Source organism: Apteryx rowi, unplaced genomic scaffold (genome assembly GCF_003343035.1).
Source record: "Apteryx rowi isolate R43461 unplaced genomic scaffold, aptRow1 scaffold_200, whole genome shotgun sequence".
NCBI lineage: Eukaryota > Metazoa > Chordata > Aves > Apterygiformes > Apterygidae > Apteryx > Apteryx rowi.
This window is the reverse complement of record NW_020448309.1, coordinates 1,328,708-1,398,237: the sequence shown is the minus strand read 5'-3', so window position 1 is coordinate 1,398,237 and position 69,530 is coordinate 1,328,708. Positions and strand designations below refer to the sequence as shown.

The 69,530-nt window shown below is 54.3% G+C and overlaps 2 protein-coding genes across 3 annotated transcripts in view; one reads left to right on the top strand and one right to left on the bottom strand.

Moving 5' to 3' along the window:
* The window catches only part of PTPN7 (protein tyrosine phosphatase, non-receptor type 7), a 12,508-nt gene extending 6,736 nt beyond the window's left edge, over positions 1-5,772 (bottom strand). For both annotated transcript variants that reach the window (XM_026063798.1, XM_026063799.1), the window contains exons 1-5: positions 5,671-5,772; positions 3,579-3,807; positions 2,814-2,997; positions 2,229-2,313; positions 1,430-1,506 (exon numbers count right to left, since the gene is read on the bottom strand). In XM_026063798.1, coding sequence (XP_025919583.1) covers positions 1,430-1,506; positions 2,229-2,313; positions 2,814-2,997; positions 3,579-3,709 — 477 coding nt within the window. In that variant the 5' untranslated portion in view covers positions 3,710-3,807; positions 5,671-5,772. The remainder of the gene's footprint in view (positions 1-1,429; positions 1,507-2,228; positions 2,314-2,813; positions 2,998-3,578; positions 3,808-5,670) is intronic.
* A 24,686-nt stretch (positions 5,773-30,458) lies between these two features.
* Positions 30,459-66,842, top strand: LOC112965076 (receptor-type tyrosine-protein phosphatase V-like). The gene is made up of 39 exons (XM_026063775.1): positions 30,459-30,524; positions 31,615-31,678; positions 34,542-34,808; positions 35,926-36,195; positions 36,839-37,105; positions 39,020-39,292; positions 39,995-40,255; positions 40,856-41,128; positions 41,757-42,026; positions 42,449-42,718; positions 43,188-43,460; positions 43,769-44,041; positions 44,505-44,774; positions 45,193-45,465; positions 46,302-46,574; positions 47,176-47,448; positions 48,308-48,577; positions 49,073-49,351; positions 49,594-49,728; positions 49,835-50,045; positions 51,635-51,702; positions 51,894-52,020; positions 52,377-52,424; positions 52,893-52,986; positions 53,938-54,028; positions 54,592-54,668; positions 55,528-55,662; positions 55,961-56,083; positions 56,821-56,981; positions 57,411-57,546; positions 58,153-58,232; positions 59,036-59,123; positions 59,615-59,705; positions 60,473-60,549; positions 60,964-61,098; positions 61,669-61,791; positions 62,335-62,492; positions 63,163-63,298; positions 65,864-66,842. The coding sequence occupies exons 1-39, from the start codon at positions 30,459-30,461 to the stop codon at positions 65,921-65,923; spliced, it is 6,819 nt and encodes a 2,272-aa protein (XP_025919560.1). The 3' UTR covers positions 65,924-66,842.
* The last annotated feature ends 2,688 nt before the right edge of the window (positions 66,843-69,530 follow it).

Here is a 69,530-nt window from a genome sequence, read left to right as displayed (position 1 = left end):
GCAATCCTCAGATCCTCAGATCCAGCTCTTAGGCATCATGCTCCTGTGCCCAAAGTGCTCCTTTGATCTTCAGGACTGCTGGCAACTTGCACAACTCCACAACTCTTTGGATCACATCCATGAGCACCATTTGAAAAGAAATGCTACTAAATGGCTTCCAGCTCTGATGTGAATTCTCAAAACACCTGGGTACATCTGTCATGCCAAAGGGCTCTTTTGTGGCCTAGTTTTCTGAGTCCTGCGTTCCCAAGCTCTCCTTTCTGCCCATAAGCCTGGGGCGGCTGCAGCCCCACCTCTGTTTCCCAGTGCTCCAGGCCTGTTACAAGAAGACTGATAATGAAATGAGGTGAAATGCTTAGAAAGAAGCTGACCAACGAGGCAAAGTTGCTACCTGGCTGACACAAAGCAACCTGCTTTGGGGTGATACCTGCTCCAGGAGAACACATAAGACTACAGCCTGGAAGGGGTTGTTTGCATGGGAAGACACTCATCATAAATCAGGCTGCCTGCAGCAAAAGCCTTGAGCCTGAGGATTTCTGAGTCTCTGGAAAGAGACCCCTTTTGGTGTCAAAGATGAGCCATATCCCCCCTTGGCAGGTTTGTTTTGGGGAAATTGCAACAAACCCGCTGAGCAGAGAGGAAATTCCTGGATGCATAAGGATTTAACAGTACTGGGCTGTCATGGTCCATTGACACAATGTGCCTCCTGCAGATGTGAACTGCCAATAGCAGAGCCCATGATAGCAGCCTTACCAGACAGTGGGCTTGTGCATGAAGATAAGAGATGGAGAAGTCACTGAAAAGAAGCCCATACGTACTATCTGCTCGCCAAGGAAGCGTGAACCAAGAGCAGCCCACCCCATGTGGCTCTCCTAGCAAGGGGAGTGAAGTGTCTGCGCTGCACAGATGGAGCTGCATCTCTGCAGCTCAGATAAGAGCAGTAAGTTCAGACTCAGTTTGAAACTGTGAGGTATCCTGCAAGAGTTGTATACGTCTGACTCAGGACATGTCAGGGGTCCTTGTGGCACAGGGAGAGAAGCCACCATGAAGGCATCAGTGCCTTGCAGGCTACCAGAGGGCAGGTGGGACCAACCACTCCAGTGCCAACTGTGCAAAGGGTGTTTCCAACCCTGTGAATCCTGTCCCACAGCCTGGACCTATGCTGGGCCCTTTACCCAGGTGGTCCTCAGACCCCCAGCCTTACATACTGGAAAGACTGAGTGCAAGGTGGTGTGCTCTGGCTTCCTTAGCTCTCATCCTAGGCTCACCCTGGGGCAAGTGTGGGATGCTGCATGACAGGCAGTGCCCCTGACATGCATGTCCCAATGTGGCACCTGCAGCAGCAAGGGGCTTGCAACATGATGCCTTGTAAGACATGGGCTGCAGGACATGGGGAGCCCCCAGATCTCCAAACAGCCAGAATACTCACCGTGATGTAGTTGGCATTTATGTAGCTGTCTTCTTCCTGGTTCCTTGCCCTCCTGAGACAGACCCGGCTCTCGGGATCTAAAAGACATGGCAAGAATTAACCTTGAGACTGTTTTCCAGAGCCATGCCCCTGCCCAGCCTCTCTGACTCAGCTCCAGAGTCTGGAGGCTGAGTCCTCCCTGCTCCTTGCCATACTTGGAGCTACCTGAACCCTCCCTATGACATTCTCTTAGCCCCCTTCTTGCCCCACTTCACCCTGACTCCCATGGTGGCATAAAGCCAGCCCTGCCCTAACCTGCCCACACTGCAATGAGCATGTGGGGCAACTCACCTGCCAGGCAACAACCCCCCAGAGCCTTCCCACCATGCCTGAGAAGTCCTCCTACAATGTCCTCAGCTTTCTACTCCCCCAGCGATGTGCCCTTGAGACACATGGGGCCCCACAGCAGCAGGGAGTAACCCAGGCTGGGATGTCATATGCTGCACAGCCCAGGGCTACACCTCCAGAAGTCCCCAAGGAGCAGCTCCCTGCATATCTTCCTATAACACAGCGTACAACCCCTGCACCATGTCATCTAACCCCTGCAACATAGGTAGCAGTAACAGACACAACAGGGGCACCAAGGGGCACTCAGGAGCACCTGCTCTGGTGCCAGGGCTCCTCTGACTCACACCTCTCTCTCACACCTCTCTCTCACAAGTATACGCACACACACACACCTGCACCTCCCCACATGTGTTGTGAATGTGCACATGGGTGAATGTGCACAGGTGAGACAGAGGGAGGCAGTGTCACCTACTGGGGAGGATGGTTTTGTATCTGTCCTTGGAGGCACGTCCAGGGATCTCCAGCTCCTCTGGATTGACGAAATTGGGTGGGATTTTCTGCAGGGGGGAGAACAACTATGAGGAAAGATGCCTTGCCGTTGCTTGTGTCTCCTTGTCACAGCAGAGCCAGTCCCACATACCAACCTTCAGACAATAAGACACTGACCCAGGGACCTACTAGCATCACCAGAGAGGTCATCTCCTGGGACAACCCCTGTCCTTACCCCAGATGTGGCAGGACACCTTCCAGAGATGCCAACTTGGGAGAGCACCTTGGCCACAGGAGGGCAGGCCAGGTTATCCAGGGACCTGTGTGCTCCAAGGAATGAACAGCCAGGGTTCCTGGGGCACCTGAACCCCCTTTTGTCCCCATAGCCCTCCCTGGTCACAGGCACTGTAGGGCACAGTTGACTCAGAGCCTCTGTCACCTGCAGGGTAAGATGTCCAGCCACTGCCAGTCCCCACTGGGCTGTGGTCCCCACTGCAAGAGCTCCCATAGCAGTGCCATTCCCCACCAACCCTCATGCAAGGAGGGAGAAAGGAGGCGAATGTCTCACTGAAAACTCCTCCTGGAGCTCCGTTAGGCTCTGAGCGCGTTGCTGGAGCTCCTCTTTCCTCAGCATGTGGCTGGATGTCCTCAGGAATTTCAGTGTGATGTCCCGCGGTGTGCAGACAGGCTGGATGGGCTCCACGCTCCCCAGTGAGCTCATGTCCAGCATCAGCGACACGTTGGAGCCCCTCCTGCAAAGCAAAGGGGTACCTTGACCCCCTGCTTGGCTCCCCACATGGGTGCAGGGCCCAGGTTCTGCCACTCCAGGAGAGGCAGACAGCTCATCCTTCCACAGCTTCAGTTAAAACTGCCCCACACCAAGCAAAAGCCAGACAGAGAATAACACAGGGTGAAGAAAGGGGACAGGTAGAGAACTCAAAAGACAGTGGGGTTGGTGTACAAGGACACCCTATGGAAACAACTGTTCTTTTGGTCATTTTCCTGGAAAGAGCCCAAAAGATGCTGTCCAGATTTGATCAAGGCTGGGTTAGGGGGTGGTCATGGCTGCCTCCACATTTGGAACTGGCAGCTGCACAAATCGTCAGGCAGTGGGCTGGGCCAGGGGAAGGAAGCCTGGGGAAGTCCAAACCCTGGACCAGAGCTGAGTCGGCAGGTGTAAAGCATACAGCTGTGCTGAACTCTGGAGGAGCAGGCAGTGCTGCAGGTCCCCCCTGAGGGTCGGGCTGCCTGCCTCACACCTCAGAGGACAGGCAGTGCCAGCGCCACCAGTAGGATGCACGCTGCAGGCACCATTCAACCCGGTCATGCTCACCTCTCCTGAAGACGCACATGCTTCTTAGCAGAGGGACTGGGCTTGTCCGTCTTGTCCATGTCTCCCCTGGCTGCCTGGGTTGTCAGGCTGCCGTTATGAACTCTGGAGCACGCCAAGCAGGCCTGTACCATGCTGTGCCAGCCACAAGGCCCTCGTCCTGAAGCACGGAGAGTGGAAAGGGGTGGCACTCGACAGCCATGGAATCAAGGAGCCATTTGAAAAAAAGCAGCTGGAAAATACAAGACAGATCTGAGAGACACCATAAAGATAGGTGAACCCCCTTACTGAGGGCCCACAATGAGACTTTTCCTAAGCAAGGGACAAGTTTGTGGTTCTATGTTGCCCTGGCACCAGGGCATTCCATCCCAGCATCCATGGGGCAAAGCAGGTGTCAGAGGTCAGCTCCTGGCATGTTCACTCTCTGGAACCCCCCACAGGCCATGTGAGCACATGCTGGTGACCTTGGGCATGACAAGGGGTTGAAGTCTGCTTGCACTGAGTGGAGGAAGCCCATTCCCTGTGCTGACAGAGCATGGTTCTGGTTTGGGGGAGCTAAAGTTGCTCCCAGCCTCCCCAGGAAGGACACACTGCCACATGCCTCCAGCCCTTCCCTGGGATGCCTGCTTTGGCTTGGGGACATGATGGGGAGGAGGGACAGCTGGGGGGTCCACCTGAACAGCATGGTCCACCAGACCACACAGCCCAGGGCCATCCCAGCCAGCCAGCACTCAGCAGGTGAGATATGGATAAGCTGTAAGCTACCTGGCTGCAGACTGGGCGAGGAGGGCACCAGGCTCTCAAGCCCAGGATGGCCCTGGAGACAGGCAGCTGAGTGCATCACAAGGAGCCTGGCCAGCTCCCACTGTTAGGAGACATTGGGATGCAGGCAGCAGGGTCAGACTGGTACCCTGAACAGCCACACAGCACTGGTGAGGAAGGGGATCATCCTTGTAACAGCCTCCTCCGTCCCCTAGGTCTCGGTAACCGACCAGAGGAAACAGCTTTAAATGGGTGGTTGGTTGAGCAAGAGGCTATAGGGTAGCTTGGCTGGAGAAGGGTGCCAGGGCTATACCACCATCGTCCCTGGGACATCAGCCCCCGGCAAGGGTGGCAGGGCCCTCACTCCCAGCCCTGGTTGCCATTCCCCAGAGGACCTTGTCACTTGTGGGTAATGAAATTTCACCTCTGGGCAGTTGTGGGCACAGCTCCTTATAGCACAGGCAGCACCTCAGGGACCTCAGGGCTTCTTGCCCCCAGCACCCTCCATGCTCAGGAATCACAGTAAGGCGATGGACCCCATGGGATGTGGGAAGCTCAGCACAGATTGGGGTGCCCAGATACCCACAGCATCTCCAGGAGGTCTTTCAGAGGACCACCCCCAGCCCAGCCCCATGTGGGCCCTTGCCTGGATACAGACAAACCCAGCGTAGGCTTTGTGCATGGCCACATCCAGGGAGGAGTACAGAGCCTAGCACAGATCCCTGGGCAGCTGTGGCTGGGCAGAAAGGGAATCCGTTCACGGTCCTTTCTCCTAAGCAGAAGCCATTCCCCATGACTCCCTGCTGTCTGGGGGCATTTCTGTCCCAGAAAGCAGCCCATTCTCAGGGCATCAATGCCACTGTCACCATATGCACCACCACCATGCCCCATCAGGGCACTCTGAGGAAGTTGTGCCGCCAGGGTATTCCTGGGCTCAGGTGGGACAAAAACAGCTGCTCCCCAGGAGCCAAGGCACCAAGGGGAAGACCCTAGCCGGAGACAGCAACAGCCTCCAACCCCAGAAGCCATCCCCTCACATGCCAGCCAAGAAACATCTGGGAGATGCCCCAACCAAGCTGTTGGCACTGCAGGGTGGCACTGGGAAGAGCCTCAGCTCCTGCCACCTGGCAAGGAGAAGGTTCCCCATCACCCATACCCAATCCCAAGCCAGTCATCCCAGCCCTGTCCCGGGGCACCTGCATTGCTCCATGAGTAAGCACATGCCCACACCCTGTAAGGTGTCCAGGGCCTGGTACCGGTAGCAGGGCTGCCATCTCCAAAGGGCAGCATGGGGCCCCCAGGACCTCCACCTACAGGCTCAGGGGCTGCCTACCTTATGCCCCAAGGCATGGGCTCCGCAGGCCTGCAAACGCCGCGTGCGTCAGTGTAACACCACGGTTTGAAAGTGTTCAGGAAGCTGCTTATCAAAGGAGCTGCTGCCTCTGCCGCTTCCTCTCCCTCCTTCTCCCCCACCCTGCCTGCCGCCCACACACATACCGGCCACATCGGCTGCAGCTTCGCTCCGCCGGGCCGCCCGCAGCCCTGGCTCCACTCCTCGCCAGGGAACCCCCAGCTTGCCTTGGGGCCTACGGACACAGCCCAGCCTCCCCCAAAATCTCGGGGTGTCTCTATGGGCATCTCCACCAGGCCTGGTGGGGCTCTCCCAGGATGGTCTCTGTGCCAAGGCCCCCTCCAGCCTGGTGAGGGTGGGACCTGCACCTGGCTGTGGCCAGCACCTGCAAACGGAGGCATAGAGGGATGGGTGTGAGCAGAGCCCTGGTGCTTGGGCCTCTGGCAAAAGGGTCAAAGCACGGTGTTTCACGCACCCTGCATGGCACAGTGGTACTGCCAGACACACTGTAACTCTGTCCTGCAGGGTGCCGGGACGCGTCCTCCAACTCACCATCCCTGCTGCTGTGGAGGCACCTGGCCTGCCCTGTCATCTGGGCTGAGCACATACAGTTTCCTTGCCCATCGCATGGTGAGCCACAGCTCAGTGTTTCCCACCCTCTGCGCCCAGAGAGGTCCTCATGCCACCCTGCCTTCCCTCTAGGATCCATCTCCCTGTATGTGTCACCCCCTCTCTGCCTGCCATAACCCCTTGGGCCACCCCTCCAAGCCTGGGACCATCCCGGAGCATCTCCGGGGAAGACATACAGACACCCCCTCTCCAGCAGGGCAGGAAAGTGTGTGTGTTTTTGGAGGAAGGTCCCCAGGGAGGGTTTGGCTCAGTGATAACAGATTCACCCTCCAGGCACTGCACATCCTTCCTGCACCGGCCTGCTGATGCCACTTCAGACACCCTGCTGCTCTCTTGTCACGGCCCCTGCCACTCTTCCTGTTTATTATTGCCAGGGCTCTGCGGAGAGAGACACTTCATAGCCCGTTTCCTTCCTCTTCCACCCCCACCATGCAGCACTGTAATATCTCCCACTTGCTCCCCAGACAGCAAGCTCTGGAGGCTGTACCCCGAGCACCTTTTCCCCTGAGCCAGTCAGCGCTGCTGGCTGCTCCTCACTTCCCTGGAAGCCCCCACAGCCCCTAGGATGCCATCAGCCCAGCTCATTGCTGTGACCAGAGACCATCCTCAGGATGTGCTATGCCAGCGCCCCTGGTCACAGTACTTGAGGGATGCATGTGTTTGTGTGTGTGTGTGTGTGTGTGTGTGTGCGTGTGTGTTTTCAGGAATGTGTGTGCAGGGGGGGTGCCAGAATGCCAGAATTTCATCCCGAAAAAAACCCCCATCATCTTAACCCAGGGCAAAGTACCCTGGGAAGTGAGGCAAGAGAGAATCTACCAGCCTCAAGAGCTGTGAAACCAGAATGCCTAAGCTCCAGAGGCAAAGTGTAAGGCTTGGCTAGCAGCAGAACAACATTATCTGAGAGACAAGGGTCATCAGCATCTGTGTCTCATGAGCAGATCCTAGGATCCCAGCAGCCAGTCTGCAGACCTGGACTGATGTTCCTTAGTGGAGAGGGCATGTCAGGCCTGAGGACAGACTGAGGAATAGCTCCCTGCCCCATACAGTATGAAACTGCCTGCCTGGAGGGGCTTAGCACAGATGGACAAACTCTAGCACTGCCCTTCACTCCCACCCTCCACCCTCTGACTGAGAAGACTTCCTAAAATCACCAGTAGTGCAGTAGTTAACAAGGTAGCCACATAAATGTGCCCTTAGTAGGGATCAGAGTAAGCAAAGAGCATTCTTCCCTGAAGTATCAGTGTCAGACAATGCAGAAGCTTCCTTCCCACACAAGAGTGAGGCTGGAAGTATATCTGCCCTCCTAGGGTAGCGGGCAGCCCTCCCATCTGGGTGTCTTTGAGCTCAAGGGGTCCCAGAGGCTACAGCAAGAGGGAAACCGCTGTGGGTGCCCCTCTCCTGCTTTCTTCTGGCCCAATCCTGCCTGCACAAACTTGCTGCCTCCTCACCACCGTCGCCTCAGGCACTGGGACAATTCGGGCCCCTCTGGGGAGGGGTAGCTCAGTGTGGCACTGGGGCAGACATCATGGAGCTGCCAGCACATGATAGTCACCAGACATGTGTCCATCATGTCCATGGGGGCACACTCACCCCTCCACCTGCAGCCTCACATGTAACTACGTGCCCAAATGTCAGGTGCTTGAGATGGAGAGGACAAAGACAGCAGGACTCCACGGACCTTGGAAGGACTGGGGAAGATCAACAAAACCTCGCAGCACCCAAAGGTGCAGAGAAATGCAGCTCTGATCCCTGGGGCTTGGCCATTCAGAGGCCCTTGCTGGGTAGAAGAGGCACCAAGGGCATATCCTGCACCCCTGCAAGGAGCACAGTGAGCAGGAGACTGAATGGCAGTGCCAGACCTTCAGGCCAGGCCCCCTGCCACACACACCAGGGTTCAGAGCATTTCACACCTTCCCTCTCACAGCTCCACTCCCTCAGGGGCTGAATTTCCAGCAGGAACATCAGGGCTTTGCCATAAAACCCTGAATGTTGTTCCTTTTACCCCAGAGGAAGCAGGAACCTTTCACCAAAACATGTCTTTTTTCAAAATAACAGGGTCAGGTTGCAAAAGCAGTCTGGAAAGAAAACTTCTATGGAGGCCTAAAATAGGGCATAGATTGGACAGAAGGGACCTGAAGTGAGCTGGGTGAGTGGGAGAAACATCAGCAGCACCTCCCAGCAGGCCACCCTGTGGGAACGTGGCTGCTGCATGCCAGGAGGGGAAAGCTGAACTGCCCCAAAAGGGCAGAACATTCTCTTCATAGAGGGGAAACTGAGGCACAGAGCCCCAGCAGTTCACAACACCCTTGTCCTTTAAGGTTGAGTGTGAAGGGTCTCTCCCCAAGCTGCTTTACAAAGAATGCTAGATTAGATGCTAGCTCAGGAGAGGCCCCCAGTTCCAGGGAACACAGCCCTCCTTGGTGCATGCCCTCTGTGCGGAGCTATTGCTAGGGCTAGGGCAAGTCAGGAAACAGCCAGGTTGTTCTGGAGCAGCCAAAACTCATGTAATCAAGGGATTACAAAACTGGCAAACAGTATAAGAGGCACCCAAGATGGCTGCACTGCCTGTGGCAGCTTTGGGGCTCTCCTGGGCACGGCTGGAGGCAAGGGCACATCAAGGAGCTTGGCATCACTGCAACCGCTCCCCAACTCGCAGAGTCTCCAGCCACCTTTGCTCCTTTTCCCTCCTCCTTTCCAAAAACCACTGTGCACCTCTGGGTGAGCAAATGAATGGGAGACACAGCCCACTTGTTTGAGACAGTTGTTCAGGGAGATCTCTGCAACATTCACATCTCCTCCTTGCTTTGCCTTCTGGCTGTTGAGAGCCACTGGATGCACAGGCCACCAGGTGGATAGGGAGGATGTGGTTCTGGTATTCCCAGGGCTCTCATGAGTTTTAACAAGAGAAAACACCATCCAGAGGACTCAGAACCCATTTCCATCCCACACAATACTTTCTATATCAAACAGCATAAGAAATGTCATACAAAGATCCCGCCAGCACTCACCCGTGGCACATCGGTCCACATGATTTAGAAGCACAACAACAGACAAGGCTGAGAGCTCCCTGTGTGCTGCCAATTTTTGCAGCCCCTCCTCATCCCCATATTGTTAATTTTAAGTTTTCCAGCACCTGGCTTTGGCAGCACTCAGCCCCACAAGGCTGCAGCCATGAGAGTTTTGTTTCCCTACCTCTACTGATGATGGGGAACATGATCTGCAGCCTGATATGCTCTGATTTAAGAGATTTGTCTGCCAATTTCAAAGGATTTGGGACCCCCTCAGGAGCGAGACCCTTTCCTCTTCCTGCCAGGCCCTATCCTGGTGACAAAACCCTCCTGAAAGACACAGCAAAGAATGCAGAACCATTCCCTTTGCAAAATGACCCTGCTTGCCCTGGAACATGGGTCATTCTTGTGCCTCAGTGAAACCAAGCACTGGGGTAAAAAAGGGAAATGGAGACCTCAAGGCACCATGTATCCTCTGCCTCCAAAGCAGCACAGCTCCAAGGTACTCATGCTCAGGGAGGCACTGTGGAAAACTCAGCATCAGCCACCCTGACACTTTGCTACTCATGTACCTTCACATGCCACTGTCCTGATTCTGACACCCACACAGATATCTGTCCTGGCTGGGACCAAGAAGGACACCCAGGACTTAGTCATCCTCCACCCTGCTGCCCCTTACCCCACCTCCTTGGTGGGATGCAGAGCTGCTGGGCAAGTAGGAGTCACCCTTTGGGAACTGCACCTCAGCTAAGCATGGGAGCCCTGTGATCCCTGATCCACAGTCCCTTTGGCCTCTCCTTATCCACTGTCTCCTGTTGAGTATCTCCATGGCCAGGTGGAAACACCAAGACAGCAACACTGGCTTGACAACCATGGGCATCCCTGGGGTTGCAGGTCTGTGAGGCCACCCTCTTCTTCAAGAGACTGTCACTGGACTTTTGTCACTTGTGGGAAGCCAGAAAGTAACAACGGAGACCAGGGCATGAAAGGCACAGTCCCAAACATGGGGCCTCATCCAGGACCAAGGGAATGCAGGGGGGAAAGCGAGATGTGGTACAGGGATGTGCCATGCCCCTGGTTCCCAGGGGCAGAAAAACCTTCACTGCCAAGACATCCTGGCCCCTACGTGGAGCATCTGAGTGATCCTCCCATCCTTGAGTGGTGGTGCATGAATGGACTCCAATGCCCTCTCGCCCTGCTGGCGTGGCTTGGTGGGTATCCAGTTACTGTTCCTCCTCTCTGCTGAAGTACCAGCAGGCAGAGACATGACAACAGGGGTTCCTTTGGGGGAATGCAGAGCACAGGAGGCCATGGCCCAGTGAAGAATGAGTGCAAGAAAAGAAAGGAGCCAGTGGAAAAGGAGATAAGAGCTGGTGGAGATGGACTGGACAGAGCTGAGGCTGGGCGTGAGGGAGAATGAGACTAGATGGAGCAGGAATGCATGACTTAAGACAGGGCTTTTTTCATCTCTTCATGCCATTCCTGAAGCTATGAAGACCTTCCCCTCTGCATCTCGTTGCACACTAACCCAGGTGGCTTGCATGCCTGGGAATGTCATGCGTGCCTCCAGCTGCCCACTTTCTTGAGCACATATGCAGGATTCACACCTGCACATGCACTTTGAACATCCCCACTTGCACACCAGTGCAAAGGCAAAGGATGTGCAAATACCACCCACATCTCTTCAGGACTGTGCAGGCCCACATGTGCACACATATATATTTTTGTGCACACTTCTGGTCACCTTTGTGCCCTAGTTTGGAAGACAAGGTAGCCACCTCCCCAGCCTCCTGAGGGACATGGGCCCAGTCTGCAGAGGGATGCAACAGTGAGCAAAAAGCCATCAGCCCCTCTGGTAGGCAATAGAAGGTGAGGGCCTTGCACCTCCATTTAGCTGTGCTCATCCCAGAATGTGCTACCAGGTCTGCACCAGACCCACAAGCCTGGTCCAGGGTGTTGAGCATGGGCCAGCCACTTGGTCCTACAGGAAGGGTCTTCTGGGAACTTGGAAGTGCCACCTGGGAGCACCTGGAGGAGAACCTGGCTTCTAGGGAAGAGGATGTCCAGGCTGGAGGGACTCAGGGACTGTTTGCTGCAAGGGCAGGACCAAGACTCCAGGACAGCCACTACCATCGCAAGCTGCCACAGGCAAAGAGGGACCAGGCAGTCTCTGGAGAGCTGAACCCAGAAAAGAAAGGGGAAGAATCAGCTCTGAAGAAAATAGCTCTGGGGTGGGTCCTGTAGGTCACAGCTGTGCTTCTTTCCATCTTCCCTCCCTCTTCTGAGGAGGCAGAAAGGGTCAAGGTCCTAGGGCAGGAACCTCCCTCATCCCCAGCCCCAGCAACCCTCTCTGCTCTGCCCTGGTGACAGTGGGGTGTCAGTGCCTGGATCTCTCAAGGGCAGCCTTCACCATCTCCTCTGTCAGGGCTCACACAGAGACAGGTACTGCTGCCAGCATAACTGCCCCACTGCCGTATCAGACCTCTTGACTCTCTGCAGAAGCCCCAGCCTTGTCCTGTCCCCCTGGGGACCTGCATCCTGCATCCCATCATTACAGCATCCCCAGTGCCTGATGCAGCAAGCACAGTATTTAGACACTCCGCACTGTTCCTTCAGGCTGTCTGGGACAGTCTGATGTGCTCCCTGCGTTCCTTGGTGTGGCAGCTGACGCAAACAGTGGCATGCACAAATGGTTATCATGCTTCTGTCATGCAGCAAAGGCAGAACAAGACAAGAAGGTGGGAAAGCAAGGTGTTTGCATTTTAAGAGGTGATGATGAAGTCTAGAGTGGTGCTGGGACAGCAGAGCACTAGTGATGGAAGGTCAGACCTGGGGGTGAAGGGCACAGGATATTATCATGCCGGTCATGCACACTGGTCAATCTGAGGTGACCAGAGATCCACCAGTCATGGCACCGAGTGTATCCTCTGTCTGTGGACACATATATCCAAAGTGTGAGGGTCATGTGCTGGGATTTAGAGACTGGAGAGGTCTGTGGAAGAGCCCTGAGGGTGTTCAAGGGGTTGTATGGTGTGGTTTTTATTTTCAGCAGGCTCAGAAGGAAATGGGGACCCTACAGGGCCAGTGCTCTGGGAAGCCAGATCTGGATTTATCCATGGCTAGTACTTGCCAGTTTTTCACTTGCATTTTGCAGTTCCATGCAGTCATTTTGCACCCGCAGCATCCTCTAGCCACATGCTCACAGTCACTTCCCTTCGTGGGAAAAGCAGCTGCCAGCTTCAAACTGGGAGCTGTTCTCTCCAGAAACCTACCAGCCAGTCCTCCCACCAATGCCCCCTGGGATCCTGAGCATGGATCTTTTCTCATGGCCACCCTGCTTCAACTCCATTCACCCCAGTACCTCTCTTCACTCCAAACAGCAGTGTGGCCCCAAAAGTCATCTGAACCCAGGTAGGCACAAAACTAAACCCAAGACACAGACAGTGCCCCCACAGCCACACTCCCCAGGGATTGCCTACCTCAATACGGTCTCATCTCACTGGGCCTTCACCACCTTTGTGCCAAGCACTCAGACAGGGCTGGTCTTGCTCCCTCTGACACGACTGAGAGCTCAGGATGTCCTGCAGCTTTTTGAAAATTAGGCCATCTCCTTTGCTGCCCAAACATTACTCAGGAGCTTGAAGGTGAAGCGGCCGCCTTGAGATTCAGCAGCCTCTGTTAAAACTGGCCGATCAGCTCCCAGCAGGTGTGAGAAGGACTGCTCAATTAGCCCGAACATCCCGCAGAGCCAGCCACTGGGGATGCAAACAGCTCGATTATGTCGGGGGAATCCATGTCATTTGCCCACCGGCCAGACACTGTGCTGACCTGGGGACAGCCAGGACCCAGGAGCTGAGTGAAGCATGTCTGCAGATTGCTTCTCCTGGAGAAAAAAGCCTCGATACTCCAGCATCCTCTGCATGAGTGCATTCCCAAGGACAACCACTGGCTTTCAGTGTGCTGCGGTGTGCAAACATCCATCACAAGCAGCCCATTGCAGTGTGTCAGCAGGGCTGCAGGGAGACCACTGAGCAGTGCTGCACAGAAGCCCAGACCCTCAAACATCCTGCTGGGATGAAGCTGCTCCTGGGAAGGGAGGGTGGGAGGGAGTGGACATGTGACCTTCTTCCCTGTTGCCAGCAAGTCTGTGCAGAGTTTACTCTTGCTGCTGCCCAGCTCTGGCTGGAAGCACTTTAGCAATTGCTGCTTCATTTTTTCAAGGCATCAGCCCCAGAACTTGCCAGCCTCTCTCCTCAAGGGGAAGCAAAAGGATAGTTTATCACCTGGATTTTTGCTTAACTGTTTTTTTTTTTCTTCTTTGAATGACTGCTGAGCAGAATAAACTTTCGTTTCTGGAATTAGACATTCTCCCACATCTTTTGCAAACAAGCTGAGCTTTCCTCCGTCTTTGCAACCATAAAGGCATAGGAAAAGCAGGTGTATGGTCAGCCTCACCTTTGTGGTGCTAGCAAGATCACAGAGTTGGTACGGCTGTGGACTAAAGTGGGGTATGGGGGCACAGGAGCAGTCATACTGATACGCAGCCCCTTGGGAAAGGTGTTCTCCTAGCATGAATGTGCTTTATATCATCAGAGTTTATTCCTCTCCCCACGCGGGAAGAAGCCCTCCCCATTCTTTTTAGCTTCATGCATACTGACTGGATTGCTATCAAATCTAGAGGGGAGGGTGGAGGGTATCTAGGCCAATTTATGGGTCCAGAGCTCCAAGGTGCTGAGACTTTGGCTTATTATTCAATAAATGCAAGAAGAGGAACCACAGAGGCACAGCAGAAGCCACAAGGTTACTTGGTCACCCAGAACACACTGTCTGCATCTCAAGGGGCAGCCAGCCAGTAAAGGAGACAGCTCCAGCAATGGTAGAAGTTTCTTGCTTTTCCACATGTCACTTGGGCTTGCACCTGCCACACTTAGTTTGCTATGAACCTTTCCTGGTGCCTCAGAGAGTGCCATACTTTTGGAAAGGCTGCCTGGAAATCTTTGCATGCCTCAGTTTCCCCTGGGGGTTGAGCTGTCTGCTTAACACAGGAGACTTGGCTGAGTGATGACAAACAGTGGTTTGCCCATGTCCAAGAGACGCACACGTGTCTTTGTGCAGGCTCTAGACCACAGCAACTGTTTGCAAAACACTCTTAGGTGTGTGGGAACAAAGGGGGTTCCCAGAGACAAGAACTCCCACCCCTTGAGACTTTCCATCCCCATATCAGAGGGGTCAAAGCAGCTCCCTAGAAGAGGGCACAGAAAGGCCTGAAATTCCTGAAGAGATGTCATGTCATTCAGACCCTGGACACCTGGGTCCCTTGGCACTCTGCAAACCTTAGCAGCAGGGACCTCAGCACCCAAAGGTGAAGAGTGAGCTTTGCTGCCTGCCCCCAGTGAAGCTCAGCTGGAGAATGGCTTTGCACAGCTCTGCTTTCTCCAGCCCTAGGGCTGTTTCCTTTTGCTGCTTGTGGTGGCATGGAGCATGGTGACCTCTTGCTGAGTGCAAAGGCCGTTATCAATAACAGGAAACGAAATTGTCAGGAGGGGCAGGAGGGAGAGAGAGACCCAGAGAGAAAGGAAGCGGTTAGAAAGTAGTCATTTCCATTTCTGCTGTGAGAGAGCCCGCACCCACACACTGCTGGGCTTGGGGGAAGCAGCACCAGCTTTCCACAATCTTATCTGGTCTGGGATCAGCAGTGAGTTTTTCATAAAGAGCACACAAATCATCTCCTGACCTGTTATAACAGCTAGAAAGGAGAGAATAAACTAGGGACAGTTAAAAATAGTCCACTCCCAGCTGATGCCTGGTGCAGAAATAGGTGCCCGTAGAGCAGCGAGTCAAACAGATACTGAATTTGTCACTCCACTGGGGCTAATTTTCTCAAACTTTCTAAAAACAGATCAAGCATGTGACACTGACTGTACTGTGCCCCATAAGACCTGAACACAGGACGAACCTGTGAATGCAGATACTTAGGGCCAAAGGGCCTTGTGCACTGCATCTTGCAGGCCAGGGAGAATTTACTAGCAGCTTCTGCTTGAAGTGTAGGACATGGGGATGTGTTGGGGTCATCTGAAAGATCAGCCCTATACAATGAAGCCAATGCAAGAGCTTGGCTCTCCAGGGGCTGCCCTTTCAGTTGCCAGCTAGACTGCTTGCTGCTAGACAGGAGGCACCTTTTCTTCATGTAGATACTTGCATAACTCACCCTAGTGGCCTCTTCCTCTTTTCCTGGGCAAACAGTAGAGTTGAGGACTGACAGATCTTTGAATTAAAAACATGTTTTCCAAGCCCTTCCATTCTGTTTTTCTGGATTCTTCTAAAGTGCCAGAGTATGGGTAAGCAGGTGGGACAGCCTATGGAAAAGCTCTTGCTACCAATGCAAAGGCGCATCCATTGCCATATTCCCTTGCAGAGACTGCATGATGCCCCTTGGGCACAGCAAGAGGTTCAGCCTGCTGGCTCCAAATCTCGCTGAGACACTTCTGTCTGGAGCACAGCAGGGCATGGCCTACGGAGAGGACGTAGTACCCAGATGGCCGGGATCGTGTGAGATAAATTTCATGTGCAAATGACACTAATTCCCTAAACTCAAGTCCTCCATCCTGTACTTCAGCATTGAGGGGCTGGCATCCACACTTGGCTGATGGTACACTAGAACACGCTGATTTGCTCCTAAAGGAGGTGTGCAACGGCACAGGTGTTCCCTGTGCCATTGAGCAGCATGCAAGAGCGAGAGGCCTGCGCTGGCACAAAGAAGCAGACCTGATCTCTAGGTCTGGAGGAGGAACTCACTGTACATAAGGCAAGATGCACTGATGCAGCCAGAGGGCAGCAATGCAGAGAAATAAACTGATCTGTGCAAAGCAGCTTCCCTTGAGATGCTGTCTGCCACTGCACAGCAAGCCAGCTTTGCCAAGGCAAGGCAGTGTGTGCGTGCGAGTACGTGAGCCTGTCTGCTCTTGCAAGACATTTTGGATAGTGTTTTCTGGCCTCAGCAAATCAGGAAGTCTTTGTGTTAGGCCATGCATTCCTTCTGCTGAGTGGTGCCTCCTTCCTTCCCTTGTGACTTGCTGCAACCCCACAGCCTTGGGTTTTAGCCACAGGAGTATGCAGCACATGGGGTATGTTTTACCCCCTGGGCTCCAGGCATCAGTGATTTTTCTGTCAGCTCATTGTGGGGAAACCATTGTGCTGGAAGTCACAAATGTTCTAGATCTAGAGGAAATGCTAAGAAACTGCAAGCTTTTTAAGCTGTTTTTCTTCTGCTGTTGGAGCTAAAGTGGGTTCTCAGCTGCTCTCAGGCAGGGGACACCTTTCCTGCCAGCAGGTACAGATAACAGAAGATAGAGCCATGTGGCTTTGGGCATTAGAGAATAAATTAATGCAGCTGCTGGTGACACTGTTGTCCCTGATGCAGCACAGGCATTGGACTTTTTGCCCAAGAAAGCTTTGCTCTGCCAGCCCTGTATGAGCTGCAGTGACTGACTGCAGATCTCTCCTTCACCCATGGCCATGGTACGCCTTCTCCTTGCACACAGCTCCTGCCCAGCATGGGGGACGAGCCGCAGCACTGGGCCCAGTGTGGTGTGTGCAGCAACCCTGGATAAGGGGCTTGGTCCCACATAGGGGCCTGAGGATTGTCATCAACACTGAGAGAGCTGGGTGCATGCAAGGGCAGGAGATGAGACCCACATGCCTGTTCCCTGTACTTCACACCAGCCCCAAAGGGTTTACTAGCAGGTAGGACATGTTCCCACCAGCCTGGGGCAGGTGGGCAGGATATCTGTTTCTGTACAGTGTAGCTTCAAAAGCCCCACCAAAGATCTCAGCAAGCTCAGGTCTGCTTTCTGCAGCACTGCCAATGCCTCTGCCACTGTGTGGGAAGAGCACCAGGCCAAGGCAGTGGTACCTAGCAGTTAGATCACTGCACTGATATACAGATCTGCCCCTGCTTCTGGTCCACGGGCGAGTCCTTCCCCTCCCATACCTTGACTGTGGTTTATGGGGAGCAGTGGACCCTGTTAGCAAGGGGTGCTGAACAGCACGTGCATTTTGGGAAAGGGTGAGTCCCTCTACACCGTGGAGCGTGCATATTGTGCTCAGGCCTGTGTCTGTGATACCAGGATTGAGCCAGCAGGAGGGATCAGTGCTGCTGCAAACTGTGGGAGGGGATGAGGAAGCTCGTGGGTCACTGGCCGAGCACAACTACATATCACTCAGGACTGTGGCGAAGGGTGTGAAGTTGAACACAGCACATCTCCTCCCACTCCTCTTTGGCACTGGTAGAAGATGGACCATCCTCCTGGCAGGATGTGGGCTAGGGGAAGTCTCTGTTCTCATCTGGGGGCAAGTTACCCCCCAGGCCATACCACCAGCCAGCCTGGCACCATTACACCTGAGCAGTCCGCGTTGCTCAGCAGCATCATACCTGGCAAAGGGGCATCTCCACCTCCTCTCACAGTCACCCAGGCAGTTACGCCCCTTCTGTGAGTCTTCTGAGCCTCTCCCCAGACACAAGGGCTGCCAGCAAATACAGCAAGGCCACCTCAGCTGGCCTTTTGGGCCCTTCCACTTTTGGGACCTGGAGTCCATCCAGGGGAACCCCGCAGAGTTCTCTGCATTTGTAGCCACACCGCTGCACTCAGGCAGGCAATGCAGCAAACTCCAGGCATGTGCTGGGCCAGAGGGAGAGGCTTGCTGCCTGATCCTGCCTAAAAGGAGAGGCTGTGGGTTGTGTTGCGTCCTGCAGCGCCAGCTGCATCTGGACCTAAGGGTGCTGACAGGAGCCCCCAGTTGAGGTATGGTCAGATCTGCGTCCTTCTCCATTCCTGCAAGGGCCTGTTTTACGTTCTTGTCATGGTCAGGGATGGCTGAGCGTGCGTGGATCTAGGATGAACTCTGAGGATGTCCAGACAGCTCCTGTCTCCCACAAAGAGCTAGTGGCAGTCACTCTGTGTGTCAGCATCCCCTCTGCCTGTCTCTTCTCCTTTGGTCAGACAGTCCCCAGGGGCTGATGCTTGCGGGCTTGCTGTTTCGGCCAACAGCCTTTTTTTAATATTCCTCAGCAACTGTAGGGAAAGATGATATTTGTCAACAGAGAAAATATCTGCATTTCCCTGGAGGCCTGGTGGGATAGTCCCGCTGCCCTTGCTTATTGCAGGGCAGCCCTGGGTAGCTTCCAGGGCACAGGGGAGGTCAGTCGCAGGCAGAATAAAATGTGGAGAAGATGGGTAGTGGGATCTGGGGCCAGAGGCAGAGGAACAGCAAAGGATATTGGGTGGGCAGCACCACTGGGCAGGGTGGTACACAACTTACCCATGTGCACAATTGCAAGCAGGGGGAGAAAGGATGGACCTCAAGGCTGGAATGACAGCAAAAGTGTACTGCATTCTGCTAACAACCTTAACGCGCATGTCCCTAACAACTCTGTTACCCTTCATAGCTGTGAAGGCAGTCAGTCTCCAGGGCCTGGCTGGGAGGAGCAGTTGTGATGGAGGTGGAGAGGCCTGCTCCAAGCTTCCGAGACCAAGCTTCCAAGAAACAAGGCACAGTGTCTTGCTGTGAGGTGATCTGCCCCCACCCTCTGCCTTCAGCAAATTCCCATCTAAACACTGCAACACCAAGCCTTTCCTGCAGGAACTTCTCCCAGTTCAAAGCAGAGCCCAGTACGCAGTGCTGAGCACAGGGCACTTTACATGCTCTCTGTACAGGACTTAGCCTGAATTGTTCCCCCCATCTTGTCTTCTCAACATGTCTCCAGAGTCTCAAACAACTCTTATGCAGTCCTGCTCCTTTCCCTCTGGTTGATGCTCCCCTGCCAGGTCATGGGACTTTCCGGGACACAGCCATCCCTCACCCACCCAGCTGTCCCAATTGCACCCCAGAACCGCTCCAGGCCTGGTTGAACTGGACTGCCCACAGACTCTCCTTCAGAGTCCCGGGCCATGAAATGGAGTGACAGAGAGACATGGAGGAGGTGGCGAGCGGGTGGGAGACCATAGGCTGGCCAAGCACATGACAAGTTTCTTAGGCCATGGAAAGCTGCCCATATTAAACACCAGCGAAACTGTATAAACAAGCAGTGCCCAGTCTAGGCAAGACAGCAGATTCATAGTGTGCTTTCAGCCTGGAGGATAAGAGAATAATGCTGTCTCCTACAGCAGGTCTCTGATAAAGGTCTCAATTGCTCCTAGAGCCAATCTTTTATGGCCTCTTTCTCTGTCAGATGTCCAGGAAGCATGGACTTATCTCCCTGGTGAGGAGCAGGGCTGGCTCCACTGTGGGACCAGGCTTTGCTCAGACAAGATCTCTGTTCCAGTGGCGCTGGAAGAAATGCTTACAAAACAGGAAACCGTTTGACCAGTAAAAAGCAGCAAAACATTCCCTTACTCTTCAATGTTTGTTGTTTTAGGCTCTTGCAGTCAGGCTGCTCAAGTCGAACTGCAGCCTGGCTGATACCCCCAACCTTGGGAGAAGACCCTCCCAGACCCTGGGGCCAGCCTAGCCAGGCCCCCTGGCCATTTGGGAAACACCACCAACCCCTGGAGCCAGCACAGCTGATTCTGCCAGCCCATCTGGGAAACACCAGCTGGACCCTGCAGTCAGCACAGCCCGCCTGCACCACCCGTGGGAGAAGCAGAACAGCGTGGCTTCACAGCTCGGCTACCAAACTCGCTGCTAATGACAGCCCAGGAGGAGAATTAGGAGGCTTGGTAATGCTTCCTGGAGTCACCACTACTGGGGTGTCTCACAGCTTCCCCATCTGCTCTCCCTCCCTCACCTCAGGCTGCAGAGCAGCTCTCCTTCCCCATGCGTGAATGGTAAACTGAGGCAGGGCTTGTGTGGCAGGTCCCAGCTGGCCCACAACAATGAAAATAACTTCTGCCAGTCCTTTAGTAGTGACCAACTCTCCAAGTTTGGCATCTGTGAAGATCTGCAGGCCCCACGGCCCCTCCATGCCCCCACACCCAGTCTCTCAAGCCAGGATTTCCATTTCCATCAGCATTTCCCTTGGGACCCTTTATCAGGGACCCCTGGACAACCAGGGCTGAGCTCTGGGTCACTCTGCAAGACCCTGTGAGTGGTCTCATTGTCACAAGTCAAGCAACACAGGCTCAGACCGAAGAGACTTCACAGGGCTCTGGAGCAAAATTCCTGGCAGGCAATTATGGAGGGTCTGGTTCTGCATCCCTCTGTGACTGCTTCACCCATGCTCCAGAATTGCACCACCAGCTGGGTGATGCAAAGCTTGTGTGATGAAGCCCTTTAGCAATCAACAGCTGTAAGACCACCACTCATGGCCAAGATCAGACTCAAGAAGCAGCTTCTGAAAGGGAGAGAGCCAGACCAGCAATCCTGCTTCCTGGTGCTGGCCTGAGCTGCCTCTGCACACCATGATGGGTGAATGCAACCTATGGCAGTCTCCCAGGGGCTAAAAGTGGTGGAGGGGTCAGCCAGGCTGGAGCAATGCCAGCCCCAAATGAGCATCAGCCTGGGAAAGGTAGCCCCAGGGGTGAGCTGGAGGGAGGAGAGCCAGGGTAGGGGTCCACTGACTGTTCCTGCTCCTGAGAAGGAGCAGAGTTGCCTTCTTTGGGGGGCTGAGCTTGGAAAGTACTAGGCATGACTGACAGCCAAAGAGATGGACTCATGTTGTGTTTGGCTTCAGGTGCCGCAGGAGATGCCTGGGAGAATCCCAGGAGCTGCAGCTCTGAAGGGGAGCAGGTACCACCAAGCCAGGAGGCAAGCACCCCTAGATGCCATGCTGCAGGGCCCTGGGACCATAGCAGTGCGTGGAGTTCTCCGTGGGTAGACATTGCTCCCGTTGCTTAAGGATCAGCTCTGCCCTTACACAGCACCATCCTGTAACCGTTCCCTGCCTCCAGGGCCCTCCAGGCAACACAGTGCTAAGGGGAGGCGTGCAAAGAGCCTCGGCTGCCACGGCCTGCCATGATTTGGCACCTGCAGGGCAGGCCAGTCTCCAGGGCTCAGTATGTCAGCGGTGCTGGTGTTGCTGAAGGCAGTGATCTCTTTGCAGAGGCCTTGCTGACAGAGAGGATGTGCGAGAGGGAATGCAGTCAGGCAACAAGTTAGGACCTTGCCCTGCCTTCACCCCGAGCTGCCAGGCAGGCCGCTAGCCTGAGGATATGAGATGGGAAGGCCCCATGTTTACTCCTCTGAAAAAGAGACCTTTCTCCGGAAAACAAAACCCTTTGTTGCAAATGCAGCCGTCTGGCAGGTTTGTTTTTACACAGGAAACTTTGAACCAAAAGGGGCTGGGCTGCTTTCATTTTCAGGAGAGTTTTTCAGTTCACGGTGGGATTTGGAAACAGAACCGCTTTCCAAATTTGGAGGCTGTGTTTTTGCATAGCTGCTGAGCATGACAGCAGTGTCCAGGGCTTTCTCCTGTCCCTTCAGCACAGTCAGTCTGGTCTGGACTGAGCCAGTGTGCTGCCTTCTTTTTCCCTTTTCTCTGCAAAGAGAACTTTGCCAAGCTGGTGAGGCATGGGGGGAGCCACTGGTGACTGTGATGGGAAGGCTTAAACCCTTAAACCTGCAGCAGAAACAAAGTCCTTCTGGGACTGAAAAGGTACAAATGCAAAAGCAGCAGAAATCCCTTTCATGCACCACATAGCAGATATTGGATCCCACTGCTCCCACATGGGCCTAAGCCAGGCTAATCCTTCCAGCAGCGCACCAAGGGACAAAAAACATGAGCTCTAGGCTTTGTTTTTCACTGGGAGTGCAGGAGACGAGTCCCCACACACACCATGGTGGTTCTTGCACATCCTCCTGCCACATCTGTCAAGGTGAGTGAAGGGATGCCTTGAGAGCTCTTCCCATTGTCTCAACTTTCCTCTGAACCACCGGCAAGATGCCCCTCCCTGGCCCCCAAGAACTATCTAGCTTCAACACAGGCCACCAACTCATCTGGCTGAGGATAAGTGATTGCCATCCTGGGGGGCCTTGCACCTTCTCAGCCAAGGCACCATCTCTTCTCCATCCATCTCCCCCTCAGAGTGGGGCTAAGAGGAACCAGGAAGCTCTCACTCCAGGGTGATGGGTCGCATGATGGGACCCAGCTAATCACAGCCCACAGGCACCTCCAAGTCATTCACAGGACTAGCTGTCTGTGTTAGCTCTGTCATGGCCTCAGGGCCCTCCTTGCCTCTCCCTGCAACAGTGACGTGAAGGAGTGTGTGCTGCCTACAAGGGTCCCTCCACAAAGATGCTCCCCCAGGGCTCAAGCTAGACATGCAACGCTTGATGCAAAGGAGGGCTGTCTGCAGGGAGGTGTGAGGAAACTGTGAGCAACACCAGGCCTACAGGTGTGGTGCCTCCCTCGTGCCTGCAGGCATGGCACACTCCTCCTCCTACTCTCTCGAGGGTGCAGACCCCTGCAGTTATGGGGCAGCAGTAGACATCTCCATCCATCTGATCCCTCCTCCGTGGTGTCCTGTAGTTGTTGGGAGAGATGCTGGGCGAGCCCAGGCGGGCCTTCCTTCAGGACCAGCCCAGACTTGAGCGTCAGGGCCATGCACAAGCAGCAGTAAACAGCGAGCAAGTGTGAGCGTGCAGAGCCAGCACCGTGCGCGCCAAGCTCACAGGGACAAGCTGTGGACCTCCGCTGGGGATGCCCACCAGGAGAGGTATGGATCCCACTCCTTGCCCCCTCCCTTCTCAGATGTGTGTTTGAATTTGGGATGTGTACAGTGGGGAAGGGACTGTGGATCTTCCTGGGGAATGTCAGGGCCAGCCCTGCACTCAGGTACAGCGCGGGCAAAACCTGGCACATAGCCTGCTGAGGCAGGCTGCAGAGGACAGGGCAGCCTCAGTGCATGTGTGATAGGCATAGACTGGCATTACGCTGCTGTGCCTGTGTGATGGCGGGGGGGGGGGGGGGGGTTCTTCCCCTGGTCCCCCCCCGGGGGGGGGGGGGGGGGGGGGGGCGTGGGGGGTGGGGTGGAGGGTGTTGGGGGTTTTGGGGGGGGGGGGGGGGGGGGGGGGGGGGGGGGGGGGGGGTTCATAGCCTGGCTTCCCAGCACGGTGAGGCGTGGGGAGGCACTGGGTGCCTGCTCCTGTTGTTCTGCCAGCAACACACCCTTCTTGGCTATGTGAGAGTGCATTTTCTGGCAGTACCAAGCACCTTTGCTGTTAACCTGTGCTGGCTCTGTGCTGGCGCTGCCTTGGTGCTGGGACTCTGGGGCTGTGTCCCAGGGTGGGAGCTCAGCCCCCGCATGGCTTCTCAGGATGTTGGCAACGGGATGTGGGTCTTTCAGGCAGTTCAGATGTTGCTGTAGCACTGCTTACAGAAGGTGTGAGGCAGGCACTTTCCAGGCTGCCACAAGCCCTTCCCACTTGGCGTCTCTTGCCCTGGCCAGAGGAAGGTGACTCCTGAGTCTGCTCAGCCCCAGGGGACTTACCCGCACCCCAGGAGGACAGAGCAGGTCTACCCGGCTCTGCCGGCTTGCTGGGTGTGCTCTGAGTTACTCGCAGCCCTGCTCTTCCCAGGTCTCCAGGCACCTGGTTCACACCCGCAGGCATCACGGGCTCTGCTGCCAGGTCTCATCTGTCACTGACTGCAAGGAGGGGTAAGTGCAGAACGTCACCCGAGCACAAGAGTGGCTCCTGTGCCTCTTTGCCTTCCCAGCAGCCTGGCCAGCATCAGTGTGCCTGGCTCTGAGCACAGCCCTGCCCTGCAGAAAGGGCGCCTTTCCCCCTCAGCCTGACTGCTGGGAGGTGTCCTGGGACCTTGCCCCTCTCTGGAATGGGAAGAGCTCCAAGGTTTGAAAGCATGGGGTAGGAGGCAGGCAGCAGTGCTGGTAGAGCTCAGTGTGGTTAAAGACCCACAAGGGGTTGAAGGAAGAGTATGCCAGAATCCTGGAATTCAGGGTTTGTGCTGTGCAGCTGACCTGAGCCTTGCAAATGGAGAGGTCCCAGCAGCACCCACACCCTCCAAGGGCTCTGCCCCTAGGAACAGCCTTACCCCTTGTTCCTCCCTCACAACCCCAGACAGCACTCAGCACCTTGGGAGTGGCAGCAGGACGAAGTCATGGCTTGGGGCAGTATGCAATGCTGGTGGGCACAAGGAGGGGACGGGGACCAGAGGGACTTTGCTTCTGGGCCAAGGCAGGACAGGAGCCTGGGCAGCAGGTTCCCAGAGCAGGAGGTCCAGTGGCACTGGTACCCCATATTGCTGGGCTGTGGGGCAACACAAGCTCCCTGGCAGGGCATCAGGCTGCCTGCAGGAGGTCCTGCCCAGGGAGCGATGGCAGTGCTCATGCAGGGGGCCAGGAGAGTTGTGCTTCCAGATTCAGGCACAGGGTCCTCTGCATTGTGACGGTGTCACTCATGGTGTAGTGCCAGGCCAAGGCTGTGTTGCACTGCACCAAGCCCTCTCTGGGCGACAGGCCTTCCTGTTGAGGTTGAGTCCCTTCAGATTGAGTGGCAGTGCCTGTGCCCATGAGGTTTTCCCCTGGCAGCAGTTTGCAGGGGCCCTCCCGGACTCTGCACTATGCCCAGCTTCAAGAGCATTGCTTGCTGGCTGATACCATGCTGAGCCCATGCACAGATCCTGCAACACTCAGGGATATTCCCCCACTATCCACGATCTTTGGCACCTACTGTGCTGCCCAGCTTTATGCTCATCCCTTCTCCTCACCCAAGCTGGTGCTTCCCACACAGGTCCCTTATTTCCTCCAAGCATGGAGAGTATTGCTCAAGCCTGGGAGATGCCCCAACGGGGACAAGCCCTGTACCACCAGCTCCATGCCCAGGGCACCTCACATAAAGGCTAGCATATGGAGTGCCAAGGCAAACCTGAGGATGAGTCTGCTCTGCTCTAAGGTTGGCACTTCCCAGTGGGGCAACCTGGAGTGGTTTCAGACAGGGCCTTTACTGCTGCACTGTACCTATTGTCCTGCGATGTAAGCAAGACGCTGCAGTGATGGGCATGGTGTCAGAGGTCTCCCTTTCTCACCTCTGCTCCAGACTGGATGAAGCCTGGTTCCAGGTGCAAGGATAATCTCCCAGCCTGGGGCTCTCCCCCTTGGAGGAGGCCAGGACATGGCTATCCAGATTCTGCTATACCACTCCAGCTCAAGTCAGCACAGCTTTCAAATATTCACAGTTTGCCAGGCACTTTCCCATCCCCCTGCTCCTTGTGGTAGCCTTTGCTGCTTCACGGAAAATGTGATGACTCGGCAGCCCCTGAGTTTCCAGGCCTAGTTCCAGCTGCTGGGTGGAGAAAACTTCTGAAGTTGTTTTTGGGTCTGGCACAACTGAAAGCTTCACTGTTGGGGGGACGAAAGGGGGGCTCTGGCATCCCCAGCTGTAGGCGGGCTCTCTCTGTGTCCTTGCCTGTGGCGGGCATGGTGTCACCGGGGTGGCCAGGCAGAAAGCACCACTAACATATAATGAGTGGCTTCTTCTGTCCAGTATGGGAGGTTGCTGAGCCCCATGGCGCCAGGGACAAGGCCTGGGTTTGGCTCCAAGTAGCAATTCAGGCTGGTTTCCACCACAGGCGTAGCCTGAAGTCCCTCAGCTCAGGTCCATCTCAGAGTGGAACTGCTGGGTCCGTGGGCAGGAATCAGAGTAGGCTTAAATCTGTGGGGCTGGCAGGGACATGTCACCAAAGTCAGCAGGGTACCAGCTCTGTCTGCCCTGTGCTGCACCATCAGCAACGCACAGAGGCTGGAAAAGCAACTGGAATAGTGCTGGGACTGTAGCGCCTAATGGTCAGTCCCAGCCCAACGGGCAGCAAAGCATGGTGCCGAGGCATCCAGCCAGCCAATGCTCATGCCAGCCACAGGGTAACCTCTCCTCCTACCCAGAGAAGCATGGGGCATCAGCACAGCATGGCAGTAGGCCCCAGTGGGGAGAGAGAAGACATGCTCCAGACATTCCTGCTCTGCTCACCAGCCTGGAAATTGGGGAGGGTAGGAGGGGTCCTTTGGTGCTTGGACAATGCTCAGAGAAACTACCCTGGTAGTGGAGTTGTTTTCCCAACACAGGGAGCTGGCAGCTGAAGTTGTTTGCCAACAAGCCTCTGAGATGGCACCACCCACCCGCTTCCCTAGCAGCTCCCTCCCACCAAGCCAGGATGGCCATGTGTCCCCGTTTGCTCTCTCCACTGCTGGACCCCCTTGCCAGTCTGTCAGACAGAGCAATTTCAAGGAACCAAAATATGGGGCTCTATCACTGTGGCCACAAGACCACAGGAAAACCTGTGGTTCAAAAGCCAGGGATTTCCTCAGCCTGCAGCTCTGCAACTCTCCCAGCTTTGCCAGTGAAACGTGGGCATGCACTCCACAACCCTGCCAGCTCCTGTCTGTCCTGAGCCACAGGCTCTAGCACCGTGCTGCTGTGCACAGCTGGATGCTGAGGGTACACTGGAGCATGGGACACAGCTGGTGTGATGGCAGGGAAGGGGTTTCAGCCCAGAGCTGCAGGGATGGAAGCATAGCTGACCGGCCCTCGAGTCTGTGCTGAACTGCATGTAAACAGTGACATACTCAGTCTGAGCTTCCAACACCTACCAGTGTCCAGCCCTTTAACCTCCTGTTCTAGGATGCAAGACACCCAAGGGCTGGGATGCCAAACCCTTGGAGACTTATGGGAATGCTCCTAATCCAGCAGGGAGACAGTTAATCTTGGCACACCTAAGGCAACTGAACCTGCTGTATCCTATAGTGGCTGAGAGCTGTTCCCAGGTGTAGGGAGGGCAGATCAGGCTAGAGGGTCCGTTCCCAAGCTGACATGGTCTCACTGCACAGCACAGCTGTCTGCAGTGTAGAAGGTTTGCAGAGAGGTTGGTGGCAGGAGCATTTGGGCTGCAAATAGGTGAGGCTGGAGGGGTTGGGCCAGTGCTCCAGGCGGGCAGATATAGTGAGCATATGCAGGCTCAGCTTGCTCCCCAGCTGAGCAGGGCAGTCTCAGCCCAGCTGGCATTTCCTAGGACTGCAGTGAATGAGGTTTGTCCTCTTGCTGGCCTGGAGCTCTTTGGTGTGCTTTGAAGCTAGATGAGCCCCACCTTGACTCTTTAGCCTGGGAAAATCTCCTGTTTGTGCCATTGTGGGGGACACTGCCTCCTGTCACCTCCCTGAGAGAGCAGAGGAAACTAACCTCTTCCCAGGGTTTCCCTGATAATCCAGAGTCTCCCCTGCCCCATCTCCCCTGAATCACAACTTCTAGCCCTCTGAGCCTCCATCCTAATCCCCAACCTCTTGCTTCACCAGCCATGGACTCATTCATTTTGGTGCTGCCCTCACCTGCAACCCTGGCCACTCTCCGCCTCCACGGGACACCACACTGCCCCATCCAACCCCACTAGCCCTGCCCTGGCTTCCTCAGCCGGCTCTGCCTCTGCTCCCAGGCCAGCCTGGCTCTCCAGGCTGTTCAGTGCAGCAAAGGCAATCCTGTGCTCCCTGCCTGTGATGTGGGGTCACCCATCCTACTCCATGGCAGGGCACCTTAGCCGACAGCCTCTACCACCCCCACCCCCGCCCAATCCGAGTCCTGCCCAGTGAGATGAGGGTCGAAAATTTCTTTGCAAATGCATTTGGGGACATGCCAGCTGTAACCTCCAGGATCCCACCCTGGGGCCTCAGGGTAAACGTGGCAAGACCTCACTGCAGTGGGAACTCAAACCTCCTCTCATTTGGCTGCAACCACCCTGCTCTGGAAAGAGGCCTTTTAAAACAGCCTCCAGCCCACTTCAGACCGCAGCAGCCAGTCCCGAGCCTCCCCCTGCTCTGGCCCACAGAAGGGACCTCCCTCCCCATCCTTGCGAGTGGCTGGAGGACGTTACCTGCAGTATCCGTGAGCACCCACCGTGCACCCAGCTTTCTCATGAGTCAGAGACAAGTCTTCTGGTCACTTCTACATTCAACAGCAGTGATGGGTGTCTCCAGTCAGGGCTTTTACCCGTGGCCTCCATCACTTAAGCAGATGCATCTCTTGTATATTTACATTCATTCCCTCTGGAGCTACCTGTATTAAGGATGAAAAATGCTTGCCTACACTAAAAGCAAGGCATTGCCTTGTGCTCCCACTGATCTCTACAGCTGTTCAGGGCCCAGTGACAGTATAGAGCTCCTGGGATATAGGGTGTACTCTAAACAGCCCCATGTTACAAAGCCATGCATCTGTGTTAGGTGGGAACATTTGAGTTATTAATAGAGGGGACGCAAGGCAATAAATACACCTTCACCACTGGGACAAGTAGCAACACCAAGGCTCCTTTACCCAGCCCTGCTTGGAAGTTTTTGGATGGTCCCTGGGTGTTTCCACTGCTGCTGGGGAACAGGCTTGAGATGAATCAAGTCAACAAGTCTCCCAAACCCAGGCAACTGGTAAGTGTGACAGAGGCAGGGCTGGCCCTGCAGGGGATCGGGACCGTCCCCCCCCGGCCCGCTCCCGGGCTTGACTTCCCTCAGTCTGCTTCTGGTTGGGGCCTGGGATCTCTGCGGAGACATGGTGGTGACCAAGGACAAGGACTCCTAGCACCATTCACATTTCGACAGGACCTGGGGAGCAGGCAAAGGTCCTGCATGCAAAGAGAAGGGGAGTCGCATGCCCTGTTCCCTTCTCCACCTGGCCCCATCAACTTGGGGACTGTCAGGAGGTTTTGGGCATGGATCTGGGGTTGGAGAGGGGTCACAGTCTGGGGCACTTGAGGATAGTTGCCCCTCCATGTCATCTTTGCTCTTGGTTACTTTCTAGGGCCTTCCCAAAGACTGGGCCCGGGCACTGGGGGCAAGTCTGGCCCTCACAGGTCCCACTTGACTAACCTCAGCATTTCCATGGGAGGGAATTCACCATCCTGTTGGCCAGCTGGGGAATGAGTCCACGTGGGATCCCACCCTAACAGGCTCAGGGGCTCATAGAGTCTGGCAGGGCTTTAATAGCTGTGGCCATGCTGACTACCAGGACAGACTCCCATGGCCACACAGGCTGCACTGGCTTCCTGAATAGATGAACCACTGAACCTTTTCCAACACTGCCCCAAATCTCTAGCGCTGATGTGAAGCCAATGGCATCTCCACTCTGAATCAGAGCTGGCGACCAGCCACACATTGCACAGGCACAACACACTACCACATAGTGCATGGCACTGCACACGGCTGGGAGGGCACAACAAACTCCTGACAGCAGCAGTGCAAAGCACATCTCCCACAGCCGAAGAGCAGATGTGGCACAGGTCAGAACCAGCCAATGCCTCAAATAAACAGAGCACAGCCCAGGCACCTTCACGCCCATGGGACACAGCACACACAAAACTCTCACAGAGTGTACACCCCCCAGAGCTCCAATCTGTCTGCACAGCAGCAGTGCACCACAGGCATCATACAGAGACGCATATCTCCCACGTCAGCAGGCATGACAAAAGCTCACATTCCCCATCAGCATCATGCACAGACACATATGCATACAGAGCTAAAGGGTGCATGAACATGCTGGGGACAGAGATACCTGGCAAGGTGCACAGCACCCTAGACCTACACTCATGCCAATGCCCCCTCCATATGCACAAGCCCAGCTGCCAGAGGCTGTGGTCCGCCCTCTCCTTGCTGGGGGCTGGTTTGGGCACTCCCTCCCAGCTCAGAGCCGCCATCTGGCCTGGCCTGTCTCCTCCCCTCTCCTCCCCTCTCTGCACCAATTCCCACAACTCTGCAGAGCTTCTGACAGCCAGACAGGGCTCCAGCATTGCAGAGACTTAGCCACAGCAATCCCCCGCCACATCCTCCAAGCCCCCCCCCCCCCAAGCAGGCTGCTCTCTGGCCGCAACACACACACGCTCACACAAGAACAACTGCAGAGTCACCGCAGAGGGACACAGATCCGCAGGAACAATAGCAAATGCTCACAAGGAGACGCGCACACACACACACTGGACTTCTCCCAGCCCGGAGGCGCACTCTGCTCCTGCCCAAGGACAGCTGGCAAGGCTGATGTGCAACACGCTGGCATGCAACGCTTGCTCCCACTGATGTCATCCTGTCATTCAAGCTTGGAAAGCATGTGGGGACACAGCCCCTCGCTGCCATGGGATAAGGGGCTAGACGAGGACAGCCACCACTAAGAAGCTCCCCCAACTTGCTATTCCTTTATTCTGCAGCTGCCCTGGTCCCAATGCAACTACTGCTACTGCCGCTGCTTGTCCTGTGGGAACCATGGCTCCTGGGAACCCTGGCAGAGGTAAGCCCTTGTCTCTTGAACCCCTCGTTTGTCTATGCAGGATCTTGGCTCCACATTCACTGGCAGTAAGGGGCTTGCATAGTCCTACCCCACTGAGGAATGACGGCATATCTCTGGGCTGCCTCTCCAGCCGTGCAGCTGCACCAAATTAGCAACGTTTGCAATTATGAGCTGGCTCTTTCCTCCGCTTCCCTCCACCCACTATGCCCTCTCGCCCCAGTGCCTGAGATCAGAGCTTGTTACTGCTGCCATGGCTGCACGGCTCTTCGTCCCAGGAATTGGCTGGCTGCTGTTCCCAGGGGGTCCAGATCCCCCTCACTCTCCTCCACACACACACTCCCAAAGACACTTGGTGGAGGAGCCAAAAATGAGTCAGACACCAGAGCCGAGGGAGAAATAAATACAGAAAGATGAGTGCTCCTCTGTGGCTTGTTGCTGGACAGAAAGTGGATAGAGATATTTCCTTTAATGTGGAGGGAACTCGCCTCAGCTTAAAGCAAAGCACGCCCTGCTTGCTAGCAGACTGTGGAGAGATGGATGTCCCGAGAGTTTGCTGAGCACCCATTGTGGGGCAGAGGGTGCTAGATGCTCTGAACCTGTCAGGTCAAGCCCTTGCTTGGCAACCTGCAGGGGATGGCAACTGGACTGAGTTCTGGGGTCCCTTCATCCCCCACGATGGTCATGGGAAGGGGGGGGGGGTGCCTGTAGAGGGAATGAGATTGCTAGGGCCTGTCCTGAACTCGCTCCCTGCCCGAATCTTCCCCTTATGCTCTGATAGTTTTGGTGGGATGTCTCCACACCATGGGCAGTGCCCCATGCATGTCTGCAGTCCCAGAACCCATGCAAAAGGCCAAGGCATCCCAAAAACTATGTCTGTCTCCCTGCCTTGGCTAGGGGAGGGCTGTCATTAGAGATGACCTGTGCTCTCCTGGGAAAACAGGGTCATCGTCCCAGATATCATGGCTGGGTGGAACCTATGCACAGCCATTCTGACCCCTGGGCCTGGCACAGGTCACCCATCCTAGCCTTTAGTCTCAGCTTGGACCACCTCACCTCACTACTGTCTCTCTTGATGACCTCAATTCCCCAGGGCGAGAGATGCAATCAGACAGCATGGGCAGGGTTGGAAGGACAGGATGCACCAAGTGATAGAGGTAAGTCAAAGATGAGGGAAACAAGGCGCTACCTAGGATGTGGATGGTGGTCTTGGTGCCCCGGAGCTGGCAGATGAGCAGTTGTGCTGGGCTAGGACTTTTGGACCTAAGAGTAGCTTTGTAAGTATTTTGCTTTAGACTGACTGCCTGTTGAAGTTGATCATGACCAGGGAAGGGGAGGGAGTCAGCTCCATCCTCTTCTGGCACCCAGTCTTATGGGGCCATGGGAACAGCCCTGTTTCTCCCAGCAGAGATGAGCTCCATGGAGGGCAGCATGTGGGAGATGGAAAAGATTCCAGGCTCCCTTCTTCCCACAGAGTGGGCACAGCAGCGACACAGTCACAGGTCCCCTACAGGGAGCTATGGATTGTGCTTCATGGTGCTGCTCCATGGTTGCATTGAGCTGGCCAAGAAGCAACACAGCCATGCTCACTCTGCATCTAGTGATTCCTGCTGTGGGCTTGCGTTTGGCACATTCCCCAGCACAGCTCTGGCCCATTCCAGTGAGCACTCTCCCAGATGATCCACAGGCAACATTTATGGCATTGAATGTGTCTGGATGTGGCTGTTTGTGATGTGGTTAACAGAACTTAGCTATGGTTACATGAGCAGTATTATGGCCATGGGTTTCAGGGCTGGACAATGTGTCTGGCCTATTTTAGGCATTAGTATAGCTTTACCAGAGAGGTGAAGATGACTGGGAAATGACAAATGAAGGAAGGCTATTTGGTTTGCTGGAAACCTAGGACCAGCAGACAAACATGGGTGGAGAACTCTTACCTTTAGGAGACAAGAAAGATCCCATAGTGGAAAACCATCCTGCTGCTTGAACCAAGCTGCTTGAACTCTGTGCTGGGCACAGTTCATCTGGACATCTTTGGGAGGAGGTTAGGCATGCCCTCAGCTTCATGTGCTGCTGTGACTAGGTCTCTGTTGACAGCAAAGGGAACCCATGACAACTGGCCCAGGTGTAGACACCTAACTCCCAGACATCCAGCTGCATTCGCATAATCCTTCCCAAGCAGACTATTTCCATACCTGTGTTTGAACTGCTCAGGGATGGCTCTCAGAAGGTGTTTTCAGAGACCTCGCTCCCTTTGCTCCCTTTTTGGCAGTCTAGTTTTCCCTATTCTCTTTGCACCCTATCTGTGGAGTAAAGCTCTCCTTAGCCTAGCAGCAGGCTCCAAATGACAGCACTACATGAAACAGAAATAATATACAGTTATGAAAGCCTCATGGCTCTCCAGCTTTGTAGGAAACCCACACAAAACACTTGAACAGTCCAGAAGGTGTACCTGGCACAAGGATTCACCCCACACTATTGCCCCTCTGCTGCATAAAGGCAGCCCCTGGCAGGCCTTTGGGGCAATAGCTGTGCTTGTTTAAAGCTTTCTTGTCCTGCCGGATCATATGTAAGCCTGTTACAACACATTGCGCATCATAAATTTTAAGTGCTAATTATTGCACAAATGTTCTATTAGCACTGGAGCTGCAGATCATCTATGGTGTTTCCCAGAGGCCGAAAACAATAGAAAGCCTGTAGTTAACAATAATATTGAGGAGTGGAGGGTGTATGACAATCTGCTAGTGGAGTGGTCCCCATCAGGGGCTTGTGGGGGGGGGGGGGCTGACCCCATAAAAAGGTGACGTGGAGGCATGGCAGGGGGTCATGTTGCCAGCTTGGTCCCAACAGACAGGCTCTGTCTCCTTTTTGTGTAGGCAGTTCCTGAGCAATTCTAAGGGCAGGGATTCAGTGGCATTTTTGGCCATTGACCCGCAAATTAGACAAATCCCTGTATGCCACTTCCCATTCCCAGACGGTCTCTGTCTGGATGCCACAGCACTGGCCCTGCAGCCACAGCATGCTGATGATGCCACTGCAGCGAGTCCAGGACAGGGACACACCTTAGCAGTGGGTTATGCAAATCTGGTGCCACAGTCTGCAGCCACCTACTCTCACTGTGTCTTCTCTGCACCGACCAGGGCAAAGCACAGCACTGGCCCCAGGTTCCTGGGTGGCACAGCAGGTCCCTGAATGCCCTGCACTGGGCGACCCTCTCTGGGCTGTGGTGCAGCCAAGTGCAAGACAAGCCCCAGGCCTGTTGCTCCCTAGCAGTGGTTCTGGTTTATCCATGTGCTGCAGGGACCAGGGTTGATATCTTGGCTCTCCCAGTCCAGCTACGAGTTCAGAAAGAACCTCCCTTGTCCCCAGCCCCAGCAACCCTCTCTGCTCTGTCCTGGTGACAGTGGGGTGTCAGTGCCTGGATCCCTCAAGGGCAGCCTTCACCATCTCCTCTGTCAGGGCTCACACAGAGACAGGTACTGCTGCATATCCACCCACTGCCCCACTGCCATATCCACCCTGTTCTCATGATGGCCCTTGCTTTGCCCCTGCAGCTGGGTCCAGAGCCTTTTGACATCTTTTGGGGGGCCCATACCAACCAAGGAAATACCATAAGATGACAAGCAATGGATTATAACCAGACAAGGCAGCATTTCTGCCATAAACCTGGGGCTGTCTGAGAACAGCATGGGATGGCCTGAAGCTGGAGGCCAGGTTTTTGTCCACCAGAAGAGATGCTCTATGCTTAGGAGAACCTCTTTCACACAGTGTCTTTGACCTTCACTCCAAAAGATTTTCAAACACTCCTGTGTTTTCCAAATGCTGCTGAGGCCTTGGGGTCAGGGGTCAGGGGTGTCTGACTGCAGTGGGCCAGTGCCCATGGAGTGCCCTGTGCCAAGAAGTGCAGAGAAGGTTGGTGGGCTGGGGAGCCTGGCCCCAGATGCTGGCTGCCCACTGTGCCTTTGCTGGGTCCAGCAGCACCACAGCTGCCTGTTGAGGATTTCGGCTTTACCTCTGCAGGGACCCTTCTGAACCTCAGCGTGAGTGACCATGGCCACTCGGACTCTCTCCTTCTATCCTGGGATGAGCCGGAGGGGGGTGCCATGGGATATTCATTTGCCCTCTCTTCCCTGGGGCCGGACATGCTGCTGCAGAACAGATCAGTTGGACCCAACAGCACCAGTTTCTGGTTCCACGGGCTGACACCTGGCACGTGCTACAAGATTGAGGTGACAGCTATTCTTGCCTGCATGAACATCACCAGCCAGACAGTCACAGGACAGACAAGTAAGAGGTTCCCCAGGGACTGCAGAGTCAATGGGTCTAAGTGTTCCTTCCTATCCTATCCTATCCTGTCCTGTCCTGTCCTGTCCTATCCCATCCTGTCCTATCTTCACACTGGTTTGGAGGGTGCAAAGTTCAGGGCTACGTAGAATCCTGTGAATCCACGGGGAGGTTGGGTCATTCCCCATTTCCTTGTCAGTTAGGGTCCTTTCCTGATCCCCAGGGCCCATGGGTAGTAGATTATTCTCTCATCCATGAGGAGGGAGGGTCTTGCCCCTGCACCTTGCACTAGCCAGGCCACATCTTCTCCTGGAATAATGCAACAGGTGATGGATCAAACCATGATGTGGACTCTGCAAAGAGCTAAGGGATAGAAAAGGTCATGCTTGGAGGTCTAGAAAGAGGTACAAGGAAGCTGTCTCTGCTCCATGATTTTGGCACAACTCTGGCAAACACTTGTTTGTCCACCAGCCCTTGCTCTTGGCCTTTCCTGGCTCATGCCAAGGGACTGGGAGAAGGGAGAGCAGGGCTGATGAGCCCACAGCTCAGGTGAGGACACCATCCATTGCCTGCTTCTCTCCAGAAGATCCTTGAGTAAATTAGTACAGGTGAAGGTGGAAAGTCTGCTAAAAGAGGGCAGAGCAAAGGCAAGGGGTTGGCTGGGAGAACGGATGGGGAGAGGATGGTGTCAGACTGCCATAGTGGCTGGGAATCCATGCAGGGAGAGCAGAGGTTGGTTTACAGTACAGAGCTTACAGTAAGGCAGTTGGCAGGATCTGCAGGGCCAGGAGGAATGAAGGGCCCTCACACTAGGTGGGCTTGGAGGCAGGTGTTGCTGGCCTTGCCTTTCTCAGTGCACATCCAGCATGTTGTCCCTGGCAGAGCTTCCCTGCCCACTTTGAAGTGACTGTGCAGAGACTGATCTGACACCCATGAGAGACCAGGGAAGCTAGCAGGGAGCTAATGGGGCTATGCTTTGGGGATCCAGTCTTGTGGGGCTGGCCAGTGGGACCTCACCAGGTGAGCTGAGAAGGCACTGTCCCACCAGCTCCCAGGCAAACTGGCAGATCAGACATAGCAAGGCAACGAGCAAACCCTGTCTGTGCCATGCCTGACCTAGGTCCTTCACCTGTCCACAACCTGAGCCTGAGCAGTGATGGGAGCTCTACTGTGTTGCATGCCTCCTGGGAACACGCCAGCGGGCAGCGAGACAGCTACCACCTTGCCCTGTACCACAGCGACTCCCAGACGCTTGTGAGAAATGCATCCATCCCGCCAAATGCCTCCACATTCCTGTTTGACGGGTTGTTGGCTGGCAGTGAGTATGCTTTGAAGGTCAGCACACTGTCTGGAGCCAGCCAGGCCAGCACCAGTATCCACCAGTGGACAGGTAGGGAGGGATGGGTGTGCCTGCCCAAGGGGTAAGGGAAGGGAAAGGATAGAGGTTAGAGTGGCTTTGGCAGGAGAAATGCAGCACATGTGCCAGCTGGGCTGCCAGAGAGGGGGAGGAAACTCCAGACACAGGATGGGAAGTGTGCGTAAGTTGGGGAGCAGCTGGAAAGTTTTCACATCCCTGTTGTAAGCTGAGGGTTGTGGTAAGGGCCACCTTTGCCCCATTTGTCAAGGTAAGGGGACAGACCTCACACCTCAGTCCTGGTCTTGAAGAACAAGCCCACAACTCAGGCTTCTCTCCTCTATGTCCCCATGGGAGAAGGGCAACATGGGGATCTTGGCAAAAGGCCTTGGCTGGTGGGAGCTGCAGAAATGTTGCATTATCCAGACTGCCACCTTCCTCTGCCCTGGGACCTAAGAAAATATGAAAGTATGGAGGGACCCCAAGACCTTTTCAGCCTGCCTGAGAAGGGGTGTGGGAGAGAAATGCTGCAGCAGATCCCAGCCAGACCTTCAACCCCTGGGCCAGCATGGAGAGCAGCTATGGGTAGAGGAGACCCTGGGGAGGGAGAAGGGTCCTTGGAGCCCCCAGACCTCTTCTGCCACTGCTGAATCTCACTGCCTCCTGCTTTTCCCCTCAGCACCCTCCATCCCCACACAGTTAAGGCTCAGCCCAGGGTCCAGCACCAGCCTCTTTGCCTCCTGGGCTGGTGCTGAGGGGGCTGCCTGGCTGCACCTCACGCTCCGCAACCTCCTCACCCAGACGGTGATCAAGACCCTGTCAGCCAAGAGAGGCCTCACCAACTACACCTTCCAGCACCTCCACCCTGGCACCCAGTACTGGTTGGGTCTGAGTGCCATGGCTGGGCCTTACACCATGATGGGGCTGAATGCCACGGCTTGGACATGTGAGTAGAGCACACTTGGGTTAGGGAAGGGGACCTCGGTGACCATGTATCTGCCTTTAGGCGCAGAACAGGCACTGTGAACCAAGGGCTCAGGAGACAGAGAACAGCATGGCCAGCTCCTTGAGGGTGGACGCTACCCTCAAATCCCCCTGAGTCCTGGAGTCTGGTGTTTATGCAAAGCCCCCTTTCTCCCTCTGAAAAAAGTATAGCAACCTACTACTCTTCAGTGAAGATCTGACTCTGTGCCTTGGAGACCCTGGCCTTTTGTCTGGCCTTTGAATGTAAAGGTCTCCTGCAAGAGCCCTGGGTGCAAAGGGCAATTCATCTTTTTGGATCCAATTTGAAGCCACTTCAGAACCTAGCTCTGGGGCTCTGTGATAACAGACAAGGGGAATGGGGAAGCAGCAGGGCCAGGGAAGGTGGGCAGTGTCCCCTTTGGGCAGGTGAAGTCCCAGTGCCTGGTATGCAACAGGATCAGCCTGACTTCTCCCTGAGGATGGCTGTGGAAGGGCCAGAGCCTAGACACCAGACCTCACTGGTGTGCAGTGCAGCTGGGGCCAGTCTCTCATGTGCCTGGGGGCTGTCCAAAGGCACCAGAGGAAGTGGGGAGCAAGGGGACAGCAATTTAGCTGGTGTAAACTGGAGGTTCCTGGAGTGAAGCAGAGCTTTGGCCCCCCTTGGTTGCTGTCAAGAGTGTATTTTGGTAGCACCTGATAACCTACCTTAGTGGATGTCCCTAGTGTACTACATGCCATACAAACACAGCCAAGGAAGGCAGTGTCCGGCAGATCAGAAACTGAGGGCAGCACTCCCAGACCCCAGCTAGTTGCCCCATTCAACCCCCTTCCCTTCACCTTCTGACCTCTGGCTGATGAGGGCCCTGAGAAAGGGTAACTTCCATCACCACGTTCCTTGTTTGCTGCCAATCCTGTGTCCATTGCACTGTGAAGAGTCCTTGCTGCAGACTCGCTCTCCCAGACCTCCCCAGGAAACCACAGGGAAAAATGAAAAGAGCAAACACAGCCTCCTGGATAGTGCAAGATTCACACCGAAAGCAAAGAAAATGTTGACCTTCTATAGGGAAGAGCAACAAATTATGGAGATATCAAACTGCAGACTCAGGGCTGCTCTGCCCAGTGACTCGGCCTGGTCCTGGTCAGACACAATGGCTGGTCATTGCCAGGTGTACGCTGAAATCTGAGGACCTGGGAGCCACAAGATAGCAAGTCTCCAGCTCTTTCCAGTTCAGCCTGTTAGTCCAGGAAGCTGTGGCCTGGAGCCTGCTCACTGCTAATTCTGCAGCTGGGATTTTGGAAGGTCTCCACACCCCCAGCTGGTTTGTTTCTGCTATGAAGTGACTCTGAATACATCCCCGCAGTTACTGTCTATGGCTCTGATTTACCCAACTGAAAAAAATGTCCTTGGTGCCAGATGCAAAAGTCGGGGGCAGCCAGCCAGCAGTTTGATCCAGGCCAGTTCCCGGGAATATCAGCAAACTCATGACAGGACACAAATGGAAATGAGAGGGGTATTTAGGAATTTCCCAGCAGGGCTGCCAAGCTGATCTAAGTTCCCCTAGACCAGGAATGGTTGCACTGGGGAATGAAAACAGCACACACTAACAGAATGTTTAAGCCAGGCTTGTAGTGGTCTTGCAACTACGTGAGCAGGGAATGAGACTCAGGAGTATGTGGGGAGATCTGAGGGTCTCACATGGCACCCGCTCACACAGCAGTCTGTCTCCTTTGACAGAGCAGGACAGGACGGGAATGCAGGTGTGCCGGACACCTCACAGCCCAGGACCTTAGTGCTCATAGGCAGTCCTTACACAAAGCAAACCCTGCGAAGCCTGGGGTTGGGGTTCAGAGCACCCTGTAATCCTGACACACACAATATTGTTCCCTTCCGTTCCAGACCCCCAGAGCCCTGGCAATGTGACCCTGAGCAGCGTGGAGGAGCAGAGCTCCTTGCGGGCTCACTGGAACACCCCAGCAGGAGAGAGAGACTTTTATCTGGTGACCCTGCAGGAGGGAGAGAATGGCGGTCCGACCAGGAACGTATCTGTTGGAGGAGACAGCAGTCATGTCACCTTTCATGGGCTGAGCCCTGGGAAGCAATACTCTGTCCAGGTGACAGCAGTGGCTGGGCCTTACCGGGCTTCTGCCTACAGCACGGCTGCCTGGACACGTAAGCAGAAAGTCTAAGAACACCTTTTTGAGGCCATTTCTGCCTCCCCACAGAGGGGCCAAGCTCTCCAATGCTGATGCCTAAAGGGAGGCCCACAGGAAGGGAAAGGGATGATTGCAGCAGATGGCAGAGATGGAGTTGTGTGGTATGATGGCACCTGGCCTCAAGAACAGGTGTGGATCAGAGTGAAAAAACCTTCCACATCGTGGGTCCTCTTGAACAGTGGATTTCAAGGCCCTTTGCAGACTCATGCCAGATAGTGTCAGGCAATAACCAAGCCCTGATCCTATTCAATAACCTTCAGATTTAGCACTCAGCAGGCATCAAGACAAGTTCCCCTCCCTTTGCTCACAACAGTGTGGCTCTTTGGGTACTGAAGCATTGTCAGAGCCTTTAGAGCAGACTGGCATCTCCCCTGTACCCAGTTCCTCCTGGGTGAACCTCAGAGCCACAGTCAGTTCTCATCCAGTTGCCCCAAGGCTGGCAACCTGGGAGGGAATGACTGGAGCTCTAGCAGGGAGCATAGGGTGGGGAGGGACTCACCCAGCCCCTTGCGCTCAGAGCAGTAAAATGGTCTCCCTGAAGCCCTGACTGCCTGTGTTTTGTGGAGGGGGCTGCCACAGACTGTCATGAGAGGAGGCTAGCTGCCTCATGCACTGCCCCACCCAGTGATGTGCATGATGCCATCTTTGTCCTTTGTAGAGCCAGTGGCACCATCCAGCGTGAGCCTCTGCAGCCAGGGTAGCCCCTCCAGCCTGCTAGCCCACTGGGAAGAGGCAATGGGAGAAGCGTACGTGCTGGGCCTCAATGCCATGGAGTACCCCGTGAAGAACAGCTCCCTTCTCAGAGGTGTCACTAACTTCACATATGAGGGCCTTCGCCCTGGAACCCTCTACAGCTTTGAGATCAGCACTGTGGCTGGCCCTTACACCTCTGCACCTCGGCGCATCACCAACTGGACATGTGAGTGCCACAGCCCTCACCCCAGCCAGCCCCTGGGGTTCCTGTTGGATTCTGCCCTTCCCAGTGGTGTCATGCCTCAGGGTGCATGAAATCACAGATCTTTTGCAACTTCATGCAATAGAAGGGCAGAAGTTTAAGAAAGAATGCAGAGGCATCGTTGGATGTGCCCAACCCTGGTCTTCATCCTGATTACCCAGCATATGGGTTAGCAGAGTCCGATGCCCTCCTCTTCCCTTCATGAGAAAAAGATTCACCCACTCAGGCTCCCACTCTGGCTGAACTGCTCAGGCTCGATCTACCCTGAACCAGCTCCTTACTGCCCTGGTTCAGGCTATGCAGCCCACAACCTCCTCCAGCACCAGAGCAGCCCTCTCTTGTCATGCTACATTGGACTCTGTGCTGCCCCAGCCCTATAGTCTGTGGGGGTTAGAAGGGGTGATGGTGATCTGTTCAGATCCCATAGGCAACCCGAGGGCTTGGACTCCCTGGAGTGGGAGTGTTCCTAGGAAAGGGGCTTCACCCCAACACATCTGGGGTTGTACCTCTGCCAGGTGGCCCCAGTCTGGCTGTAGCTGTGACTCTAGATCTTGCCTTTCCTAGATCCTTTGCCTCCAGAGCAGCTGACCCTCAGCAATCAAGGCCTCAGCACCTCTCTGCAAGCTTCCTGGAAAGCAGCTTCTGCTGGCAGCACTGGCTACACTGGCACCCTCTGGGAGACCAAGTCCCAGAAGTGGGTCAGGAACATGACTGCAGGGAACAACTTGACAAATGTCACCTTTGAGGATCTGGTCCCTGGGCGACAGTATACACTGGAGATGGTTGCCATGGCTGGACCTTACAAATCCCCCATGCGATCAGCCACAGACTGGACATGTGAGTGCGTAACCCCCACAGAGAGGGGCAGGACTCCTAGCCCAACCCTACCACAAATTGCAATCACAATTTGGCCGAAAAGAGCAGAGAGTTTTCAGCATGGAAGCAGGGCAGAGTGGGGAACTGGAGACAGGGATGGCTAGGCAGAGGAAGGAAGGGTGGAAGGAAAAGCAGAGCTACATTTAGCCAGATTGGAAGCAAAAGGGTCTTCAGTGCAGGAGCAAACCATCACTGAATGTCAAACATTTCCAAATGTCTCCCAGAAAGAAAGGTGGGGATCAGGTCCCATGTGTGTTGCAGAGTGGAAGTCTAGACTATTCTTGGGATTTGGTATGCCAGCACCAATTTCTAACCTGATTCCACCAGGAGCAAGCAATCCACAGTGCCCAGGGCAAGGGCCTGCAGACACACAGCCCTTTCTGCAGCCAGGTCTCCAGTCCCCAACTCCCCTCTGATGTTCCGCCTCTGGAACAAGGAGCTCAAACTCATCCTAGGGCAGACATGGGGGCCATAGCCCTGTCTCCTGAGTCAACACAGCACCGCAATGCCAGGCAGCAACTCCCACCTCCACACTACAATAGCTCCAGCACGGCTGCTTCTCACTGCCTGCATGTCTCTTCTTTCTCAGACCCTCTGGCTCCGTCCAGTGTGACCCTGACCAACACTAGACGCCCGCTGGGACTCTCTGCCTTCTGGGACAAGGCTGCCGGCGATGTGGACCAGTTCCACCTCCAGCTCTACAGCAAGAACCTTCCAGCTCAAAGGAACATCTCAGTGGGGCCAAAAACCCAGAACTTCACATTTCTGGGGCTGGCCCCTGGCGTTCAGTACTTCCTGAAGGTGACAGTCCTCGCTGGCCCATATAGATCCTCGTCCCACTTTGCAACTGAGTGGACATGTGAGTGAGGGGTGGCACCAGCCTGCTGCAGGGACAGGGCACCCTTGCACTGCCCACAAAGTTCGCAGTGACACAGACGCAGCCAGGCCATCTCTGCAGGAGGACTCTAGTGAGAGCTGCATGCTCCATGATCCTGGGAATCAGAGCATGTGTCATGAGCTAGGTGCTGTATACTCATTTTGGAATCTATAGCTCAGGCAGTCCCCAGTCGAGCTGGAGCTCCTGCTTAGACCACCTGCCTGTTAGCAGCATCCTGGGGATATGCATGGGCAGCTTGCATAGCATGCTGGCAAAGGGAGACCTGGCAGCCAACTGTCACAGCTTATCCTTTAGTCCTGTGACAGAGGTGCAGACTGGGTCCTGGCATCTCCCTTTGCTTTCCTCTGCCATTTCATGGATCTCCATGTTGTGTTTCCCCCTAGATCCATTATCCCTGGCTAATGTGAGCGTACAGCCTGGCCGGAGACCCCAGGAGCTGCATGTGAGCTGGGTAGAGTCAGGTGGTGGCAGAGAGCACTTGGTACAGCTCTCAGTGGCTGAATCCCTGTCCATCATCAGGAATGTGTCTGTTCCCCGTGGAGTCACCCACCTTGACCTGGAGGGGCTGGTGCCAGGATCCCGTTACCGCGTGGAGATCTTCTCACAGGCTGGGCCTCATCGCAGCTCCTCTCAGACTGCCATCGGCTACACTGGTAGGAACAGGGCTCTTCTGCCACTATCCTCATGCCTGGTACCGTCCTGGCTGACTTGGTGAGGATCTGGGAGCCAAGAGGATAGTTCCAGGGCTGTTCTGTGGGAGGGCCCTGAGACCACATCCCTGCAACCCCACCAGTGTCTGTCTTACACTCAGTGTGCTGACTATCTTGTTGGGACTCTCACTGCATGAAGGGCTTGCCTTGAGCCCACCAGCTCAATGGGGCATCCTGTCATGCCTGCCCCAGCACTCTGGGACAGAGGGGTCTCAGGCTGTGGTTGCAACTCACTACTACCACCTGGGACACAGGGAGCAGCTTTGATCTGCAAGCAACCCACGGCCCTCAAACCTCTTTAGACAGCATCTTAGAGGCTCACAGTCCTGCAGCTTCCAGTTTCACACACAAGCTAACTTCAGTCCTGGGCACACCGAGATTTGTCCACTATAACGCTTTTTCTCTCCCACAGTCCCACTACCTCCTCTCTCACTGTCAGCAATCCCTGTCAGCACTTCCTCGGCTCTGGCTGTGCACTGGGAGACCCCTCCTGGGCAGAGGGATGGATATCTGCTCAGCGTGCATGAGGAGGGCGTCTCTTCATCAGCAAGGAACCTAGACATGGGAAAAGACAGCACCAATATCACCCTGGCACAGCTGGCACCAGGAACTTGCTACCTTGTTGAGATCTGGGCTGTAGCTGGACCCTACCGTTCCCTCCCCAAGAACATCACTGGCTGTACAGGTGATCATCCACACCACTGTTGTGTGACTCCAGGTGGGAGAGTTTCAAGGAGCTGTAGAAAGGAATGGGGAATGATGTTTGCCATCCAGAGAGAGGAGAGCAAGGCCCCCTGGCCTGGTTCCTGATGCTGGTGGGCTGCAGTCATTTTCTGCCTCTTGCAACCTTCTTCCACCAAGTGGGCATAGCATCATTGGCTGGCCTGGTGCTGTTGGTTGCCCGGGGGAAAGCAAGAATCCTCCCCAGAGATGGCTACATGTTCAGAACTGGATTTTTCTCCCTCTGATTCGTGTCTGTGTCTTTTCTCGCAGTTCCTGCTGCTCCTACAAACCTGAGCCTTACCAACCCAGGCAGCTCCTCAGAGCTTCGCACATGCTGGAACAAGCCCCCGGGCAGAAGGGACCATTATCGTGTTACTATATATAGCCTTACCTCTCAGAGCAGGGAGAGGGTCCAGACCTTGAGGCCAGATGCTCAGAATGTTACCTGGACTCACTTGGAGGCAGGCAGCAGGTTTGCTGTGCAGGTCACTGCTGTGAAAGGCTCATTTGAAGCTTCCTCTGCCAATGTCACCCAATGGACATGTAAGTCTGCTGGGTGGGGCGCAGCTCTTCCTTGTGCTTCAGAGCCACTATGTGAGTCTTCAAGAGCATCCCTATCCCCCACTTCCCCATCCCAAACCATCCCCACAGTGCCCCTGCACACTCAATCCATTTTCTAGGTCACTGTCCCCACTCTAGCCCCCATATTGGGCCAGTCCCCCCATCCACCTCAAAGATGTTGGGTAACTCTGTCTTGCACATCTGCAAGTCCCAAGGATATTGTGCTTGGAACCATGTGCACTGACTGCCCCCTTGCCTCTATGCTTCTCTGTGGGAGGATCTCTGGTGACCAGCCTGCCCACTGCCCTGCAAGAGCTTGGAGCTGGAATCCAGCCCAGGGTACTGACAGAGTGCAAGGAGCCACTTGGCAAAGTAGCCAAGCAATAGCAGTTAGCAGCGAGTGGTGGCACACACAGGGACTGACTATTTCCCTGTTGTCTTCCAGATCCACTGGCCCCTGCCAACCTCACCCTGAGCAGCCCCTCTGCCTCCACGCTGCAGGCCTCCTGGGCAGCAGTGGACCAGGGAGTAGAGGGCTATGTGGCGGATCTCTATGACACAGCCTCCAGCAGTTGTGTTGGGCACATGGTGCTGAGTAGGCACGCCAGGAGTCACACCTTCAGCAACCTGAGCCCCGGCACTCACTACAGCGTGGTAGTGAGGGCCACAGCTGGGCCCTACCATGCCAGCACCCTCAACCTCACCCACTGCACACGTGAGTATGATGCAGTCAGGTGTCTTCCACCAGGTCTCCCCCTTCCCAGTTCAAATCAGAGGCCATACTGGTCCAGCCAGATCCCTGCCTTCCTCTCCTCACCCACACGAGCATCCTATGCTCATGACCTGTTGCATGTAGCATAGGGAAACTGTGCTGGACCCTGTGGCCTGGCCACCTGCCTCTCAAGTAGCCATCCACAGCCACTGGAGAGAGGGATGGCTGGGGCACAGGCAGCACCAGGGAGGAGGGAGTCCCCAGAGGCAGCTGCCACAGAGGTAAGGGCAAAGCCAGACTTTAGGACCTTGCAGGGCTGACCCACTGCCTGCAGCACTAGGGGCTTGGTGTGGAAATGGGGCATCTCCCTTCCCCTAAGCTCAGGCATGGCTTCTGGCAATGACTCATGTTTCCTCCCCAGGCCCCCTGCCCCCTGCGGCCGTGCACTTTCTGAGCATGGGGCACTCCAACAGGCTGAGTGCATCCTGGGGAGCTGCAGCTGGGGAGCGAGACAGTTATGCACTGACTCTCTACCACGTGGGGTTGGGCACCGTGGTAGCAACGGCCTTGCTCAGGAGAGACACCCACAACTTCACCTTCATGGGCCTGGCCCCAGGATACGAGTACTCCCTGGAGGTCAGTGCCACAGCTGGACCATACCAGGCAGTGGCACACAACGTCAGTGGCTGGACACGTGAGTGCTCTGGGGATGGGTGGGAGGCCTGGCATGACTGGGCAGCCCTGAAGGGACTGAGAGGTTTACAGGGAAACTGGTGCCTTTGGAGATGTGTACATACATGCATGAATGCAACACACACCAGTTAGTGCATGGGCACACTGTTGTCCTTATGGACACATGGGTGTTCACACCTGTAGGCTTGCACAAGTATGTGCTGATGACACATAGTGGTATCCATCGTGCCCATGTGGGGACATCCCTGTGCCCATGCAGCTAAATGTCCCTGCATACCTGAGCACTCATACCCCCGCTGAGTCTCCTCCAGCGGATAGAAAACACATTATCATAAAGGTCCATGAATCAGTGGGGGGAAGAAAAGGTTGATCCATGGTCTTCTCAAGAGAACAAGTCTCTGCTGTGGAGATAGACTAGTCCAGCACCTCTGCTCATCCCAGAAAGATTTTAAGGCTGGACAGAATATAGACTAGTCCTGCCCAAGCTCAGCCCTGGCAGCTGCACTCCAGGCAGTTGTTTGGCAGAGAATGGCTGGAGAATGCATGTGCATGTGAAAGGGGGAATGGCACTCCAGCTGGGCTATGGGGAGAAGGGTGAGAGATAGGGACTGGATGGAGAAGAGCTGGCACATGAGGGACTACAAAGAATGAGCAGCATTAGAGGTCAAGCAGGAGGGGAAGGGAAAAGAGAAGAGTAGGGAGGAGGAGCATGCCAGAGAAGACCCGCTGCTCCCCAGCCCTCAGGGAGAATCTGTCCTGATGTACAGTGTCCCATCAAGCATCTGTTTCCTTCTGCATGGTGTCTGGTCCCTAATATCAGGTCTGGTGACTCCCCAGGCCCCCTGCCCCCTGCCACAGTGTGCTTGCTGAGCGAGGGGCACTCTGACAGCCTGAGAGCATCCTGGGGCACAGCAGCCGGGGGACGAGATGGCTACGCACTGACTCTGTACCATGTGAGCCTGGACACCGTGGCAGCTACAGCTTCTTTTGGGAATGACACCCACAACTTCACCTTCACGGGCCTAGCCCCAGGAAGCAAGTATGTGTTGGAAGTCGTCTCCATAGCCGGGTCTTACCGGACACCTGCAGGGAATGTCAGCAACTGGACATGTGAGTACCAGGGTTTTGAGGGTGATCTCAGGCCTTGCTGGGGCAGGGGTAGTCTGCCCATCATGAAGGCTCACAGCAAAGAGAATGCAAGCACATAACTGCTGGCCTTCATGGCAGATCCCTGACCCCACCTTAACCCAAGTATATGTCAATGCTGCAGCACTGAGCAGGGCTCTGCCCTTCCTAACCATCAGCTCCTCAACCCTGAATTAGGTCAGCTGCAGAGTCTGGGAGCTATGGTTCAGAGGAGAGTTGGCCCCTGGGCACAGAGGAGGAAGCAAGAGAGCAGAAACTGAGAGCAGGAAGACAGGGGGATGAGGAGATTCAGCTTCCCCTTCCCTGCAACTGGCTGGGTGCAACCTCTTCTCCCATCCCAGGGCAGTCAAGGTAGCTCGCTCCATCTGTCTTTGCTCAGTCAGGCAATAATCAGAGTTTGCAGAAGTTGTTTTTAACAGCCTCCAGGCTGTTAGATGCTGCCATCCAGCCAAGACAAAGTGCCCTGTCCTGTATGGTGCACCTTTTCCAATGACACTGCCAGGACACCTGGGCAATGTCCTCAGACCCTTCACTAATACATCTGTCTTCCATCCTGTCTCTCCAGATCCCCTGGCACCACGTAATGTGTACATGACGAACCAGGGGTATCCCAATAGGCTGAGCGTGTCTTGGAAAGCTGAGCCCAGAGGACAAGACAGTTACAGGCTCCTCCTGTACCATGTGGGATCAGGTATTGTGGCAGGCAACGCATCTGTTGGGAAAGGCACCAACAAATTCACCTTCTCTGGCCTGGCTTCAGGGCACAAATATCTGCTGGAAGTCCTCTCCATGGCAGGGCCCTATGCAGCCTCAGCAGGGAACATCAGCGACTGGACAAGTAAGTGGCAAAAGCTAGAGGCCCTTGTGTCATAAGTGAGATTCAGCCTTCATGCGGCAGGTAGGCTCAGCACCTGCAGTGAGAAGGTGCAGAGACAGGACTGGGAGTGTTGCCTGGAAGCTATAGGTACTGCTGTAGCAGCAGGTTTATGATCTACTCTAGCCCTTGTGGAGGGGAGAGCAGGGGACTGCTCTTGTCCGTAAGACAGTCTGGCAGCTATGGTCACTCTCTTAGGGCAGATCTACTGGCTTGCAATCCCACTGCTCATGAATTGCTGGCTCCTCCAAACACAGGTGATTGAACAAGAGCAAGGCATCCACTGGTGGTAGTGCTACTCTGATCAAGGACACTCTCACAGCCTGGGAGACCATAAGGCCCCACAGTAGGGCAGGGGAATGCTCTGCCACGCCACACTGCCATTCTCTCAGGCACTCAGGAAATTCCTGGCATAGGGGATAAGGGCAGGCTGGGCTGCTTTTTTTTTTTTTAGGAATGTGGAAATTGGAAATAAGCACAATAAGCCTTTTCATGTGCTTGTCCCCACAGCAGCTGGGGAATCCAGAGGTCTCTGCTCCCATGCTCAACCAGCCCCTGGCAGAGTACTGGGAGTCAGGTCTCTACTGAACACTTGCTAATTAGCAGAAGGAAGAACCCACCTCCTCATGCTCATCACTCTGCATGTGTTCCCATTACCATTTAAAGGCCATTTCTGGTAGTGACGGTCAGCAGCTGCAGAGATGTTACCACTAAAAACAGGAAATTTCTCTCCATATTTCCCATCTCCTGTTTCTATCTCTGCAGAATGGAACAGGGAATCTGGCATGCCAGTAACACTCCCCCAATGTGATTTTCATTGTAGCCCCCTCAGTTCCCAAAAATCTCTCTGCGGTGGCTGAAGGGAACAACACAGTGCTCATCTCCTGGGACAGTATCTCTGGCCAGCAAGATGACTGCCAACTGTGGCTGCGAGATCCCAGGAACGGCTCACTGCCCCAACAGCACACTGTCATCAAAGGTCAAGTGCAGCACATCTTCCAGGGGCTGATCCCAGGGAGGAACTATACCATCTCCTTGAGCTGCATGGCTGGGCCTTACTGGAGCAGCACCAAACCCTTGGCAGTGCCAATAGGTGGGTTTGATCTGCTGTGGGGCTGGGAAGAATGCAAGACTGGAAGAGGGAAAACATCTGGTTGCCTCAAGGCTAGAACAGCCCTTGGGGGTTGACAGCAGGGTGGGAAGTCTTCATGGTAGAAGATAAGGGAGACTAGCAAGGTGACCCTCTGGTAGCCATCAGCCCCCTGAGCTTTCCGCAGCACAGAGATTCCCCATCAACCAATGGCCTGGCAAACTGTGAAGCAAAGTGGACTCTGCAGAGCAGATCTGCAATGGTCTAGTTCTCTTACAAGACACCTCCTTCCCATGCCCTGGCCCGTTCACCTTGTCTTTTGGCCCTGAGCACAGAAGGCTCTTGAGCCACAGATGTCCAGCTCTGCCCTCTCCCATTGACCTAGGGACCAGCAGTACAGGGCCATAATGGCTCTGGGGTGATACATGGGTTGGTGCTGGGATTTCTCTGATCCAGTAAGTTCAGAGCCTGTTGTATCCAGGGCTCTCTCTTTTGCAGAACCAAACCCAGTGGAGGATGTGCAATGTCTGCCAGAGTCCAGGAGTCTCTACTTGAACTGGACCACCTCTCCTGGAGATGTGGAGACCTACGAGGTGGTGACAGAGAGACTTTCTGATGGACCTCCCACCTCCAAGTACTTCGTGAGTGTCCCTAGGAGTGAGGCCAGCCTGGAAGGACTGAGGCCAAACTCTTCATACCGAATCATTGTGAGCACAGTGGGCAAGAACAGGATGAGGAGCCAGGTCGTAACTCTGCTGTGCAACACAGCAGTGGAGGGTGAGTCCTCTTATTTCCTACAGCCTATCCACAGACCCCCAGGAGAAGACATCTGGTGTTGCTAATAAGACTTGGGGACTTTTTCAGATATCTGTGAGCCCCATGTGGTCCTTCACTGGACTGCAGTGGGGCAGGGCTCTGGGGTGGTAGTGCTGGGGACACTCACAAGCTGAGTAGTGCATGGTAGGTCTGTGGGAGCAGGGACACACTAACAGGCTGTGTTTGCTGGATTCCTCTTCCAGCCCTGCCTCCACCCCTGCGAGCAGACATCTTCCAAGTGGAGGCCAGCTCCACAGTTATCATTTCATCCGACCTGTTCAGTGAGGAGAATGGCCAGATTGAGTATTATGGTGTCATCGTTACCACTAATGACTCGTGTAAGTGCCCCTGCACATCCTGATCTGCAGTGGGTCCCTGGAGGGCAGCAGTTCCCCTGGACATCATTCTGGGGCTACCAATGTCACTTTGTACCTTCCCCTCCAGTGCTGAGGCCCACCCAGGAAATCATGTCCAGCACATGGTATGACCACTATTATGGGACAGAGGACTCCTACTTGGCTGTACTAATCCCCAATCCCTTCCATCCGAGCCCCGGGAGCTCCCCTGAAACCTGGCCCGTGCCAGTGGGAATAGAGGAGTGCGGCCAGTCCAGGGCAACATGCAATGGGAAGCTGAAAGCTGACAAACAGTACAGGTAAGAGATGTCACCATCCTTCCTGGAGGGAAGGAGCTGGAGAATTAAAGGGACTGCATGTGTCCCCTGCAAGGTGCCACCATCTCCCTTGCCCCAGCCTCACCCTCATACTCACCAGGCCTCTAACAGTAGAGCCCAGGGGTTGCTCTACCAAGCAGTGTTTGAGGAATGCAACGGCTGAAAAACCAGAGAACAGTGTCAGTGGGCAAGGAAAGGGAGAGCAGAAACAAAAGCTGAGGCTGACAAGGGCTGTAAGTGCTGCCTCGGCAGCTGACCAGATGTCCATCTCCAGGGTAAGAACAAAACAGCCGCACTGGCTTAGACCAGGATCTTTTTGACCCCATCTCTTGTTGCTGTCAGCAGCCTCAAAAAGGGTTTAACAACAGTACAAACGTACTAAGATACCCCTTCATCCCCTAAATACTCTCTCAGCCACCAGCCAGTCTGAGAGTGTTTACCAGCCCTTGGTGCTTTCCAGCAGAGAGCTGACATTTTCTCTCCAAGATCTACTTCCTGCACAGAGGATGCAGACAGCTAATTCAGAGTCTATCACTGTGTCAGTAGCCTGCTTACTGTGATTGAATAACATGTATTTAATTGTCCAGTCACTCAGGAGTAGGAGATCCTTTTGCAGCTTTTCATAGCTTGCTTTCATTTTGATTGCCGTAAATAATATGTATCTTCAGTAAATTGTGCTGCCTTTCTAGTTAGATCATTAGGAGTGTGGTAAAAAGCACAGACCCCTCCAATGGCCCCTCTCCATTGTGAAAGTTAACTCTTGTTTCCTATCTTTCAGCAATTTATTTATCCACAAGCTCTTATCTCTTATGCCATGGTATCTGCAGGGCTCAGTTTCCAAAGACATCCTGACTCCCAGCACATCAGGTGTGGGGTGCTGCCAGAGGGAGCTCACACTCAGCTCCACAAACTCTTCGCTGCTAAAATCCAAAGCTGATTTTGAAAGTCCTAGCTTGCATTTAGGCCACATGAGGATCTGTTCCTCTGGGTTACCTGTTCAGAGGACAAGGAAGCCAGGTCTGTGGGGAGCTGTGATACCTGGTGCACACATTGCTTGGAGGAGGAGGATCTAGGACAGAGGAAGAGAATATCCCACAGCCAATTGTGTGTGCCTGAGAAGGGGTGTCGGTCTGGGCTCAGCTCTCCCAGCTGAGGTGCCCTCTTAGGCCAGCTCAGCTCTCACAGTAATTAGTGGATTGACATTAACTGAGAGAGTGACTTGGCCCAACTTGATTTTCCCCCCGTGCTATTATCTTTCCCTATTTCTGTCCTGTAAGAGAGCAGCAACCTGTCTCCACAAATAACCCCTCAGAGAAGAGCTGTTTGCTATCTGTGCTTTCTGATGTTTTTTCATGTTCTCCTAAGTGCAGCAAAGGTCCAAGAGGCAAAAATGGGAGGAAGGACCATTTCCACACATTACCTAAATTTCCATGAGAAAACAAGCCTCTTCTAATATAGCATTTCAAACCAGAGGCAGCTGTCATGTCCATTTGGGTCTTCTGGTTGCTGACTGCATGAGTGTTGTGATCAGTTCAGGTTTCCCCTGATTGCAGGGCTCTGCTTTACCATAGGTTCAGCATCGCTGCCTTCACCAGATATGACCCGGTAGCTCCTGCAGTGTCATTCACCACATTCTTAGGTAAGATGGAATCTGTATCTTGCAGCCACTTTGTCATCTTCCCTACCTGGTTGTGCAGGTAGAGATAATTAATAACAAGCTAATGGTAGGACAGAGGGGAGTTCAGGGGCTGCAGTAAATGTTGTAAATGCAGTAAATGTAGCCATTTACTGGCTCTGACTTCTGTCCATTCTTTCTCTTTTTGACTTCAGCTGCTGGAGCCAGTGCAGATGCAACTCCACTCCCCCTGCCAGTCATAGCTGGAATTGTCGTGGGATTTCTCTTGACACTCACAGCTATTTTTGCTTTAGCCTACTGGAAACAGCTCAGAACAAAGAGGTGAGGGTAAGCCATCTTTTACTGAGTGGGTGCAGGTTGAGAATCTGAGGCCAAATCTCACCTTCAATGCCAGGCCAGGAGAAAGAGCAGTGAGAGGTTATAAAATGAGCTTTCAGCAAACTGGGACACCCTCTAGTTGGAGCTGTGCCTGAGAATCACAGAGCAGGCACAGAACCAAACACATCAGGCAGAGGGGAGCTTCCTGTGATTAATTCACAGGACCCTACAAATTTGCAAGGAAAAGTACATAATAAGAGCCTTGTGCTCACAGGTGCTGTGAGCCAGCAGTTTGCAATATGCTTGTAGCATCAGTCCGTGCAATGCAGGGAAGAGTAACATCTGCACTTTGCTTTCAGAACCAAGAAGAGCAGCCTGCCCCAGGAAATGGTGACTTACAGCTTGAGGTGAGTGCTGCTGACTGTGCTCTTTTCCCCTCCATCCCCATTGCTTTGTGTCAAGGCAGGTCCCAGACTCCTTTATCTACCTCTCATGCTTTGAATCAGGAAAAATCAAGCTGCTGTCCTCTCTTTCCAGTTGCTTTTTAAATCCCAGGCTCTCCCATGCTCAGCATTTATTGCCTAGCTCCATTCCAATTCAGTGGAAGTGGAAATGCATTGTCCACACCTCCTCTGCAAAGGTTTCTGCAGTGGGGGAATATGTTCATCCTCCTGAAATCCCTCCCAGTACTTAGATAAACAATGCTCTGCTGGACCCACTTCCCTGAACAATGGAAAAAGCTATAAGCCATCCCTGTGCATGTACATCTAGGTACTGCAGGTCTCAAGACTGGGCTGTCTCATTGGCCGTGTGGCTGGCCTGCCATACCTCTCAATAGCTAAGGCATATTTTCTTCTGGACTTCATTTCATGCAGAAATGTCCATCGGCCAATCCCCATACAGAACTTCAAGCAGTACTATGAGATGAAGACAGCAAGTGGTAATCACGCTTTCTTCCAGGAGTTTGAGGTAAGAGAACACTCCTGCTAGGGATAAGATTTAATTTCCCCTCTAGGGCGCTGGTTCAAATCCAGCCTGGCTCAAATGAGGTTGTTATGCCTCAACTGTTGGGTGGCCTGTACAGACTCCATGTCTCCAGGGCAAATAACCCACCTCTCTAGAAACCCAACCACACTGCTGGACAGTCTTGGAGGCCAAAGACTGGATGGACCAAGTGAGCAGGTAATTCTCTTGCTGAAGACCTGGTTTGTCCAAGTTCTAGTAGAAGTACATGTTGTGTGTGATAGGAGGTGAACTAGCACTGTTGACAGCTGATGATGGACAAAACTAGGGGTCCCAGGCCTGGACTGGGGGCAAAGATGCTGAGTGGTGTTGCAGTGAGACCCACCTTGGCAGTACTGGAAAGGAACCTGCACCCAAAATGAAGGTATAGGGGCACTCTCAGAACTGTTGGACCAAACTGTGAAGTTCATCTCAGACTAGCTTCACTGGCTCCCATAGCAATTTCAGTGCAAACATCTGTAGGGTCTGATTTGCTCTACAGCCAGCCCCTTTGAAAGCCCCACCAGTGACTGAGGCAGAAGCACCACAAGCTATTTAATTTTTCTCAGCACAAAATGCTTTGAGTTTCTCACAGATTTCAGACTTCTGGGAGGCTTTTTTTCCAATAACTCTCGTTGTTGTTGTTGTTGTTGTTGTTGTTGTTGTTGTTGTTGTTGTTGTTGTTATTTTTTAATTCCAAACAATGCTGTTGGAAAAGGCACAGGGAAAAGCCACCAGTGGCTCAGAGTACATAGGCTATGCTGGGGAAAGTGTAGAGCAGTTCCTTGTGCAGGGGTGAGCCCTTTCCTGACCTCTTGAAACACCAGACAGAGATGTTTGCCATGGGCATGGAGCTGGTTTGGCCAGGAATGATCTGTAGGGACTCCTATTGTGCTCAGTTTCTCCCTTGTCCTGCAGGAGCTAAAGGAAGTTGGAAAGGAGCAGCCAAAGGTGGAGGCCGAGCTATCTACCAACATCTCCAAGAACAGATATCCCCACGTGCTGCCCTGTAAGTGCTGTCTTCTCTCTCCTCCTCCCCAGGGGCCCAGTGATGGGAGTTCATGCTGTAACGGACAGGGAAGGGCTTACCTTGCAGCACTGTAGGGTTCTCAGTTCCTGGGTCCTCTCCTGTTTCTCTCCTGGAAGGAGTCTTGTATGGCTCTTCAGTTTCCCTTTTCCTGGTGGAGACTCAAGATTTAAGGGCTGAGCCACCACCCTCCTCAGCTTCTCCATGCAGCTGTTGTGCAGCTGCTGGGTGAGCACTGCTCAGGGAGAGTGTCCCAGCTACAGGTGAAGTGGGAACCGTGAATATCCCAGGGTGCCAGATGACAGGCCAAGGAGGAGGAGCTGCTCTCAGCCATCCTCAGACTTCCCTGATGGGCCTCATGATAATAGCTCCTCTTTATTATCCAGCAGGGTGTCTGGCCGGAGTACAGAGTATCACAGCTGTCTACATCCATGGAGCTAGGGGAGCTGCTGGGGCTTGTCCAGATGTGTTATTCCTGTGAAGGAGCTGGCCATGTCTTGCCAAAGGGCTGCCTTGGGGAGTCATGTTTGTTTGGTCTCTTTCAGATGATCACTCGCGAGTCAAGCTGAGCCAACTGGGGGACGATCCACATTCAGACTATATCAATGCCAACTTCATGCCTGTGAGTGCCCACTTGCCTTCCCCAGGCACAGAGACAGCACAGGGCCACAGAGCACCAGCGGAGAAACTCTGCCTGGATTCAGGTCATGAGGGCTGGTGGGCAAGAGCTACCACTGAAACAGTAGCTGGCACAGGCTGTGGCAAGATCTTGGGAGTTGGGCACAGATGAAGAGTTGCCTGCTAGCTGGGATTGATGGAGATGAGGAGAGATGATGGGTGATTGCTGTGAATGCATAGGTGTCAGTGTGGGGAGACTGGCAAGGCCTTCTGCTTTCTCCTTGAGGACTATCCACTTTCCAATCCCTCCCAGCTTACTGCCCCATCTATCTGTCTGCTCTTTCTCCTTCTGGTCTGTACAGCTGCATTTGAACAACCCTGGACCTGTGCCCATGTCCCCCGTCTGGGGGGTTTTCCCAGGTAACAGCCAGGGGCCCACAGCATGCATGGGTTTGTGGATTTGCAGTGCATGTGTGTGTTGAAGGGACAAAGGCAAAGAATCAGGCCTGACACCTTGCATGCTCACCTAACCTCAAGTAATGGTTGGGGAGCACAAGAAAGACCCTGGTCTGTCTTTACCTGGTTAAAGATGGATTAGGAACTCCTTGGAGGGAAGTGTGTGTGGGGGGGTTGTATCTTTCATTCCAAATACGTAGTGAGCATGTGTTGGGGAGCACACACTTCCTGTGTGGTGGCACCTCTGAGATCACCTGCTGGGGTAACTGTGCCCACAGGGGCAGCTGGGCTGAGGAAAATGGGTATCTCCCCGTCTACCACAAAGGCAGACCAGGCACTGACTCTGTCCCAGGGCAGGACCCACCTGCCTTGGGAACTTGCCAACTCTTTGTCTGGCTCTTGCTTAGGGCTACACATCCCAGCAGGAGTTCATTGCCACTCAGGGGCCCCTGAAGAAAACAATAGAGGACTTCTGGAGGCTGGTATGGGAGCAGAACGTCTGCAACATCATCATGTTGACAGTGTGCATGGAGAATGGGCGGGTAGGTCTGCACTGCACCACAGCCAAGCCATGGGTAATGAGACCTGTACAGGTCCATTTTCTGGAGGGGGCTCTGGGATCCAAGACAAGGGGATGTGGAGGAAAGCTGTGCCAAGCTCCTGGTGGGAAAGGGAACCACCCTTGCCTGTTCCCCACAGTTCTGCCCCTGATGCCCTGGCCTCCCCTGCAAAGGGGTCTCCAGTTGCTCCCAGAGAGCCATGAGGTGACCCCTATGGGTTAGCTAGGCCTGTTCTTCCCTGCACTGGCCTTGCTGTGACCATGACCTGCTTGTACTTTAGGTCCTCTGTGATCATTACTGGCCATCAGAATCTGCCCCAGTATCCTACGGGCAGGTCCAGGTCCACCTGCTGAAGCAGAGCAGCTCTGAAGAGTGGACCATGCGTGAGTTCAAACTGTGGCATGTGAGTAAGAGCCCAAGAAGACAGACTCAGCACCCCATCAAAGCCTGTGGGTTTGCTAAGGAGAGAACCTGCCACTGAATACAGTGGTATTTCTCCTTGTTCGTAGACATCTGGAACACTCTCCTTTCTCTGCCAGTAGCAGGGTTCAAGGCCTAGTCCCCGGGGAAACAGTCTCATCTCATTATTTGCTAACACAGAGGTGTTCAATGTGTATCATTCCCTCCTTCCTTCCCACTGGCCTGCCATCCTTGCAATGGGACATGACCGGGAGCTTCAAGGAACTTTGCCTCCTGGTGCTAAACAGCTTTCAAGAGGGCACATTCCCAGAGTAGGCAAAGGCAAGTCTCCTCCCTGCCACCTCCACACAACTCATCATGGTGGGGAGCTGTGGAGAGAGGCCAGGTCAGTAGGAGCCATGGAACAGTGCAGCAGACTCAGCGTCTCTCCCAGCCAGATAACAGCCACATGCATAGAGCTCTGGCACCAACTCTGTGCAAAAAGACCAGAGCCAGCCAAGGGATGATGAGCTTTTCCCACATTTGCAGCCCCAGGATGGATGAGAAGAGGCAATGAGTTGTTGTCATGACCTCTCTGCAGCTCCAGTGTGGACATGTCCAAATGCTGTTAGCCAGCCCCTACAAATGGATGTCCCAGGATCCAGCACTCCCAGAACTGCAGACTGCATTCATGCCTGTCCTGCCAGGTTGCAGGCTAATGATCAATGTCCCCTCCAACAGGAAGGCCTCCAGACAGAGCGGCATGTGTCCCACCTGCACTACACGGCGTGGCCTGACCATGGGATCCCAGAGTCTACAACTTCTATTATGGCCTTCAGGGAGCTAGTCCGAGAACACATCCAGAGCGCCAAGGATGCCGGGCCGACTCTTGTGCACTGCAGGTGAGGCAGTCTTCTGAGGAGAGAGGGCTGGTGCAGAAGGCAGGAGGGGAAAATAGGAGAGAGCATGGGAGATGAGGTCCCTGCTCCTGCATGAACCCATGACCCCCTTCCTCCCAGAACCTATGCAGGGTAGGGATCATGAGGAGGGAGAGCAGCATCTGGGGAACATAGCTGGTCTGAAAAGTCTCCCTGCTTGGTTGATGGGGATTACAGGGGAGCTTGTAACCTGCCTTTCATCCCAGGGGACTGGGAAATCTGAGGATGTTCAGCACCCTCTCAAGACGGTTTGAATGGTTCCTCAGCCCCAGAGCCACACTGGGGCAAGAGCTCCAGGGTGCAGTATCTGGGAGCCATTGCTAGCAACCGAAGGGGAACCCATCAGTCACAAAGTCCAGCAAAGTTAATCAGTTGCTGTCTGTGCTGTCTCAGTGCCGGAGTGGGCCGCACTGGCACCTTCCTTGCCCTGGACCGTCTGCTACAGCAGATGAAGCAGGAGAAGATAGTGGACACATTTGGTGTTGTTTACACCTTGCGGATGAGCCGTTATCAGATGATTCAAACCCTGGTAAGCCATCTACTTTCTCTTCCCCAAGGCTTATAATTTCTTAGTATAAAAGCCAGCAGGGCTGGCAGGCATCAGCCAGCTCCAGGACCCCCAGGCTGGTACCTAACCTGATGCTGTGCCATCTTGCTGCTCAAAGCAGTGGCATCCCCCTCGGTCAGTCAGCTAGCGTGAAAATTGCTCTTCTTCCATGGGGATCTCCAACAGCTTCATGCCTTGCTAGACCCACACCAACAACATGCAGAGTCTCAGAGCCCTCTCAGCAGGCTCAGAAAAGCAATCTATGACCAGAAACAACCAAGGACACCTAGCAACAGGATCAGGCCCTTTACAGACGATTCTTGACCCACACCACATCATTGGCCTATGATGCTCCAAAGCCCAGTTGATATTTGCAGTCCTCAGGATGGTACAAAGTGTCAGTACTACCCTTCATGTGAGATAAGAGACCCAGAGAAGGGACCCGGGGTGCTGAGATTGAACTGGTCAGGGGTTTTGGAGCATGAATGTAGGACATATTCTGCCCACTATGTAGTGCCATCCCCACCTGTTCATGCTGTCTGTGTGGTGCAGGACTGCTTTACACTGTTGTCTGCCTTTGCCTTCCAGTCCCAGTATATTTTCCTGCACAGCTGTATCCTGGACAAGATCTTGGAGGAGCCACTCCTGGGTCTATCAGGAACAGAGACGTAAGGGTCTTCAGCATTTTGCCTGCTACTCTACCCACCCTGATCCACAGCCCCTTCAGGCAGCAAGTTCAGATTCTGGTGTCAACTTGGTTCTAGGACAGGAGGATTGGGCAACCCAGACAACCATCCCACCCTGTGTTTTGGGGGGGGGTCACCCTGGGGCTGGTTGTTCCCTGCAGTATGTGGAGCCCAATCCAGAACTGGGTAGGAGTCACTGGGCACACTGAGAGGGCACAGGAGACTTCATCCCCTTTTCCTCCAGTGGCAGAAGCATACCAGTGTGTTGGGCTGCACCCATGCCACAGCTGTACCCTGCAAAGCTGCCCTGGGAAGGCATTTATATCAGTCTCCAAATCCTCAGCCACAGGACTGCACTAGTGTTGGGTTCAGACTGGAAGGGCTCATGGCAGCAGGGTGGCCTTGGGATGTCCCTTCTAACCGAGGCCATGAGGAGGCTGCAGGGTCAGGCTGGGCCTGGCTTTGCCTGCCTGCCTTGTAGTTTCTGAGGCTACATCTGGAGGTCCTACATCTACACGGTCAGACTCTCTCCTCCCTCACTCAAAACAGGGTGGATTTGTCTATGCTGCCCCTTGTGATTGCGTTCTGGGCTCTGCTACACCTGAGACCTGGCCTTGCCTGAGGGAAAGTAGGCTAGCATGAGCCAGAGCCAGGCTGGTGTGCTGCAAGGGTCCAGGCATATGAGGGGTGGTGATCTGTCTGCAGCCCTGTTTAGCTACTGCGGACACAGCATGGATGCTGCTGGGCTTGCTCAACCTCATCCTTACCCCAGTTTCTTTCCCCAGGTCCTGCCCCATTCCACTCAAAAGTTTTGCACAGCACTATGCCCAGAAAGCAGCCAAGTCCAATGTGGGCTTCCTGAAGGAATACGAGGTGAGACCTGTCCTGAGCAGGGCTGCAGGGAATGCCACCACAGCCACACAAACCGAGCGGGAAGTGGGGAGTGTTAGTCCCTGGCCTGGCTGGGGTACACCCAAGAAGCACCTTCCTGAGTGGATCCCATGCCTTGGTTTCCACCAGCCTGGCTGTTCTGGCCGTACCCCCTTCCCTCCCTAGCATTGCCTCTCCGGGCACACGGCTCCCTAACACATCCTGCACAGAGCAGGCACTCCCAGACCCCGTGGAGGGTAGGGACCTGCATGAACACCATTACCCTACAGGATGGTAGCAGAGAAATGCAGATGTCTCCTGGCAGTGCAGGCCAGACCTGGCAGCCCACCCCACAGAGGCTTGGCTAGGTGGTTACATAGCCAATGTATCCACCCCTCTGCTGAGGCCAGGTGTCCTCAGGAGCCCACACATCCTCCTGCCCCTCCTGACCCATCTCTGCTCACTGCTTTCTCCACCCTCTTTCACTGTGACAGACCCTCCTAGAGGTCGTCAAGGAGGAAGCCAGCTCTGCAACACCATCTTCAGGCAGCCAGCAGGCACGGCCCTCTTCCAGCATCCTCCCATGTAAGTGCTGCTAACACCTCACAGCCTTTTTCCTCCTTTACCTGCGTGGAGCCAGACTGAACCAGGACCAGAGCACTGCAGTACAAAAGAGTACAGTGACACACTGGCATGAGTGCACCACAAGGTTACCAAGGTGGTCAGGGGCTGGAACACATGACGTATGAAGAGATGTTTAGAGAGGTGGATTTGTTTAGCCTGCAGAAAAAAAGGCAAAAGGGAGAGCTTATTGCCATCTTCAACCACCTGCTAGGAGGATGTAGAAAAGATGGAGACAGACTCTTCTCAGAGGTTAACCCTAGAAGGACAAGAGGCAACAGGGACAATTTGGAACACATGGAAAATTCCAACTTCATATAAGGAAAAAAATTCCCATGAAGGTGGTCAACACTGGTCTGGGGACCCAGAGAGGTTATGGAATCTTCATCCTTCGGGATATGCAGTACTCAGATGGACAAGACACTAAGCAACCTGCTCTAACTGGACTTGCTTTGAGCAGGAGATTGTCATAGAGACCTATGGACCTTTCCACCAACAGGAAAGGGTCCCCTCCAGCATCTCCAGGAGAAGCTCTAGGGCTGTGTCTAGGGGATGAGTGTCCATAAGGTGAACAGGAGCACAGCAGAGGGATAATTCTTTTCAGAGAAATGGAGAGATAGGAAGATGGTTGATGGATATGTGCAGCTTTGGCAGAGTCCGGCAGTCAGTTTGCAAGAGCAGTATGAGTGCAAAGCTGCCCTGGCTCTCTTCATATTTCACATATTTTGCAGATGATCGCTCCAGAGTCAAATTTTCCCGGCTGGAACAGGGCACTTTTTCAGGTCTCCTTCAGGTGTGGCGTATCCCGGTGAGTTGTCCCTCCTCCCAAAAAGCTGCAATACCCTCTTCAATGCCTGGACCCTGTCACTTCCTTTTTCCATGGGTGGCAGTGCTGCTCCTCACTTCTTCACCCAACTCTTGCACTCTGCTGTCTGTTTCCTGCACTGTTCCACCAGCTCCATTGGTCACTGCTGTTGTGTCGCTGTACATGGTGCTCTTGTGGACAAGAGCATCACCTCTGGGGACTGAGGATGAGTCTTTTTCCTCTCCCCAGGTTGGCCCATGCCCACTTCTCATCTTCAGTGCTTTCTCCTCTCTCTTTGCCTCCTGATGTGTTGAACTTCCCATCTCTTCCTGACCTCTTTCCTTCAGTCACTTGGGATGCCTGTATTCCTCTGTCTCCCTTTCCAACTGGAGAGTGACTTTCTCATTCCCCACCCAGGGCTGCAGTTCCAGCAGGGATTATTTGGCTGTCCAGGGGCCTGACAAGGTGACCATGGAGGAGTTCTGGACCCTGGTGTGGGAACAGGATGTCCACACGATCCTAACACTTCTCCCGTGGCACGAGAAGGGGGAGGTAAGGTGTTGTGCCTACCTGCACCTTGGTAGAGTGGGAACCTGTTTAAAGGAGCTGGAATCTAATGTAGCTCAAAAACTTAAACTCCTTTTATTGTGCCCTGAAGTTTGGATACAGAACCAGCTTGACTAAAACTGAAACTTTTGTATGTCAAGATGCTCTTGCAGCATGTCCCAGGGGACAGAGGTTCGGTACTGCCCATCGTTGGGTCCATGGGCTGGGTCTTTGGACTCAGCTGCCTCACCCCGGAAGTATTCTTCAAGCTGCATCTCAAGAACACCCCAAGGACAGCAGCTCCTGCCTCTCTCCACCTGTGGAGGGACAGAATGGAGGAGGTGGAGAGCTTCCGCTGAGCAGAGTCCCACTGCCAAGGAGCTCTGTGTTAATGGGGAAGTTGGCTGCAATCTGTTGTTGTCTCCAAAACTCCCCTAGGCTGCAGCCAGGAGATGAACTGACATGCAGTGATCTGGGAGGTGGTCCCAGTCCAGTCCCATCACACCCCCCTAAAATGGTGACTGATCTGAAATATGTCCACCATCAACATGAAGCCCAATTTGCTGTTGTGCACAGGTCCTAAGTGAGGCATGCTGGCCCCTGGAAGGAGACTCTCTCTGCACAAAGATGCTGACGATCCAGCGTGGTGCAGAGAAACCTGTCTCAGGATGGAGGTGTATCCAGTTCAAAATGAAACATGTACGTGTTCATGGGGGTAGTCTGACTCCCACTGCCTGGGGTGTTCTTCACTGCTGGCAAACAAGTCTAGAAGGACAGGGGCTCAAGGGTCCATAGAGACTGGGCTGAGCTGCTAGAACAAAGTGCCAGTAGCCCATGAATGCAGGAGGGAATCTAGGATTCCAATATCCAGAAGAACATCTGTGGAGCAAACATAGGAGAGGCACAGGAGAAGCCTTGGAGGCTTCTCCCACCAGCTGGCTGATAGGACTTTCTGACCCCTTTGCAAAGACCCACCCAGTTCTCAGTCTTTCTGTCTCTTACTCTCAAGGGGCAAGGTAGGATGCCAAGAGGGAAGGACAGCAGGTTCCTAGATATACCAACCCCACTAGGCAGATGGTAGGCAGTGCCCCAGCAGAGACTGTTTGGATAGCATTATAGAACCTAGCACTTCAGTTCACAGAAAGCATCTGGCAGGCCAAGGGTTGGAGAGCTGGAACCCTTCTGCATCTAAATCCACCCTTCCCTCCCCAACAGCCATGACAACTTTTTATGTCTTACCAGGAGAAGAAAGCAAAGGAGAAGCAGGTGCAACAGTTCCTGTATACACTCTGGAGCAGCAAGAAGCAGCCAGATGTCCAGAGCCTGGTGGAGTTCCTCACTGCTGTCAGACGGTGCATACCCCACCGGAAGAAAGCCAGTCCTCTCATCCTGCACTGCAGGTACGGTGGAGCAGATTTCTGCTCTGCCCATGGGGAGTCCCCAAGAGCCAGTACCCACCAGGCTGCACAGCACCCTGGTATGGCCACCAGCAAGCCAGTGCCCTCCACCAGAGACCTCAAGGTTTTGGGACATGTTGAGAGAAGGTCTGTGGGAGACAGGGAAGCTCTGGAGGTCAGACGAAGCAGTGCTCTGCCAGCGCTATGGGAGAAGGGAAGGCAAACTGTGCTGGGTCAGGGTCAGGGGTGGGGGGAACAAGCATTCCCAGCTGAGATGCCTGGGCCATCCCTGGACCAACTGTTGAGGTCCTGGGAGCAGCCCTGACGTCCTCACCTACTTGTTACCAGGGAGAGCTCATGATCCCTCGGGAGCCAGCATAGCTGGCACACTGTGCCCAGCATGGTGGAGCTGGCTCAGGCAAGGGATGCACGGCTCAGCAGGGCAGGGTAGGCTGGGTCTCCAGGATCCTTCAACAGGCACTTTGGGGCTCCCATCCTCCTGGTCTCCCCAGGGGTCCCTGTAGTCTACACCAGTGCTCACAGACTCCTATCCCCACTGGACACAGTTGCTGCATGTTCTCATGGGGCATCTGACTCCTGGCCTACTGCCTGCTGTCAAAGAGTCTTGGTTCAGCCTGGCCTGGAATCAGTGCCTCTCCCCTGTCCCTTGCAGCGGTGGTGTGAGCCAGATGGGGACACTGATTGCCCTGGATTGCCTGTTGCACCAACTGAAAGCTGAAAGAAGTGTGGATGTCTATGGGGTGACCCTCCAGCTGACGAGAAGTTGCTGTCTCATGACCCCAACGCTGGTAGGTGGGAAAGAGGGAGAGTGGTAGGCAGGGAATGTCCTGGTCAAGCAGCAAAGGGGGAGAATGGGACATTCCTGTAGAGCTGCTTGGAGCCGAGCAGGCTGTGTGCTGCACGTTCCCACTCTATGAGTGTTGCCCATCACCTGGGATCCATCCGGTCTATGCAGTGCCTTACTCCGTGCTTTCCACCCATGCTGCAGCTCTGCCAGCTGCTGAAGGCTAAGCATGCTGTCTCTTCCTAGTGACCCCCTAGGAATAGGCTTTCTGTCTCTTCAGTTATGGAGCTAAACTATATTAAATATCATGTGAGTTCATGATAAATGCAAGCCAGACACTTTCCCCATCCTGCCCCAGAAAGCATGAACCACTAATTTGGTCCTATATGGCCAACTCCTGCTCACTCTGGGCCCCTGGGCACAGCTATCAGCCCAGATACCCAGAACCTGCTGGGTGTACTTTTTCCTGCCACATGCTCTGCCACCCAGACCCAGCTCCCAGCTGCAGCCTGCAGCCACAGATGCAGCCACCTGGGAAAAGGTTGGCAGGACACTGTGACATGTTTGCAGCTGCCCTGTGGCAGCATGAGCCACAGGACTGTGGCACTGTTTGATGGTACTGCAGTCAGGCCCTGCCATGCCAGCCCAGGTCAGCCATGATCCATGCCTCCCGACATGCTACTCCAGATAGGCACTGCTGGCACAGATGCCTTCTGGACAGTGTTTTCATTTATTGCGACCACTGAACAAGGCAATGTGGCATCCCTGGAAACTCTCCCCGCAAGGGATAGCAAAACTGGGGCAAATCTCTCTGGGGTTTCCCAGCTGCAGAGCTGCCTGCAAACAGCTAATCACATTCTTAATTAATATGAACCACGCACGTGGTGGGAGCTGGAGGAGGGCAAAGCCTCTGCTGCCCCTGCTTTGGAGCTCCTTTGTATTTCAGCAGTAGTCTTGCCGAGCAGAGACACAATGTGCCTATGAATGCACAGCAAGCACCGATCAAAAGCCACTGCCCCACTGAGGAGGGAAGGGCCAGCAGAAGCAGCTGTCTCCCCACCTTGCTGTGAGCAGTGGTCGTTCTGATCCCAGCATGCCCTGTTCTGGCCAGAAAAGGACACCCAGGGCTTGCCTCCAGCACCATGCCTCTGCCACGTGGCTGCCAGTCTCCTCTGTCACCATGGGGACTTGCTAGGATGCTGCCTTTATCTCTGCTGTCATGCTTGGGGCATCAGCTGGTTTTTGGAGGTTTTAGTAGCCAAAGAAGGGGAAAATGAACCTCTGAGTGATTGTTCATGTATAATCTCAGGGTGTTTAAGCACCCCCAACTCCAGCACGCGATGTGTCTCTGGGGATGCACTCTTACATCTCACCAGGGGTTGAGTGTGCCCAGTCTGAAGCCAGTCCCAGAATGTCACTCCAGATTTCTCAGTCAGTCCCAGCTCATTGAAAACATGCTCTAGTGACCTGGAATCACAGCCATTCTGTGATCCGTGGCTTTCCCAGTAGTTCAGTGGGGCTAAAACTGCTGCTAGCAGGGGAGCAGGCTCCTCGTGACTTGCAGCTTAGCCAGTGTATTAGTGAGGTGTTTGGAGGCCCCTCTATCGACTGCCTAATCCCCCCTTCCTGGCTACCATGTGATTTCGACCCACAGCGTTTGCAGGCTGGCCCTGCCCTGCCCTGCCCTTCGGCTTTGTACATTGAGCACAACCTCATTTACCTTTCCCACAACTTCAAAGGGGCCTTTCCCAGATTCCTACCATTGCAGTTGTCAGTCCTCACCCCAACCCTCACATGCCCAGCACTTTCCTTCGTGGGCAGTTTATAGCATAGTATTGTTTTGGAGCAGCCTGATGTTTGGCCAGAATATCTCATACCAACTCTGAAAGGGTCTTGGAATCTCTGGACACACATTTGTGCTGATGGATAATTTTAGCCACCTTAAAAGTATATAAATGATGTAATTAGACTTAAAACACCCAGATCTTTTTGTCTGCCTGTGGGAACTTGCAGAGATCTAGCCTAATCTGCTGTCAACCCTTGAGTCGGGTGTGCTGGGGCAGAGAGAAACTCTCTGCTCCATCGATCTTCACCTGGCAAGACTCAGGTCACTGCCAGACTGCTTTGTGCACACCAACAAGCACCTTGCTTGCTACCCTGCTGTATCACTGGAGTTGCTCTGCAGTCTTGTTTTGGATACAAACCCCATGGCATATGCAAAAACTGCCAGGGTGGTTTGAGGAAGCCAAATCACTGTGTTTCTCTCATGCAGCAGTGGAATTTGCCTTCAGTTTTTACAAATGGAGATGATGAAGCTGCAGGGAAAAAACACAGTGTATCTAAAGCTCCAGGCCTGATTTTTCCTTTCCAGGCAACTGTGGTGACACAGGACAGGCTTGGACCATTTGGGACAGTGAATCTTGTTCTGCCATCAGATACTGTTAGCTAATCTCCTTCATGAAGCAGTTGTAGGCACTTTTAAAGCCAACTGCAGGGTTAGTCCTGCAATCAGGAGGCCTGAATCCCCCTGTCAGAAACCTGATTTCAGAACCACTTTTCTCTTTTGTAGGACCAGTACATGTTCCTGTACACCTGCATCCGGGACATCATTGCTCAAAAACAGCCCTAAACCCTCTCAGCACTTCCTGGCACCATCCTGGCCTCTACCTCTGTGGGGTCCTAACCAGAGCCAGAAGCTGTGGAGAGAGTACTGTGGGACTCTTGGCACAAATGAGCTCTACACCAGGAGGGGACCCACCTGGATGCAGTCACTAATGGGTCCTACATGGATCACAGGTGCTGGCAGAGACATCAGGTCTCCTGAGGAGACTCAGACAGTGCTGTCCTGCCACGCACACTGCTGCAGCCCCTCATATTCCTGGTGCCTGGAAGGTTTATTAACCTAATTGCAGTGCGTAGTCCTGCAGTGCTCTTGCCCCTCAGTACAGGAGGGATAACACTCTCTCCCTGCAGGCCATGGCTCCAGCAGGCTGCTAATGTCTGATGAAAGCCCTTGGCTGCATAGGCTATGTATGCATCTCATAGCACCCATGGGCACAGCGTGCTCTGAGATGTCAAATGTTTCTGTTGGCAGAGCATCCTGGGAGCAGACCTGTCTTGGCTGATGGATCAGTGTTAGGTACGAACAATAAACAGCCCTAGGAAAGAGTGTGCTCTTAGAAGTGGTTTGGCTTTCCTGGGGTCCCAGAGAGATCCAGGACTTCCCTTGCTGCAGCAAAGTACCAATTCCCAAAGAGCAGCTGTGTCCCTATCCAGGAGGGCCACGAGCAATGGCCTGGGTGCCTTCAGCCAGTCCAGGCACTGCAGCGTGTGGGTGTACATGTAGGAGCTGTGGCTCAAATTCTCAATGCATTAAGAAGAGGGGGAGCTGCTGATATAAGAAAGACTGGTGCTCATCCCCCCAAACAGAGGAGAGATGAACCGTGCATGGAACAAAACCCACCAGTGGTGTTGGACAAATCCTGTGGCTTTTGTTTACTAAGTGTGGCCCAGAAATCGCAGGTGCTGAGCACAGTTAGGTCTCAAAGATGTGTGTAGATTCAAGCTTTAGCCTACTGTCCAATAAACTCTTATTCAAGGTGTGCAGTGTCCATTGAAAGCTGAGAAATGTTTATATCTGTGTGTGCCATCATGGTTTATGATGCATAAAACCCCCAATGTTGTCAGTCTCAGAAGATGTCAAGAAGGTCTGTGAAGCTCCATGACGTGGGAAGTGGGGCCAGATCCCAAATACAGTGAAGATGTGAAGTAGGAGCCACTGCCCTGAGACAGGATGTAAGCAGGAGCTTCATGGGGGGCAGAGAAGCAGGATTACCTGAGGTGGGTTTGCTCCCTGGAGCCTGGCAGCCAGCGTGTGGGGCTTGTGTGGCCAGCCCCCCACCCTGCAATGGTGTTTGTGTGGGGTGTCAACCCATAGCCTGGGGTACTTACAGGGGCAAGACTACCCTTGTTTGACCAAACACAGCTAGGAGGTTCTCCCAAGAGCCTGGCCAGGACTAAATGCTGGGAAAGGGGCAGCTGCCAAGGTTAAGGAGGGGCAGGAAGTCCCTGTCCTCTCATTCCCATTTTTCTGCAATCAGAGCTACCCTGTGGCTTTTAGAGTCATTATGCCTGGGGCTCTGCTCAAAGCCATATTCCCCGCGGAGAGGGGCTGGCTCTGGCTCTACGGCTTGTGGCACAGGAGAGGACAGAAGCCTCACAGTGGGATAGCATTCCCAGGGCCTTCTTGCGGGCTCTGCAGAGCTGTTGTCTTTCATGGAGCAAGAGCAGAACAGCATCCACACAAGACAACTTGCCACCACCCCCCCAAATTCATCCTTAGCTCGTGGCAGCTGGCTGATCAATGTGGAGGGGTGAGTTCTTCTGGCACATGCCCCCACACCACCTCCGGTCCCAGTGGGGTTCTGTTCAGCCCAGTACTGTCCATCTGCCTTGCCAGATGGGCTATTGCACTAGACCCTGCATACAACTCCTCAGGAAAGTGCTTCTGTGTGTCCATGCAGCCCCAGCCATGGACCCCAGAGACAGACGCCATCCCAGGTCTGATGCACGGAACCAGGCTCATGGCAAAGAGTTCCTATGGGCATCAGCTCCAAGCTATCAAGAAGCAAGTGAAATCCATGATGGGAGGCATGTTACTGTCTGCAGAGCTGCCCTACATCCAGGAGCAAGTGAACCCACAGCCCTCCTATCTGGCCAGTGCAACACTGTTCCCAGCAGAGGCAGCAGCCAAGGTGAACGTGTGGACATCTGCAACTAAAGCACAAGCTGCTCTGTCAGGCATGAAGGGACCTTCCCCATAAAAGGGAGAGGCACAGGGCAGAGAACAGGAATTTTTCACGCAAGCTGGCCAACAGGTTTCACCAGGCCAGCTCTGCATGGCTGCGTCAGTGGCACAGCCTATTGCTGAGTTTCATGTCCCTATCTAACAGGAGGCCGACCTGGTGACGACAATGAATTTACAACCTTCCCCCCACTGCTGCTACGGAGTCTGGAGCCACAGATGCTTACAGAGGGTGTCGTGGGAGCTGTGGTTTGGATGAATAATTTTCCAACCCTTCAGCTCAGAGCCACGAAACCCAGAGGGGGAGAGAGACAAGAAAACAGTAAAACAAAACAAGCCTCCAGCTTGGGCCGCCCAGCGAGTTCTGGACTGTGCTGTGCTGTTCTTCACATTTAGCCTGCTCCAGTCTGACAGTGTCCAGCTACCACCCTCCTCCACTAGTCCCCGTGCAGAGGTCAAGACCCTGGAGATGAGAAGGACTGTGTGTGTTTGGATCCCCTGTCCCTACACCCTGGTCCTGAGGCGGCCAGAGAGGGGCCAGACTGGGTTAGTAATGCCAAGGGAGAGAAGAGCAGGGGTACCCAACCCACAGACTCCTTGGGAGCCACAGCCAGGGGAGCCTGCTGGGACTGCTGAGGTACCTTAGCACCCTTGGTCTCACAGCCTCCCCATTCACTGGTGCTGACACTCTGCCCTAACATCTCCTCTGTCCTCTGCTCCATCCAGGACACAGAGAGTCCAGCAGTTGCTGCCCCTTCCCTCTGACACAGTAACAAGGCATTGCTTCCACCAGAGTGAGCCCATGGCATCCTGCCAGTGCAACCATACCCATTACTGTTCTGAGCACTGCTGTGATATTAGGTGTCTGGCACCAGATCATGGCTGCCCTGACTGTATCCATGCTGGGGTGAAGAGTCCCCACTGCTCCCTCAGTTGTGCTGGACACCCTCTTGTACCTGAGCCACACCAGCACCAGGGAGCAGCAGAGTTGCAGCCTGTTCCTTCCCAGGATCTCCAGCATCTCCTCTCATCAGCTACAGCTGTCAGCCACATCCTGGAGAGCAGACGCTCTGGTGCCAGACAGATTCAGACAGGGCAGATTTGAACTGTGAGGGGAATTCCTCCTGGGACAGCCCACTAGGAGGCAATGGTTGCTCCATCACTCAGAGGTAAGGTTCCATCCTGAACACCCTGCACTTGCACATGCTGGGCTTGGCATGGCCTCAGCTCCCTGACCCACTCAATGCAGGGATTTTGACCAGGGAGGCAAGTAAGACCTCCAACAGATAGGATGCTCTAGGTCAGGGGTCTGGTCCTGCAGGTCCTTCACCTAACTCTACACCTCTGTCTCTCCTCCCTGCAGGGCATGGAGCCACCAGCCTGCCCCATGACATTTTGTAAGCAGCCTTTCCCAGACTAAAGAGTTAAAGTG

What these genes read in the sequence shown, in the direction of transcription:
- LOC112965076 (XM_026063775.1), top strand. Translation starts at nt 30,459, where the DNA reads ATGCAACTACTGCTACTGCCGCTGCTTGTCCTGTGGGAACCATGGCTC. An exon ending in GAACATCACTGGCTGTACAG is followed by an intron (nt 43,461 to 43,768) that starts GTGATCATCCAC and finishes CTTTTCTCGCAG; the next exon opens with TTCCTGCTGCTCCTACAAAC. An exon ending in TGTGCATGGAGAATGGGCGG is followed by an intron (nt 55,663 to 55,960) that starts GTAGGTCTGCAC and finishes CTTGTACTTTAG; the next exon opens with GTCCTCTGTGATCATTACTG.